The sequence below is a fragment of the Solanum verrucosum genome, unplaced genomic scaffold, assembly GCF_900185275.1.
Source record: "Solanum verrucosum unplaced genomic scaffold, falcon-dt-bn FXZP01000229.1, whole genome shotgun sequence".
Classification (NCBI taxonomy): Eukaryota; Viridiplantae; Streptophyta; class Magnoliopsida; order Solanales; family Solanaceae; genus Solanum; species Solanum verrucosum.
The window spans coordinates 1,190,651-1,262,739 of NW_026020011.1; the positions used below are offsets into that span (position 1 = coordinate 1,190,651).

The window sequence follows — 72,089 nt, forward strand, 5'->3', positions numbered from 1 at the left end:
ACTATAAAATCATGACAAATTTTCCATGTATCTGTGCTAACTTATTATTTAAGATACATGAACAACAAAATATTAATGCTACAAAAACATTTATTACTCTTCAACATTAGATCTTTTTATTTTAACAATGATGTTTACATTATCTGTTCGAGATACACTTCATTTGTCCGAGATACACACTATAAAATTATGACAATTTTTTCATGTATCTGTGATAACTTATTATCTAAGATACATGCTCAACAAAATATTAATGCTACATAAACCGTTATTACTCGTCAATATTAGATCTTTTCATTTTAACAATGATGTATACTTTATTTGTCCGAGATACACTTCATTTGTCCGAAATACACACTATAAAATATCCATGCTACAAAAACCTTTATAACTCTTCAACGTTAGATTTTTACTCTCTTAACAATGACATATACAATATTTTGTCCAAGATACATTTTATTTGTCCGAGATACACTAACTTATGACACATTTTTTCATGCTTCTAAAATACACAAAAACATACACATCATGTATCCAACAAAATAATGAATTTGACTAACCTCTTCTTGTCTGATCTTACATTCTTGAATTGAAATCGATTGTCTATGACATATTTTTACATTACTGCCACTATAGTAGTCTTGTCCTTATACAACTGCTTGATTTGAACTACTTTGTGGCTATGATCGCTAATAACATGATCCGAATTACTATCCAAAACATATAACACATCTACACTACGATTATCTGCAAGAACTGCTACATATACAGTCCCAACGTCACCTCTAACTTTAACAATGGATGTATCTTGGTCAAAAGATATTTCACCATTGTTGATGCATCCAAAAGTTTACTCTGTCATTGTTATGCACAATGGATACAACCCGCAATTGGATTGACGTCTTTTCAATTCCATAAAAAGCCTCATGCCCATCTCGTTTCGAATTTCCATTGGAGTTACATTGCCTTCCATCGTGTATCTTATCTCCATTCTTTTGCGTGAAAAATCGATTCCTAGTTGTGTTGAAATACCATCGACTAGATCATTGTAAGTTGCATTCTCTCTCAATGGTATTCCATCAATTCTACAATTATTTTCGTAATCGATTTCAGAGATTCATGAACCTGAATGCCTTAACAATATGGTTATATTCGCCATTCGGAAAAAAACTTTGAAAATTCAGGATTCAAAGGAATGAATCGACGAAGAAAACGAAGTTTACAACACCAGATCTATTAATCTGTGTGATTTAGTGTTTTTTTCAAAAACCTGTAGGAGTTGGTATGAATTGTTCCACCAAATCTGTTTGTTTGTTAAATCCCATGCTTTACTCCTTTAATCATGGAATTAAGTTACACCATTTAATTCAAGTTAATTAACTAACGTACCTCTTCCTTTTTAATTCTGATAGATACACATATCTAACTACTTTTGATTCATGTATAGAAAGTAATTTAGAAATCTACCAGAATTTCAAGTAATTATGGTCTAAAATAGTGGAGTTTATGTAGTTTGCTCATTATTTATACCGGAAAAAGAAAATATTTTTTTGTATATTGGGACAAAATTAAGAAAATCAAATGGGTATTATATTTTGGGTTGTTGATGTGATAGATAGAAAGATCTTAAAAAAAGAAAAGAAGTTTTTTTAAGTATGGAATGCAAGTAATTATAGGATGAAAAGAAGTTTTTTTAAGTTTGATTAGGGAAGAGGACCCACATGAATAGATGGGGTGCAGGTGCACCCGTGAATTTTGGGAAAAAAAAAAAAAATATATATATAGAGAGAGAGAAACTAGCAGAAACTGAATATAAAATACATTACCCCATAAAAAGCAAAGGATGGCACTTAGTACTGCCGATACTGGCTTGTGCGCCCGCCCTTGTGACCTCGATTTGAGCCCAACTAGAAACACATTATATTGTTTTCAATATAAGTTTTGAATTTAAAGGGGGCTTATAATATTAGTGTACCCGAAGTCTTTAAATCCTAGGTTCGCCTTTAACTGCGATATCAATATATAATTCATTTTATTTATAACTTTTTAAGGACTTAGGTAAGAAAATAACTTTCATATTTTTAAGCTATGGTAGAGTCACGATCGATAATGGAAAAAATAATTAGTGTATGAGAGATGGGACAAATTTGTGAATCAAAAGTATGGGAGAGAGTAGGCTTTAGAGAGATGAAAGCTTTAATAAGCCTATGTTAGCTTTAGATGGTTTGGAAAATATAGCTTTTTTAAGTCAGAGTTGCTTTTGTCAATAATTCTGATAAGTAAGTATTTTTCAAATGTTTTGTATATAATCGTTACCGCGAATTAAAACACACGACTAGAAGAAATGTAAAAAGAGAAAAATTAGCTAAACATCCACTTGAAATGACATAATTATCGTAAAATCGATGCAACTTTATTGATTAAACAAAAACAAGTGCTTGTACGCCTTTCTAAGCTGTCAATGCTAACTAGTTATAGCTAAGGTTCATCATAGGTTAGCCCAATCCCGTCCTCTCGTATTAAGGTTGGCTTCTCGCAGTTTTCTCTTTAAAAGAGAAAAACTAAGAAGTTGGAACTAAATACACAAATTCAAGAAGTTGAGTGTCACGTTCCAACACAAACATGTCTTGTTCACTCAACATCACAAAAGCATCAACTCCACCACCTTGATTACCCATCAAGTAAATTATTTTACCAAATGGGCCATTTGCTACACTCACTTTTATAGGCTTCCCCCATCCAAAATCTATTTCATGAAATGGAAATTTTACTCACTACTACAAATATAAGTGTCACAAGTACAACTACTATGGTACATTTCTTCCTTTGCTAAAGTTGATTCAAATATTTTATCAACCAATACATTTTGTTTCACATTATCTCTTTTGTAAGCTTGTTCTTTTCCTTTTCTCATTTCACTAACTATTATTGATAATTTCATGTTTTCTTCATTGTATATTGATGTTGGAAAAGATGTGAGGACATTTCCTACTATATTTAGTGGCAAATTCAGTTGATTTCGCAAATCAATAGGTTGAACCAATGTAGAAGGGAGAAATGAACCCGAATTTGCCTTGATCGCGAATACAATGCTTTTAAAAAGAAGTCCGCTAACAACTTCTGTACGTGTTGGATTTTGGATTTTTGTTTCCTCGATCGACAACTAGTGTCTTGAGTTCATGTAATTTTGAAGGTGAAAAGATATACCTATAAAAGATAAAAGAAAGATTTTGAGACGCGAACATCTTTAATTTTTTAAAGAGATATAATCCATATATTGTTTGAGAATATATAGACAAGTCATTCCAAGATATAGTGAAGCCACTAAATATAACAAACATATTTAATTTCTAATCATAGATCGTTTTTGTAAAAAACTTTTTACAATATCATCTAACTATGTAAGACTTCTTAAAATGAGGAATTTGTAATCTTGAAAATAAAACATGTATTACCTGTTATAACATTTATATCTCTGTCTTTTCACAACTTTGTTTCAAAATTTCATTATATACGTGAAGCGGGTGTAAAAGTGACCTAATAGTGAAATTTTTCCTTACATTGACAATGTATAACTTAAAATCATATTTTTTTTTATATATTTACAAAATATTTACCTTAAAATTTCTTACTTTTGCCCTTGATGACATGCTCTTATAGCCATAAAAATATCATGTTTGAGGTAACAAATTTTAAGGAAACTTTGGTATAGTATGTCAAAAGTTATTTTCTTTTTCTCTCAAATTTTGTGCCTGATCAAACACCGTCATATAAAATTAAACGACTTGAATACAAACTAAAAATACCTTCTTTGTACACAATCCTCTTTTTTTAAGCCAATCACTGGGGAAGTTAAAGGACCACTTGGAGGAGATGGATAAATAGATTGCTCCAAATAGGAAATAGATGGTTTTACACCATTTAGATTACTTGTTATCTTAGCCCAATCACAAAACATATAATAACTATTGCATCCATCTCCAATTTTATGTGAACTACACATACTAATAGCTATCCCTCCCCAATTAAAATAGCTAAGTTGAGCTACGATTAATCCATGATTCGTACAAATTTTCCAAAGTAAATTTTCAGGAAAAACTGCACGTTCAATAAGCGCGTTATGACAATTAAGAGCCTCAGAAATTGGACTATCGATTTGTACTTGTAAGAACTCAGCTCCAGTGTCATCACAATCAACGATAGTGTTATCATGTAACCTCCCACCATATGGATAATATAAGGTTAAATTTTGTGAAAGAGAATTTGAGATATTTGTGAAGGGCTTTTGGAATTAAATCAAGTTGTTGTTTAGTGTAGAAAAGGGCAAAGGGTATGTAAATATTTGCTATGGCTTGATTTATAAGAGAAAGTTTGTGCAAATTTTTTGTAGGAGGAGTTGGGGATGAGGGTTTGATGATTTTTTGTGAAATTAGTAGTGTTGAAGGTGACAATATAGTTGAGGCCATTTGGCTAAATGCTAGTAGTAATATGTAAGTTTGGTTTCTTGAATTGTGCACAAACTTAACATTGCCCAAGTTGGACTTATATAGCCTTGAAGATTTCTAGGGACAAAATAAAATAGGAGAAACTACCTCATTAGACATACATCAACATCATATATATTATTAATTTTAGGGAAAAGGGTAAAAAATGTACTTAAACTATGTGAAAGGAACGAAAATGCCCCCGTTAATAGTTTGGCTCAAAAATGTCCTTGCCGTCAATACTTTGGTTCAAAAATGCCCTTAAACAATGCAAAAGGAACAAAAATGCCCTCCATTTGTAATTTGGTCCAAAAATGCTCTTGCCATCAATACTTTGTCCAAAAATGCCCTTATTGTTATTTAATGGGTCAAAAATGCTCAGTTTCCAAATAAATATATTATTATTTTCTCTTTAACACATTCTTTTTTCTAATAATATTTTTAAAATTAGCAAATGTTTATCTTACTTCAATTCGGAAAAAAATTAAAAATTAAAAAATTTCTTATTTTATTATCATTATTTTTTATCGTTATATAAATATAAATTAATGATCGATATACTATGATCTTACATATATGACATATATTATTTGTCGAAAGGGTACATGAAGTTATTCTATTTGAATTTGATAAAATGAGATTAAGAAGAAAAAAAAATATTTTCAACAGTTTTATTTGTTAAAGTGATTTTACAAGAAAGAAAACAAGAATAGTGTTCTTTAATAATATTTTAATTAGGAAGAAGATGTATTTAAAAAGAAAAAATAATATATTTATTTGGAAAAAGGCATTTTTGTCCCATTTTGCAACTATAGGGGCATTTCTGGACCAAAGTATTGACCGCAAGGGCATTTCTGAGCCAAGGTATTGACAGTAAGGGCATTTTTGAGCCAAACTATAAGCATATGACATTTTTGTTCCTTTCACATAGTTTAAGGGCATTTTTTACCCTTTTCCCTTAATTTTATTTATACTTACAAATAATTACGTATCTTACCACTAATTAAGAATTTTCTATCATATATTGAGGAAGATATATACAGATGCGTGTATTTTTGTTACTAGATACACTAAATAGGAGAGAGGCAAGTGAGATAGTCATGTATTCTAGATACATGTGAATCGTACTAGATATATACATGTATCTATATGTATTTGGGGTGATTCACATGTATCTGGGAGACTGGGATATTTGTAAATTAGTGGAGGTTACACAATTCGTCCTCTATACTTGGAATTATTTCTTGTTCCAAATTTTTGACGTCACTCTCTGTCTCTCTATATTTAGAATACAAACATGATGATTAGTTAGACCCTTTACGTCACTCTCTCTATATTTAGAATACAAACATGATGATCAGTACAACCCTTCACTAATTAATATTTTATTTGATTGACCTACTACTTTCTTTAATTCACGAGCATTGTTGTGAAAATTACTAATTAAATAAATTTATTTTATTCTAATTCGATCTAAAAAAAAAGTAAAATTACGCTCGATAAAATTTGAAGTAAAAATTTTGACCCAAAATCCTGCATAACTGTATATACGTAACGTCTATACAAAATTAGACAACAAGCAATGCAGGTAATTCACTGTTTTCACCATCCTTTTCAAGTGCATTGAAACAATTAAGTTCACATTTTGCTCATATGAGCTGATTAGTTACTTGTCTGCCTATTTTTTGCTTGCTTTTATATAGTTTCTGCTATTTCTAATTTATTTTTTAAGTCTACTGCGATTTTTTTTAGTATAATTTTTTTTTATGTTTAGAGTCTAGTGTAGTTTTTGTGTGTTGCATATTTTAAAATTGGCATAACACGTAAATGTATCCTTTAATTTGGTTTTATTCGGCATTTATATCCTTCAATTTTGAGTGTGCACAAGTATACAATTTAACTTGTATAAAATTGAACAAATAGATGCATGCATCCTACGTGGCATCCTAATGACAATTTATATCCTATGTGGAGTCCTACATGTAATATGCCATGTAGGACACATGTGTCTATTTGTTCAATTTTATACAAGTTTATGTATCTACTTGTGCACACCCAAAGTTGAAGAGTATAGATGTTAGCTGAGTTAGGGCAAATTTATGTATTATGCCTTTAAAATTTGATGTAAATTTCTTGATGTTTAATCCTTTTCCTGTTTATAAAGTATTACTTGGATTCACGTAAATTTAATAATGTTTTTTTATAGGAAACTCTCCGAGATCAACTAAATACTTATGCTAGATTTGAGAACCCTGACAATTGCAATTGATTTCCAATTTTAGAGTACTAGTGTTGTTCTTTTTTCTTCTTTGTCTTTAGATTTCTATAACTATTTGTTGTTTCTTTATTGTCGATATCTTATTTTCTACATGTCTATCAGAAATAATCTCTCTACTTTCTCAAGATAGGATAAGATATGCGTATACTCTATCCTCTCTAGACTCCACATGTGAGACTAGTTTGTTGTTGATAATTGAAATTGACACCTTTGTAATTGTTTCTTGTTTAAGATCTTTGTGTCAATTTAGAATATAGACATGGTGATTGTTGAACCTTTGATTACTTAACATCTTTTTTTGATTAACCTCCTACTTCTTTAATTGACAAGAATCAAATTATCATTGTTGTTAAAGTTACTAAATGATTCTGTTTTATTCTAATTGAATCTAAGAAAAAAACCACGCATTCTAGGATCTGAAGTAAACTTCCTGGCTCAAAATCCTGCATATGTCACTATATATAAGTATAGCCACTACAAGAAAGTAGAGATACAGCGACATTTATTTAGTGAAAAAAAGTTTTTTTCACGTTTATTAAAAATTGTCACAAAAATAACGACATTTGATACAAATGTCATAGAAACAACCACATTTTGTTGCAAATGTTGTAAAAGCAACAACATTTAGTGGCAAATGTCATAGTGTTAGTCGCTAATTACTGACATTTACACCTAATATTGTAAATCTAAATCATATTAAAACAAGGCTAGATAACAAGCAATGCAGGTAGCCAGGTACATTGAAACAATCAAGTATACATTTTTCTCAAATGAGCAGATTAGTTACTGTTAATTGACCTCAGAAACTATTAGGAACATGGTTTTCCAAGAGCTGAAGCAGCTGAATCGATATGAAGAAGTAAACACGCGTAGAGTTTTTGCTTCAATCTGTCAACTGTCTCAGCAACATCTTTATTCAAAGTTGATTTACTCTGTAACTTGTCCAACCAGTCATTGGCATGTTTAAGTTGTGACAACGCGAGAGCAATTTGGTTGTTTGTATCCATTTGTTGTACTACACGTGTTTTCTTTTTGTGTTCTTGCTCACTCAGTTGGAAGCCAACATCCAGTGCTTCGTCCATGAATTTAAGAAACCAGGATTGCATTTCATTAAACAGAACATCTCTTAACTCCTTAATGCCTTTGGAACCGTCTCCTTTTGCCCATTCTACCTTTTCAGACACAGAAACTTCAATCAACGACTTGGGGGTATTTTTAGTATCGTTCAAGGAACGTGTCTTCTTGCTTGATTTCTCCTTGTCTTGTAAAGATAATTTTGAAGCAAAGTTATCTAGGATTTGTTCATTTGTCTTGTTAGTATTATTCGGTTGATCCATGAGTTGGTTGAGTGTGAAAAATTTGGACAAATTGAGATGAGGGCTCTCTGGTGATGCAGATGAGCATAGTTCAGCAAACATGCTGAAAAGAAAAAAAAGTGAAGACATGTAACTTGATGTGAAAACAACCCTTTGATATGCACATGACATGTTACGACTGAGTTAACGTTGTGCTTACCTGAAGCAATGAAGAAGATTGGTTGCTGTCAATGCTTCTTCTTGAGCTTCTGCTGCTATTAAAGAAGCTAACTTTTTCCTTCTAAGGATCCCCTTATTATAATGACGAAAAAAACAACAACAAAACATAAGTACATTTGGATCATGTTGATTCTCTAATGAGTCATCGACGTCTTCTTTAAAATCATACAAAGACTCTTTTTTTTTTCATTTGATGCATTATTATGAAAAACAATGGAATGAATTGTTAAAGGAGAAACGGGAAGAAACAAGTATACCTTCCCTGGCTTTGCGAGGTTGGCTGGTAGAGAGGACCAAGGTATGAGTGTTTCGGAAAATGGACCGTTCTCTTTAATGTTTTCTTGTTTGCTGCTGGTGCGTTTTAGAGTTGAAAACCTTGGAGTTGTCGAAAGCTCCCTGCTATTAAGCACATTGACATCTGAGTTTGGAGAAAATGCATCAGAACGACTACGAGAAGGAGTTGTAGGCTGTGTCTGAAATTCACAAGCAGAAAAACTCATCAGCAAACTTGTTCTATAGAAGAAAGCATATAATACAAGTTTTTTTTGTCTTACCTTCGATGTAAGTTTGTCCTTCAAAAAAGAAATAATGGTCAAAAACATACTTGAAGTATCACGTTTTTGTGAGTTTCCTACCTGAACTATCATGTGTTCACTTTACCTATTTATCAAATATGCTTCAACTATTAGTTGTTCCCTTTTCCTCCCTGTATGATGGTGATATTTCAGGTAGGAAAAGGGAACAACAGATAGTTGAGATGTGTTTTGATAAATACTAGCTCGGAATAGTTCAGGTAGGAAACATGAACAGATGATGGTTTAGGTAGGAAACTCGCAAAAATGTGATACTCCAGGTGTGTTTTTGACTATTAACTCTTCAAGAAATAGTCAAGCAATAGCAAAATTTCAGTTCTGATGCACAGGCTGTAAGGAGTTGGTTTGATAAGTGACTACAAACATTAAACTTTCAACTAATAGAACAGTTATCTTTTAGTCCTGGAATACAAGTTTCGCAAATTTAAGCAAAATTTTATGTCAGAATGTTCGATTCCTTATCTTACAAGAATGACTTAAAATGGAAGCTCTTATATTTACAAGTTAAATGTGGTTCTGATGAATAATCTGTGATGCAGGATCATCATACCTGACTTTTAACCTCTGGTTGTTTCCCTTTCAAAGGTACAACCTTGTGATCTGCTCCGTTACTCTCATTTTCAACGCCTTTTGCACCAGTACCTTGATCATTTCCACCAATCTTTACGTTCTGGTTTGACACACCTTGCATATACCTGGATGCAACAACCGCCTTTTCCTCTTTGATAATAAATTTCTTCTTCTTCTCGTTCTCGTTTTTCACTTCAGGCAATTCATTCAACTTTGGACCACTAGTACTATTTTCCTGATCAAGAACCTCAGATTGTTCCAACATTTGCATCAGATCCTTCGGATTGCCAACAAATGGATGTCGCCCTGGAATTGGCCTCACGCCAACTAAGACTGGGACCGGTGTTCCAGCCTCCATTTTGTCAACATAGAAGAACTGGCCAAGTTGCAATTTGTTGTTCAAAATGAACTCATTGTCTTCTTTTGACAGTGTAACATAAGTCGAATGAGAAGAATCGGAGACTTTAATAAAGAATCCATGGTTTGGCCACAGTTCTGAACCACTCAACGCGGGGACAATGCTGATTACTTGTAAAAGTACTGATCTATACTCCCCGCGGACTTTTACATTGGAGTTCATACTCTGTAGAAGCTTAATCAGTACTTCTGGTACGAGAGACGCCATCTTTCACCTAAAACATGTTGCAGATTCATGTTAACAAAATTGAATCAGCCAAATCCAAAAGGAAAATCAAGAAGGTCCTTTCAAGAAGAGATAATGGTCAAAAATACACATGAAGAATCACTTTTTTGCGAGTTCCCAACCTGAATTATTACCAACTATTTATCGATACATCCATCGAAATTAATGAGTCAGTTGTCACATGGACGAAATTTTATAGGCATATTAACTTGTCACGCCCCTTTTGGTGGTTGTATTCAAATATATAGTCTAGTCAGCTTCTAGATGTGTTTTGATAAATGGTTGATAATAGTTTAGATAGGAAACACAAACACCTGATAATTCAGATATGAAACTCGCAAAAAAGTGAAAAATTCAAATGTCGCATTCTTAAACTGTTTTTGAAAATCCCCTTGTTAGAATTCCTATAGTTTAGCATAGTTTGATATGTTGAGAGTAACTATAACATACCTGAACAATTGTGGAGCACCAAAAAACAGAAAGACAGAAGATGAAACAAAAACAACCAGAGGCTGAACAAATGTAAGAGAAATCCTTGTGCAACAAAAGCAACTTTTTGTGTAACTTTCTATTGCATTCAAGTTTGTGTCTAACTTATCTTGGCTTCTAAGCCAAGGCAACCAACTTTCTGGTCCTACTTGTTGCCAGCTTCATAAGGGGGGCCCCTTTATTGTTCTTCAAATGACCATTATGACCAATTTGTAAATATGAGTCTTGTGACATTCTTGTCATTTTTGGGGGGTAATATAGTCAATTTGATGATATGGTTGTTTTGCTGGTCAGCTTAGGTATTTTAAGGAAGAGGGGGTTGAGCTGTTGTTGAGAGAGTAAGAAGAAGTTTTTTATTTTGCAAGTCTATGTAGGACTATTGAAAATGACGTTATATATAATAATTAGTTATATGTAAACTTCTGTTTAGATGATTATTAAGTACTCTACTTAGCTTGATTCCTTAAAAACTTTTGTTTGCATAGTGTAATCATTGGGTGATTTTTTTTTTCTTTCAAGAAAACACTTCATTGCATTAGTTACAACACAGATTGGAAAGCCAGAATCCCAAGAAATCCTATTTATACATGAAATAAAAAATTCAGTTAGATTATGAGCCAACACATTCCATTGTAATTATTGAGTGATACCGTCCATTATTATTAATGTTAGGCAAAGATTGATATTAATAATTCTAAAACTATTTTTGTAATTCTCTGTAAACTGCTTTTTTTTTTTTTTTTTAAAAAAAAAAGAAGATATTGTGGCACTTTCTTTTGGAATTGGCCCACATAGTTGGTAAATATTTCCTTTTAGAAAACAGATTCTGGTATTATTGGTGAGTCAAGCTTGTAGGCAATCGGATGCACTTAAAAGTTTGTTTGGTATGACCGGAAAGTCTTTTTTTTTTAAAAAAGTGATTCTTTTACTTATTTTTTAATGTTTGATAAGTAAGCAGAAAATATTGTCTCAAAAATATTTACATATAATTTAAACAAACACCAAGGGGCTAGGGGTAGAGGTGTGGGGATGGAGTGGGGCTGTGGGTTTGAAATGCTACTAAAGCAAATTATTTTCCATACTTTCATTAGGGAAGTCATTTTCTTCATTGTTAAGGAATTTATTTTCCCAGAGAAAATATTTCTCAAAATTTTTGACGGAAGAATTAAGAAAACATTTTCTGGCACCATAACAAACACACGATCACATCTACTTTCCCCCCATTGAGAATTGACTAAAAGCAGAACATGAGAACTTTCAACTCTCTTCACAAGGTGGTCACAAATGATAAAATCCCAATGAAACCTCATGCTACAACCAGAAATTTGCAAATTTTGATCCATTGCTAAAATACTTGTATGAACAAACACATATTCAATGGACGTTATCGAGAAATTCCAGAGGTCTAGGCAATGCAAAAATGACATAGTGGTACTAGATAACAAGGTTATACATCGCGATATGCCTTATATTACAAGCTATAATACAGCAGATCAAATAGCTACCTTCTACTCGCGCAACATTTGATTTTTGAACACAATTCCATCTTCTGATATTTACCCAAAATCAATGTATATGGCAATGTAAGAAAAGAATGGCTCTAACTTACAAAATCACATAAACATCCTATTCAGGGACCGTCATCTTAAGATAATATACAAAACTATATTCCGAGAAAATTGCTAGAGATAGCTAAACTGGAAGCAAGGCCCTCTCAAGCTACATGATACACTAACTATACACCATACATAGATGATTGTAGAATAGCCTACCTCAGTCTCTATGTAAATTATTGTTTGAATATCGTGAAGTAACTTTCAATTGCTTAACCAGTGGGAACTTTTAATACTTTGAAAAGACCTATCTTGGTTTTGAATCACTTCCTTTGCTTCTGAATGTCGATAAGGAAAAAAATGATTTTGGAGCTGTACAAACAGTAAATAAACAAAAGTTAGCATGTAAAATACTTCGGATCACTGAAGCATAATAATTTTACAGACTTCAAATTTCTGCAATAGAGTAATACTGTGTTGACCAATTCAGCACAGAAAGTAACAAGCATTAGAATTCAGATGGAACAACAGTACTTGTTGTGCAAATGTTCAGCTGCAAGAGTGTAGAAGACTTGGGAGTTTCAACTGGACATCTAGCTTAAATTGGTCAGATCCTAAGATTAAGTGACAAAATACCAAGAAAAATGTATTATCCAAACATGAGCTTTCCTACAAACTTAACAAGTTTAAGGAATCTAGTAGCAAAAACCATAAAACAGATTATCTCACCCACTAAGCTAATCGGAAGCAAGGTTACAGATTATAGCTACTAAATGGAGTTCTACTCAGGTCAGACACCACCTGAAACCACTGTTCACCTCACATTAATGGCAGCCGGTCCTCATTTAGAAAGTAGGTTAATAACTTTTAAAAAATTAGAAAAAAAATTGCTAATATTTAAACCAAGTAGGTGGCAATCTACAAAAATGAGTACATCAAAGCAGAAATACAACATTAGCCTTGCCCTCCTACATCTGCTTTCCTTAAATCCATTGGATGTAAGCGTTCAAATCCTAGAAAACCATATCCATATACCCAATACACATTCATCATCACCACCACCATGAATACCACCCATAGATGATCCCTAACTCCTTATCTTATGGCTGCAATTCATTACTTTTAGGTCATTAAGGCCCGTACCGCTCATATACTATATACATAAAGCTAGGGCCCAATCCCTGATCGATTGCAGAGTATTAAACCTCAACAGATTTACAAGCAGCTTAAGCTACCTTCTATGTTTATAAAACAAAGTGCCAACAAGGCATTTTTAACTCTTTCAAAGGGTTGTATCTAGGTCCAGCTGAGGATGTAAGAATGCTGTATGTGTGACCAGCTAAGAGGAAGAGAGAGAGAGGGAGAGAGATTCTTTAGCTGTTGGTTTTGAAGATACTAGAGTAACAGTTGGTGATGTGAATATTTGGAGATGAAACGAGAGAGCATTGTGGATACTTAACCCAGAAACAGAGGAAAACAAGGATTAATCTTTAGCTGTTATTATTCAGTTTTTTTTTTTTTTTTTTGATAAAGATAACATGTGTATATTAAACATCATCTCAAAGCTGGTATCCAAAAATCTACATCATATCTCCCTCCACACATGTGTGTCCGGCATAAACAAAGGATAAAGAAAAGAAAAGAAGAAAAAAGAGAACTATCCCTAGATCCTCCTTTCACCTTTATAAGGACCCTAGAATGTCTACAATAGCCACAGGGTCATCTATATACTTTGAACTACACCAATAGCAAAAAGTGATAATGCAGTTCATTTTAATCTTGTGCAGAGGGCTGCTCTTGTTATCAAAATTTAACATACTAGATGGTATAAAAACTGCATACAAGTTTTTTGTAAGCTCTGTAGGAAGAATCTATAAAATAATCTCTAAAGTGCTATTCCATAGACTAAAGAAGGTGCCATACGAGAAGATGCTTATGTTCGTGAAAGGAAGACAAATCCATGGTGCAACTTTGGTGGCAAAGGAAGCAGGGAGAGACGAGGATCTTAAGCAAACTAGACCTTGAGAAGGCTTATGAACATGCAAACTGAAAATTCCTAGAATTGATAATGTTGAAGATGGAATTGGTGGATAGGTGGAGAAAGTGGATCAACTTCTCCATATCAACGGTCAGATTTTTGGTCCTAGTAAATGGTAGCCCGTGTAATTTCTTGGGTAGCTTGGGGGGCTTGACAAAAGGGGACTTCTGATCTCCATTACTATTCATCCTGATACTGGAAGTATTGAGTAGAATGATAGATAAAGTTGTTGTAGTTGATTACTTGATGAGGTTTTATCCACATCTCTTGTTCCAAGACGATACTTCAGTTTTCTGTTAGGCGAATATTAACCAGCAAGATTATCTTATACAGGTACCTATATGATTCTGGATAGTGTCAGACCTCAAGATCAACCTCAGAAAGTATGAGATCATTCGTGTTGATGAAGTGAACAATATTGAGAATTTAGCACCGGTGCTCAATTGCTGGGTTAGTTCTCTTCCAACTACTTATCTTGGCTTATAGACTTGGGCACTTTCAATAAGGAGCAACCAACTTGGAGCAGAGTGATTGAGAGAGTCCATGTTGCTCATACCCTTCAAAATCCCTGCAACAACCATGTCGATCCGACACGATTTGTGTGTGGATGTGGGATCCACACGGAATATGGTCAACTCACCTTTAGTGCTTTGACTACATCTATGACCAAGAAGTACAGATTGATTAGGTATTTGGTTTGACTTTTGGGTTTATGCCATATATAGAGAGATTTATATAAAGTATGAAGATACTTTATTACACAAGATAGCTTATGAATAAAATATTATGTGTTTATAAAAAAACAAATTTTATTAGTTTTAGTTCAATAACATTAATTACTCAAAAAATACTTATAGATGTCATAATATATATTTATTGGTTGTATCCCAGCAACTCGTATCCGCACCCAGATCCATACTACCAAATCTTAAAATTTATGTGATGAGGAATCCGATCTCTATATCCGCACCCAAGTCTCAGCATCATAGGAGAGAGTTGACAAGAGGCTAGCAGGCTGGCAAAAAAGGTACATGGCCTGACAGAGTGTTGATTAAGAGCACTCTATCAAGCATCCTGACATGCTTAATGTCATTGTTTCACGCACTGCCAGTCTCACAGGTAAATGAAAAGGCTCAAAAAGAACTTTCTATGGGATTTACTAAATGGAGATAAGATGTTCCATTTAGTCAACTGGTCATTAGATCTCCAAAGAAATTGGAGGCAATGATGGAGGGAGGGTCTCGGGGTGAAAGATATCAAATTTCAACAAGGCTTTATTAGGGAATTTCCTATGAAGTCGAGATTGAAGAGTATGTATTATACAGGGAGATGATAGCAGAAAAGTATAGAATTGTTGATTGGGTGGGGGGGGGGGGGTTCCTTTTGGGGTGCAGCTTTTGAAGGATTATATTGAAACAATTGTTAGAAATCATCGGTAACATAACCTTCAAAACACAGGCATGGAAATAGAATCATCTTTCATTGTCATAGGTGGCATGGGGAAGAGACGACCTCAGACTCACTCACGTTCCCGAATATTTATAGCATCTGAAACCATAAAGAAATGACAGTACAACAGATTGACAAGAGATAAGAAAGGGGGGAGTTCATTGGGACATGAGGAGTTGGGAAGAACCTTCAGGGCTGGGAAGTAGCAAAATTTCCAGGCCTGGTTGAAATGCTTTACAAGCAGTGTACATCCCTAGTAGTCAGGATTTATGCAGGTAGGGAGTGGGAAGAAATAGATTGTTTTCAGTAAAGTCATATTATTATAAAGTCTTGGTGAGGGAAGAGTAGGATTTTCCACACTTATCAACTTGGATTCCGAAGGCACCAGGACATGCGTGTTTTTTCACTTGGTTGGTACAAGAGGAGCAATATTGACTGATGAGAACTTAAAGGAAAACACAGATACATATTTCAACTGGTGTTTCATTTCCAAATGCTTAGGTGACAATGTGGACCACCTCTTCCTACTTTTATCTAGTGGTAACTCACTTGTGATGTGAGATATTGAAACGGTTCGGATGCAATCGGCAATGGCAAGTACTCTCCAGCTGAAAATTTAAGAGAAGAGAAGTAGGATGCTACCTCACTATCACTCATTCCTAGTTTCTTGTAGGTGCTCATAAAATACTAGTTCGAATAGAAGATAGGCTGCCGTTTGTAGAGAATCATTTTATGCTATAGATTCTCTACTTTTTGGATTGCTTGTACACAAGAGATGTTCTCCATAGTAATAATATTATTTACCTTATGAAAAATAAATTATGTAAGCTTGTTTCTTTTTTATTTATTTTTTTACAATACAAACCTGTGAGCTCTTTTCTAGTTGTTAGAATAGGAATAGGTTTATACAATCCTATAAGAATAGGAATAGGTTTATACAATCCTATTAGAATAGGAATAGGAATACTAAATAGTATCCTACTTGGTAAAGGATTGTATTCTAGGGTCTATAAATAGGGCCTCAATGTAATAATGTAGATATAACAACAATTCAATAATATTCTTTTCCTATATTTCTCACATGGTATCAGAACCTCTACGAATTTGGTAAAGAATTAAAGAGCTTCCGCTGCCGGCGGGTGGCACCCATATATGCTACCCGTCTGGCCAATGATTATGTTAGCAAAAGTTGGGTCACCATGCATCATTCTAGTGACTACTTTCTTATATCTAATTTGTGTAGCACCGTGCCATCATTCCGGTGACTGCTTTTTCATATTTAATTTGTGTAGCACCGTGCCATCATTCTGGTGACTACTTTTTCATATCTAGTTTGTGTAGCACCGTGCCATCATTCCAGTGACTCCTTTTTCATATATAATTTGTGTAGAACCGTGCCATCCTTCCGGTGACTACCTTTTTTTGCATATCTGATTTGCGTAGCACCGTGCATCTCTCCGGACTACTTTTCATATTTAATTTGTGTAGTACCGTGGATTTTTCCAAACTATTTCTCATATCTGAGTAGCATAGCATCATGTGTCTTTTCAGTGACTCCTCAGATTTGATTTGCATAGTTCCATTCGTCTTTCCGGTGACTCCTTAAATCTGATTAGCATAGAGTTGTGCCATCATTCCAACCCTACCCGTATAATTTTTCTTTTTCAGTAGGGTCGTGCCATCATTCCGACCCTATCCATATTATTTTTCTTTTTCAGTAGGGTCGTGCCATCATTCCGACCCTACCCATATTATTTCTCTTTTTCAATGGGGTCGTTCCATCAATTCGAACTATCCTATATAATTTCTATTTTCTAGTTGGGTCGTGACATCATTCCGACCCTACCCATATAATTTTATTTCTTAGATTGTGACCACTTTTACCCATCAAATCTAATACTCCGGCATCTGAGCATGTTTCGGGCAGTTTTTCGGTGACTTGTTTAATATCGACTGTCTATTGATTCCAACATGAACCATGTACTTTATACTAGATTTTGAGCACTTACAATGTTCGCTGCATTGTGAAGAAGTCTATATGGAGCAACCACCTAATTTTGTTGCTCAGGGGGAGTTTAGTAGCCTTGTATGTTGATTACGTAAGTCACTCTATGGTCTGAAACAGTCTTTGCAAGCTTGGTTTGGGAAGTTCCAACACTGTAATTTTATCACTCTGTGTTTTATCGGCATTATGCATCAAATTCAGTATTTCATGAGAAGATCAAGCACATTGAAATTTATTGTCAATTTTGTGAAGTTGAGTGATCAACTCGCAAATGTCTCACCAAGCCCCTCATCGGTCCTCGTGTTAATTACATTTGTAACAAGCTAGGTACATGAATTGTATGCACTAGTTTGAGGGGGAGTGTTAGAATATGAATAGGTTTATACAATCCTATTAGAATAGGAATAGGTTTATACAATCCTATAAGAATAAGAATAGGTTTATACAATCCTATTAGAATAGGAATAGGAATAGAAATAGGAATACTAAATAGTATCCTACTTGGTAAAGGATTGTATTCTAGGGCCTATAAATAGGGTCTCAATATAATAATGTAGACACAACAACAATTCAATAATATTATTTTCCTATATTTCTCACACAATTATTATGAAGCAAAGTGATTACTATGCTACCACAAAAGTTCTTTACCATTTCTGTTGTCCTTTTTTAATGTTTTTGCTCATATCCCTGGTGCGAAATTTCTTCACGTGGTGGCTTTTAAATGATAGAAAATAAAGAACACAGAGAGCATGACAGGAAAGACCAACTTTATATACTAAGTAGTCACCTTTAATTGAGCTCCCTGATAAATAATCCTCCTTCGATTTGAAATTATCTGGAAGTGCCAGAATAGAAGTGTGCAAGGATTGAACTGCCATAAGAAACGATCATTCAGTTAGTAACCTTAAATCCAGAATGTCAAATACAAAGTTGGAAAGAGATGACTGGATAATTAACTCAAACATGCATCGGAAGGAAACTAAATAAGAAAATCACCAACTGAACATTCCAAAACATCCTCATTTACATTTACATTTACATGCATATAGGTTAAGACCCAAAAACTCCAGGGTTTGGAGTTTTTTCCATTTACTTCATGCTCGTGAAATTGACTTTAACATTAGATGGGGAAAAAGTGAAATAGACCACTTTTCAAAAAGAAAACTGAGGATCTCCTTTTCTTCCAAATTTTCTTTATAGAGAAATCTTGGTAGCATCATCCCTGAATTTTCGCTGGACATACAAGAAACACTACAGTGATCTGCACAGAATATCATCTGTTACCACTTAATTTTTTCATGTATTGAATTATTTGGAAGTGGAATGAAATGGACCTAAATAGAGTTGAATTGGATATAGAAGATTCATATAGGCAACCAGATTCAATATAGCTGATTGAATGATGTAGAAAAAAAATAGGAACTTCAAAACTCAAATAGTAAGAGAGTTAAAACACACCAGCTGAAGTTGCAGATAATAAGCACATTTATTTTCCTCAAGAACCATAATTATTTCCTTTTTTCTTATAAGTAAGTTTCATAGAATCATATCTACCTCTAATTACGTGATGTGTGATTCATTATCACCTTTTGCCCTTCAAAAAAAAACGTTATGAAAAAAAGATCCCTTACCTTAATCTTAATATTCAGTTGCACACTTCCTATCAGACACATTTGCATGTAATTGTACTACTATTTTTTTTGTTCAAATGTCAAATTTCCTCAATAAATACACCACAAATCTGGGTATCCTGAGCATATGATAAATATGATAATAAGCCACTCTTTAACTGATCAATAATATCATTTTGTTAACATTGTGTCACCATAAAACAATTAACAATCAGAACACTTATTCAAATTTCAAGAGACCAATATTAATCTGCCATATAGAAACAAGAAACATTTCTTTTATAGAATGAAACATCAAAATTTCACCTTGTTCACTGAAAACCTCATCCCCACACAAGCTATCATCGAGTGGATGCCCTTGTGAGAGGCCCATTCTTGACTTTCTAAGATATTCTGAAGATCGATTATAAGGATCACGTCCATCTTCTGTGTCATCATCTCCTTCAGAGGTAGTTGCAGAAATCAGGTCAACTAAGTTATCTGTGCCACGATTTTTCTTCCCAAATTTCAATAACCGTTTAAATCCTCCAGATGTATCCTTGCGCGATTGACTTTGAGCAGAATTCGCCACAAACATAGGTTTCTGAGCCATTCCCCATTTCTTCCTATTTCTAGATGCATCACTCTCCGTCTGACTTAGAGACTGTGAATTCCAGGACACAGGACTTCCCACAGGCGAGTCCACAGATGCATCAACATCAGATATCTCTTGAGCATAAGAAAAAGGGTGATGAGCATGTAAATTCCATGAGACGTGACTTTCTCCCCCAGAATCTTGTACGGCTCCACCAGAAAGAAAGTCAGAAGGCAATACAGCTTCCAGAGCAGAGTCCACCTGAGAAAATGACCTCAAAACATCACCACTTTCTGATCCAGAGGTCACCATCTTCTCTGAATCATGGCTCAGTCTTGGCTCCCCATTATCAAAGTATGACCGAAGTTCAGCTGTCATGTTCTCAAATTCTTCCTCTTCCTTATCCTGGAGCCTATCTGCTGTATCTTTAGGCTCAAGGACCATGTCATCATATTCGTTATCATTGTCCTGAACCTTAGATATGACAGGCGACCCTTTCTTAGTCAGACCAGCTCTAGTGCTGAAGACAGGGTCTTTACCCTTTATTAAGAAAGTCTGCGAGTCTGATTTTTTTAGAAATTTATCATTGAGACTTTGCTCCATCTGAAACCTGAGTGGTGCCACAACACCATCTGAATTCAACGGAGATGCTTCCCTAAATTCTCCCACATTGGCAGAGCTTTGCCTCAAGGATTGTGATCTCCATGATTTGTCCTCCTTGACAAGAGATACCCCTTCTCTGGAGCTTTTATCACGGGTATAGTTTCTAGACTGTGAACGAGTTGTTTTACCAACTGCAGAAGAAGACTTGGTGTTTTCCTTTCTGATGTCAGAGAAGTTTGGGACAGACTGAGCAAGAGGATTGTCAGATGGAAACCTTCGTCTACCTGAAGAACTACTAGAAACTTTCTTGCCAGACCTTGGAACAGGTACTAGTGAAGTGCGAGGTGTGGACGAAGAAAAACTTTTGACAGGTAATTGTTTCTTGTTCTGAGTGTTTTTAGAACCATCTTCCCCAACAAATGTTTCATCAAAATACCTGTCTTCACCATATTTTTTCTGCTTTGGAAATTCAGAAATACCTTCTTCTTCATCACTTTGCTCAAAAACTAATTGTTGCTGTCAAAGGAAACTTCTTCAAGGTTGGTTACACATAACAGAAAAACAACCAATCAACTCTAAGAACAAGAAGCAGTAATATGCACGTGTGTGTAGGTATTGCTTAATTTAATGATAGAACAGAATTAAAATACCTGGTCTCTCTTCAAAATGGACCTAGAATTAAATGATTGAAGTCTCTCAGCACGTTGACGAGCACCAGAAACAGCACTGCCCTTGTCAATGGATCCTGCAAATGTGGCCTTCATATCAGCTCTACTCCTCTCTAGGCTATCCTCCAATGCCTTCAGTTTGGCTTCCTTCTCAACCCTCTTAGAATTCCATTCTGCCCTAAGTTTTGCATCCCGTTTCTGCATATATCTCTCATAGAATTTTCCTCGGGAGCAATCTGAAAAGCTTAGCTCAGAGGAAGTCCTATTTAAAAAATCTCCAAAGGTCTGATTGTTAGCCTCTTTAGTCGGTGGAGTAACAGCAGATCTCTCTATATCATTGGAACTTGTGGAAGGTTCTCTCAACATGTAATTGTCAGATAATTGAGCAAGAGAATTATCTACAACAGGCTTCTTGTTGGAAGAAGTTGCAACTTGCCATCCTTGCATGTCGTTGGCCTTGCTCTTCCTGGTAGAATTAGATTGGTCTTCAGGGGCACGTAGTTTGTGGTCAGCAAAAAGCCTTTCAAGCTCATTAGCTTTCATTTTCAACTCATCATTCAACTCCTGGTTTCCTTTTGACTGCCTTACCCTCTGAACTTGCCCTATAGGGGGCGTCAAAAACGACTTGGGTCCCTCCTGAGCCTCCATAAACATTTTGCCGGACAACATCACTTTGCTAGTTCCAGAATTGCTTTCATGTCTGCAATCTTGTGCCTTCCTGATCTGTTCAGCAGCACCTTGTTCTTTAAGCTTCATTAGTTGGTGTCTGAAATCCTCTCCCTTTGATGCAGAAGCAATTGCTACTTTCTCAGACGGGGCCAAATCAACCTTTTCAACTTCCTCAGTTTCACCAGGTGATCGCCATCTTGATTGCAGGTAAGGAGAATTATTTTCAATGCCTTTAGCAGGAAAATATTCTGTAACTTCTACTCTTGAACTACTATCCAACTGCACAGAGTCCTCTGTAGTCCTTTGAGAGGCCTTATCTCGTTGTGAAACTGAAAGATCACTTGATCCAGGTTCCTCAGGATTCCAAATCTTGGCCTTCGCATATTCACGTTCTTGCTGAGCACCTTGTTTCTTCAGGCCAGCAGCCAGATGAACCAATTGGCCTTTACTCCCTACAAACTCATCACCCCCTTGGAACCCCTTGAAGTTTGAGTTGGGAGTGGGAGTTGAAGCAATTTGATTGCTCTTACTTCCAGGGGATGTGAGCAACTGTCCTCCAGGTTCCAGTTGATTTTTCAGACTCTTTTCCTCATCCCTTCTAATAAGTGTGATTGACCTAGCCTTTCCACTAGCTTGTTCTTTCCATCCATCACTATCAAAGATATCTGAAGTAGAATTTGATATAGACTTGGAATAATCTTCAATATTCCTACAAGAACCAGTTAATTGCTTTGCACCAGCCACCTCTTCCTTTTCATTTGTATATGCAACCCTCAAATTAGCATCTGTCTGCTCATTTAATTTGCTGCTACCAACCATAGATGGAACACTACATAAATTTGGCCTGCCAAAACTTGCTGTATCAGTCAAACCTGATGCCTTTTCCTTTGGCTTGGACTGAGAAACAGAGGCAGAAGGAGTGCATTGAGGGCTCTCAGTGTCCTTGTCACCAGTCAAATCAATGCTCATATCACTGGCACCACTCCATCTTCTCAACACCGCCTTTTCAGTGACAGGAGGGACTGAGACACCAGATGACAACCTCTGAAGCTCTACAGGTTTTCCAACCACTGGCTTGCCAGCGCTCCCAGAACTTTCCTCCTTCTGCTTGTTCTCAAACAAGCTGATGCGGTCCTGCACGCTGAACCGCCTTTTATGTCTACTATGCTCGGTCGATTCGGCTTTCTTGGATGAAGTGTCCTCTTCCTTTTCTTTCTCAGCAATGACTTCCCTTTCCTTACCCTTCTCTTCTGATTTTATGTTCGATTCTCTGCTATGTTGCAAGAGAGGTGTCAGTTGCTGACCTATCAAGGGCATATATTGGTCAAGGTGGTGTGGGTGTTGCTGTTGTTTGATAAAATAGGATTCTTGATTGGTAGAATGGGACAGAGTGGATGGCTGGACGGATATAGCAGGGTCCTCGTCAATCGACATGTCTGATCCATAAGAGCACCGAACAGCCTGATCATCTCTTGGCACCCCTTTCCACGGATTGATCAAGTCTGGCCGCCTCTCACTCAAGGATATAAATTTGTTGCACGCTTCACTGAAAGGGGAAAAAAAGAGATCCATTTATATATTTGAAATTGTAAAAAGGTAATAAATGATCTGATTCCATAACCCAAAGGGGACGGAAAGAAAATAAAGAAGCTGAAAGTATATTATCCAGTGTAAAATACAAATGTTGTGGATATCATTGCTATGTAAGCATTTCATCAAGCATATAAGCAAATTATATTTGGTCAAATGTGATGTGATGAAAATGTGTCACCAAGGCTTAAGGGTAAGTCCTACTGAGCGGCGGTTAGACCTACTTTGTTGTATAGGGCAGAGTGTTGGTCAATCAAGAATACACATGTTCAAAAGATGAAGGTAGCGGAAATGAGGATACTCAAATGGGTGTGGCATACTAGGAAAGATATGATCAGGAACGAAGCTATACATCGGAAGGTGGGAGTGGCCTCTCGGGAGGACAAAATGAGGGAAGCGAAGTTGAGATGGTTCAGACATGTGAAGACAAGGTGTACGGACACACCAGTGAAGAGGCCTGAGAGGTTGGCAATAGTGAGTGTTAGGAGAGGTAGAGTTAGGTCGAAGAAGAGTTGAGGGAGGTGATTTGGCAGGGCATGGCGCACCTCCAACTTACTGAGGACATGACCCTTGATAATAAGGTTAGAGGTCGAGGATTAGGATAGAAGGTTAGTAAGTAGCCGAGTGTTGTGTGGGAGAGAGAGGGTGCTAGTCTCCTTTCTCCTTATTAATATTATTACCATTTAATACTTGCTAATATCTTTTACATCGATTTTTTTTATGTGTTATCGATTGCTTCATTGGTTTTGTTTATTTTGCCATTTTGTTGCCGTTATTTTTTTCTTTCTAACATGTTTTGGTAATGCATCATTGTGCTGAGAATCTATTGAAAATAGTCTCTCTACCCCACAAAGGTAGGGGTGAGGTTTGCACACATCCTACCGTCTTCAGACTACTTGCGGGATTACACATTGTTCAGTACATTTGGTCAAATGTTTTGGTGAGCCAAGACTTCCAAATAGTAAAAGTTTATTGCTATTTCAGCCACTTGTCAAGAAACATTATTACATACAAGTACATGGTGGAATAGTCGAGGTGTACGCAAGTTGACCCAACACCACCATTGTCACAAAAAAAAGAGTTATTTCTTTAACTCTTGTGACAATGTCCATTGTTAACTTCAAATTGTTTATTTGTCACCCAAGGTGTTGTCAGAATGTTGATCTCTAGTTTTGCAATTACATGCTTTTCATTTGTTTTCAAAAATTCTTGTGTATAACCTTTTTATGCACCTCATCTTCGTTTATCATTCACTAAAACTGTAATTATTTAGCCTTGTGCATTTTAAAGTAGGCACGACTTTTCAAGTACAAGGCTTATGTGAGGTGTCTAAGTGAAAAGTCGTGCAAACTTTAGGGGGTTGCCGATGGATTCCGCCTAGAAAGAATGAAGTATAAATGGGATTGTGGTGCCTAAGTGTAAAGAATTAGGATATCAAGGCACAATGTGCTAGGGTAAATGGTATGATAGATGAAAATGTAAAATATGAACTTCAAATGATGACTAATATGAAACGGTGGTATGGGACTGCTAGGCAATATCCATCTACCCGGATTTGAGAGTGCATTGTCTTGGTTAATCAAACAAACTAATTTCTTCTCATCTGCCTAAGCTTTAGTGGTAGAATTACCTGGAACCTGCATTAATAGGAGAGTACAAATAATAGAATGATCAAGGTGCACACAAGTTACATCACCGCTATCAAAAGAAGAAAGTCAGACGAACTGCTAAGTCCCATTGTGGATACTTAACATGATCCAAGCCCTTTAAAACCAGGCACCACAACTTAAAACAAGTGTGTTGCTTAAATGAGAACAGAATTGGTATTACTTAGATATATTTCAGATCATCTTAAGACAACTTTGGCTTTTATGAGTTAGGAACTTGAACCAGTTCAAGGATTTATTTGTCATTGTCCCAGACAATCTGAAACCAGAATTCAGCCACACAGCTCCAAACTTTCGAATGAGTAACCAGCTAATTTAAACACAATAAGCACACCAAGAGACTGTGGACACTTACTGTGCAGATAGGCAATTGGATCAGCATGCCATCCTAGCTTAAACAACAGCAATTAGGATATTGGGGTAGATTGAACCCTAGACTAACTTCTCATGAGGACAGAAATAGGAGGAGGAAGGAAGGTTTGAAAGAAGCTAATGCACAAAAAAGGCGTAAGATATCCTTACTTCAAGCGATGGGCACCAAACTGATCTGCAAACATTTGAAGTTCTGATACTGTGTCTAGATTGAAACCAGCAGCTGCTGCACGAGAAGAAGCTGTACTTAAGTCCTGCCGTACTGCAGTAAGCCTCACATCAATAGCTCGCAATAACTCCTTCCTGTGTAAACAGGCAGTGGGGAACATGAAATAAAGCAACAAATGCTACAAGCAACCATGCATGGAAAGGCAAAAAGAGGGTATACTTTGTTGCATCAGCTGCTACTGTAACTCCAGATCCACCACTTCCTGGAAGAATTATGAAACCAATAGCAACTTCAGAGAAAACCAATAGAGAGCCACAGAACTAGCGAGTAAATACAGTAATTTCAAATAAAAGTGGTCCTGAATTTCAAACCTAATAGCCAAAATTGACAAACGTGAATAATGGAACAACAAACTTGGTACAGCATTTATTTATTTATTTTTAAACGGTAATTTGGTACAGCATTTATAACACACTCGAGTTTAAATAAAGAGAGCTTATTAAGTAATAACTAAAGAAACCAGGAACGCTTATCGAAATTAATGTTCATCAGATGTTGTAAAGGCGTTCAAGACCACCCTAAATGCCCATAAGCCAGAGGAACGTTCTTTAACCAATACAGATAGGTTATCGGGCATTCATACCTGTGCTACTAAACTGATACCCTTCTCCCTGAAATAAAGGAAAAAGAAAGTTATAATTTTACCAATTATTTAAGTGACTTGTATATAACAGTTAACAATGACAGTTCATTACCTGGGAATATATTCTTCGGGCAGCTTCAAGTTGAGACATTTCTGCATCCAAGGTATTTACAAGCTCCAAAACTTCTGGTGTGCTAACAAACCTCACAAACCTGGAATACATGTGACATCTGCGATCAATCACATCACTCTTCATTTTCCCAGTTTCTCCTGGACAAGTAGGATGGGTAATTACCTTTCTAGAGTTCCCTTTGTGAACCATGTTTCATAATTTTTACACCTTTTAACTTCAAGCTTTATAGACTGAACTGCCAATGCAACTTGTTCTTCTGCAACCTTTAAATGGGTCACAAACGGCTTTAATAATCCTGATGCCAGTTTCTCCGTATTACCATCACTGGAAACAAACAATTCACATCTGCCCAAGCAATTTACCATAATAAATGAGAGAAATCAAGAAAATTTACAAAATTTCTCCATAAGTGCAACAAATGCATAGCTATTACTCACCGAGAGCGTTTTGGTGACAGCTGGAAAACCGCATAATCAAGCAGCATACTGGATTCCATATTCCCCCTCCCCTCCTTGACTAAGATAGTAGAATCTTCAGACTGGCTTCTTTCATATACACCCTCAATGCCTCTTAAATTTCAGGAAAAATCAAGAATAAGTGTGAGCAACACCTAGAATCCCAAATATATATACAGAAGAACAGCAACTTTGTGAGTTTAAATAAGCTTGAGAGACAGAGTGAGTATTGGATGGTTTCATAAGCAAACAAAAAAGGAAATATATATATCTCATGATGAATAAAGAGAATGAATAATTTCAAAATATAATCTTTTACAAGATGATAGATCTTACTTCGAAAATAGGTGATTATAAGCAGAATGTGCGTGACGAGTAGAATTGACATGGACGAGTAGAATTTTATTAAAGCAAGAGTTGATATGGCATACTATTAATGTGAAATTCATTCAGATCAGGTTATACAGCAATCAATCAGCTATGCCTAAATCCCAAACTAGTAGCACTTGGCTAGATATAAATCGTCAGTATCAATTATCAAATGCCAAATTTGGTTATAGGAAAAAACAAATTTCAAATGAAAAACGCAATGTGAAATTCCGTACAAATATAACAAGCAGAATAAGTTAGCATTTCTCATAGAGAAGTCCTAGATAAGCAAAGTTCAAGGAGGAGGTAATTGAATTTGCAAAGTAATCAGCCTTCTTGAGCAACTGAAAAATAACTACCCATTTAATTACTAGTGGAACATACAAATACAATTAAAAAAGAAAGTGAGAGAACAGCAGAAACAAGAACTGACATTAACAATGCAAAAACGGAGATCTTCACTAACCGTGCTAGATTGTCCCTATTCAGTTCATATCTGAACCAGCATTTTGGTTTTTCTATCAGTTAGTTTCCTCCTATCAGAACCTTCAATGTCCAAGCTCCTTAGATATAGAAAACCCAACAAATTTCAAATTAGCCAAATGCAATGTGTAACAACCATATAAATAAAATAAGTATGCAATAAATTTCCAAAAGTTCACAACTTTTAGATAAGCTAAATCCAAACAACTCATCTAATAAGCACAAAAATATTGCAGCTTGTGATATGTGTGTTAGTGCACCTCACCAATATCATTATCCACCAAATTTTCAACCATGAACCACTAGCCCTCAAGCACATGAGCATCAACAACTAAAAGAACCCTAGCAATTAACAATTAATCGTAAAAAAAAGAGTAACAAAATAGTGTAAATTAGAACTAACCCTAGCAATGTGAAGGCATATATGTTCAATATGTTAGCTAGATCATTCAAATTCAATTTATTTCTGAACCAGCATTTTGTTTTTTCAGGTTCTGTGTCAGTTCCCAGACGAATGAAAATAGCTTTGTTTTTTCTTTAAGAAAACCCTAACAATGGTGAGTGAACTGCAGGTGTGTCAACAATGGTGTTCGCTTTACTCTCTCTCTCTCTAGCTTTATAGGGTGAAATTGGAGATACAGTGGAGAGAGAAGTGTTGAGTGGAAGGGAAGGGGGACAGAGTGCTGTGTATAGGACAAAATCGTAATTTTGCGACTTCTGTTTTCAAATATCACAAATTTTTTCCACGCCAACAATTTTCAAGTTTTTGTCGTGCTCAAAAGTTATACCACATGGTGTTGATTACTTGAATTGTAATACACAATTGGTAAAATGTACGTAGATTTTATTAGTATTATTTTGTATATCTCAATTTATATGATAATTTTTATTTTTTAGAATCAAACAGTTTATGTTTACTGAAATTTAGCGCGTGAAATCTTCAATTTTTGGGAAATGAAATTTATATATTTATAAACTACGTAAAAATATTATAAATTACAATAATTAACAATTAAAATAATTAAAAAATTTACGATCAAAGATAGACTTATTTGAATCTCGAAATTCGAAAAGTGTCACATAAATTGAGACGAAGGGAGTACTATTTTTTCTTTTACCTCTCCATATACTATTCAAATTAAATTTCAATTCTTTTCTACTCGATCATAAAATGGGTTTGGGTCGTATCTAAAAAAAAGAGGGATTAAATTTATATGTTTTGTTGGATTAGGTCTTGAGAAATGAAAAATGGGTGAGATAGATGATTTTTTAAAGTCATGTCAAAAGCTTTATAATTAAAATTTTAGTTTTAAAATTTATTTTTTTAATTAAGTCTGTTAACCGAAGGATAAATATACCTCATTTATGGTAAGACAAGAGTATATATATACATTATTTGTTGAACGACGAAAAATATATGTGCATCATTTCTCTAACAAGAAATATATCCGCTCTAATGCACCCCAACCTTTTTTCTTTAAAAGAGTGAAAATGCTTTTTTTTCAAAAAAATCACAAGAACAAAATTGAAAACACAAATAATATAGAAAAAAATGGCACAAAATTAAGAAAAGTTTGTGCTAAATAGCTAATGGTTAAATAAGAGTTGATGACCTTGCCATGTTTAAACTTTCTGAGATATTTTTATAAGTTATTTTAATTAAACATGAAATAAGGTTTTTTTTTGTTTTGCATTTGGTGTTCAGTCTCAGTATTGGAGTCCGACTAGTTCAAATTCGTGTAAGATAAAGCCCCATTCGGAAGGTAACGCTCCTTACAAAAAAAAAAAAATCCATATTCATGGCCCAAACCCGAGATATTTGATTAAAGGAGAAGTAGTCTCATCCACTATACCACATCCTTTGATGGTAAGTTTTTTTTTTTTAATTCATACTATTAAAATATAATCCTACGCAACAAAAATTAATTTTTGTGTAATCATTTTTAAGACTATAAAATATATAAAACTTAGCTTATACTTAGAAAAATCAAAGCCAGAACCCAATATAAGTTTTTTTATGGAGTTGATGCATATATAGACTATAGTAACTCTTTAGGTCAATTTTAATTTTCTGGATATATTTTATATTATAACATAAAAGGGAAAAGAGTTTGAAAAATAGTTCAACTTTGGCCGAAATTGTTGTTATGATATCAAACTTTATGGAGGACATTTTACCCCCTGCACTATTTAATAGTGTATTTTAAAGGTATATATGTGTCCACGTGGACACATTACTATTTATAATGATGCAATATTTATGATGTCCACGTGAACACATATATACTTTTAAAATACAGTATTAAATAGTGTAGCGGGTAAAAGGTTTCCAAAGTTCGATATTATTACAGCAAATTCGGTCAAAATTCGAATATATTTCAGACATTTTTCCCTAACATAAAATAAATTAAAGTATGGCACATTTTTTTGGATATGTAGTCCCTTTCATTGCCACACTTGGAATGTAAAACAAATGAAGAATTGTTGTCACATGATGGGCATGTGTAGGTTTTGTGTCGTGAGGTTTTTCTTATGGAAACATAGTTGGCCACACTTGAACATTTATAACTCATCATTCTTCGAAGTAGATTCACAATTTAATTATTATTTATAACGATTTTAAGTTAATAAAATAATTAAATTTATTTACGTACAAATATTTTAATACAAGTATAGATAGAATTTGAATAAAAATTGAAAATGGTAGTCTTTTTTCTCTTTCTTTATACATATAAACTATTAATTTATAAAAGTTGCCTTTTTCCTCTTTCTTTTTGTATTTTTTCATATTTTTAACACGTGGTCATCTGTATTTGGTGTGAAGATTATTTTCTTACTCAAAACTAGGATTGATCGGAAAAAAATATACTTGTACCGGTTTAAAATTGTTTGTGGGGTCTAAGTTAAAATGTTTTTTTTTTAAATAAGGTTATAAATTGGAGGAGGTAATTATATTATCGGCCAAATACATACACAATTCCTTTTAACTTGCCACTAAATTTTATTTTGGCTCTTCAACGGAATTTTGTATCGTTTTAACCTCTTAACTCTATTTCCTATGGACCATTTAAATACAAAGAATTTACCTAGCATAAGTATTCAACGCTTGTTAGACAAGCATTAAAAGGTAAAAAAAATATCCAATTAAATAACGATACGTATTTTATTTTCTCCAAGTCATTTGGATTTACTTTACATTAATTGTATCAATTTATCATTTTTAAGCAATATAAGAATATATATATAGGCTTAAGTCATCGACGGCCACTTAAAGTTGTCTGCATAATTCACTTGAACACCTCCACCACTTTGAATTGATACCTCTTCGACATTTTTTTGACAATCAAACAAAAATGTGAAGTGTGTGAAATACACTCGCGATGACATGGCACAACGACGAATTAAATTGTGACATATGTCATTTGGATTCAAAAATATAAAAATATATTATAAGAAAATATTTTAAAGTAAAAAGTTGTCCGCATAATTCACTTGAACACCTCAACTAAGATAACAAAGACGTTATTGGTGATGGTGGAATGATAGTAGGAAGGAAAAATGAAGGAGAATATAGAAAGGGTGTGTGGCAGGGAAAGGTGGCAAAACGATTTAGCTGGTGACTGGTGAGGAGGAAATGCAGTAAGGTGGTTTGGAATTGAGGAAGAAGACATGTTTTAGGGATTTTTTTTTTTAATATTGAAATGTTTGCTTTACTTTTTGAGTGTTGACGTGTTATTTTGTGATTGGTTTGTAAGTAATTTTTTTTTGTTTCACGCGCTTCTCAGAGGTGTATTACACCTATGATGCCATATCATCAAAACGTATTCAATAGGTACATGTTTTGAACAAGACAGGTGTTCAATAGGTACAACTCTTAATTGAGGTGTCTAAGTGAAATATGCGGACAACTTTAGGTGTCCATGAATGACTTAAGCCATATATATATATATATTAAATAACTATATTCAATTAATTATAAAATTATTATTGAGATAGAATAGTGATACAAGTTAATATAAATATTGAATTGGCATAATACATAAATATACCCTTTAACTTGATGTCAAATCACATTTATACCTTTCAACTTTGGGTGTGCACAAGTAGACACTTAATTAACCTTGTATAAACCTGAACAAATAGACACACATATCTTACATGACATCCTACATGTCATTTTTTGTCCTACGTGGTGTCCTACGTGTATTGTGTCACATAGGACTCATGTGTCTACTTGTTCAAGTTTATACAAGTTTAAGTGTACGTCTACTTGTGCATACCCAAAGTTAAAGGACATAAATGTGAAATGAGATCAAGTTAAAGGGCACATTTATGTCAATCCTTTTCAATCTATGTATCATCAACAAAATATATGTCATCATTCCAAAAATTATAATTCTAAATTTTGATATGATATAATTCTACTCAATCTAGCTATTTACATATTATTTTAACATTTAATGTAGAATACAACTGATATTTTAAATTTTATATAGATGAAATGAAATATATAAAATAAAAAAAATTATCTTAAGAATATTTTTCATTAAGAGGGTTCAAAATCTGAAAAAGGTAAAACACACTAACTAGCTAAAGGGAATTCTGCATTTACAATAATACTTATAATTTTCATCAAAATGAATTGAGATGAACCCCTAACTATAAATTGACTCCGCCACTAATTATATATATGGCATATATTATCTAGAAGTTATTGAGTTCACATACGCATGCATAACTTATAGGCTAGGTCCGCCCTATCAAAGCATGCACATGCGTGTCGTTGATTTTATGTTGTGAAATGAAACCTTTAGTAGGCATATGGAGATACCTTATAGATTCATGATCCTAAGAACTTGGTTTGGTCACGTGAGATAAAATTATGATTTCAAATTATATGAAATGAAGTTAAGATTTTTTTTGTGCATAAAATTTGAATTTTTAAGTTGAATTTTTAAATTGTATTTTTACTCATATATAAAGAACTTAATTAATAAGTTGTGAAACTATCAAAATTACTTTATTTCTTTATACAATCTTACCAAATAAGCAAAAGTTCATAACAAAGGTATAATACACTATCAGAAAGTTATTCTAAGAAAATACAACATTTATTGATCGAACATTAGTTCAATAAAAAGGTAAAATTAAACATGAGTTATAGTGTACTACTCTTTAATATAATATTTTGACATAATAAAGACAATTCTCCTCACGTTGAGCATGCATTTCTCGATATAAATGATTTAAAGGTTGATAAGAGTAATAATAGCAACTATAAATTTAGTTGGTGAGAGTAATAGTTTATTCGATATAAATGGTTTAAATGTTGGTAAGAATAGTAATATAAACTATAAATTTGATTTGTGAGAATAACAGTTATTTCCAATATAAACTGTTCTAAGGTTGATAAGAGTAATAACATCAAGTATAAATTTTGTTTACACATGAAATTAATGGTTGACAGATATAAATCATGGGATTTTTTTTCTTTTTTTACAAAATATAAATTTGTGGGTCAATTTTTATATTTGAAAATGTGAAAAATCATAATATGAAATTCTCAAATCTTTTTGGAGAATTTTAGATTTCATCTCATGATTTAAAATCATAAAATGAAATCGCATGTCCAAATGTCTACTAAATCAATGTTTGGATATGGATTTGATATCATGATTTCAAAATTCAAAATTTTGCAAGGCATTTGGAATTCCAAATCGTGATTTCAAATTTATTTATTTTTTGAATGTAAAATTGATCCATAAGTTTATATTTGTAAATTAAAAAAAAAAAAGCTTCATCATTTTAAAAAAAAAGAAGAACCACTCATGCATGCTCATCATGAAGAGATTATATTAAAGAATATATAACTAGTTACTACTATCGTTGACTAGTGAATTATTATAAAATTATATGTATTTAAAAGTTTGTAATGACAAATATTTATTTATAAAAGAAACGTGAAGATATAATATTTATTAATGCGACGCCTTAGGATATTTCAATATCTTGTCTATAAAATATCATTCACTCATATGGTAAGATTGTACAAGAATTGTAGGAATTTTGATAGTTTTCCTAAGTTGTAGATTTTCATGTTTATGAGAAAAAATACAACTAAAAAAAATCTAAATTGCATGTCTTAACAAAACTTCAACTTCAAATTAAGTTGATTTCAAATCATCACTTCATATCGCATATCCAAATAAACCTGCTTTTCGAAAAAAAAGAAAAAAAAGAATGACTCTTTTAATTTTTAAATAAAAAGTAAAATGAGAATATTGAGAAATAAATAGTGTACTAGAAATTGTTGTTGTGAAAAAACGTTATATTAAGAATGAAAAAAGATAAACGAAAATAATATATGATGTTCTTTTATCTGCAAAACAATCTTTTAATTTTAACACCTAGCAAATTTATTAGTATCATTATTTTTTACCAAAAAGTGGAGATGCGGGGGATCGAACCCCGTGCCTCTCGCATGCAAAGCGAGCGCTCTACCATTTGAGCTACATCCCCATTGTACTCACTTAAGATATAAATAACATTTCATATCTGTGTTTGCATGGGTATGTTTGGTTTGAAAGGAAAAATGTCTTCCACTAAATATGTTTTCTTGAAAATCATTTTCCCTCAAAACTAAGTGGAATTCTTACTTATTTTTTAGTGTTTGATAAGTAAGGAGAAAATATATCTCAATTATATATATATAAAAAAAAATTGAGATTTCTAAGGCAAATGCTTATAAGGGTGGGGGTAGAGGATAGGAGTGTCGGTGTGTTATAGGATGGGGAAAAGATAATTACTAGAGTAGAATGTAATGTCAATTATAGAACTTGTTTTGCTCAACATATTAGGGAAGTTATTCTCCTCATTTTAAAGAAATTGATTTTCCTAGATAAAACATTTTCCAAAAAAATTGTCCAACGAAACAGAGAAACAAATCTTATGTATGAAGACAACCTTCTAGGAGTTTGTGAAAGATAATATCTCAGTCACTCAACTATGGATAGTTCTCTTAGAAAGTCACTCAATTTGATTTTATAACTCAAAAGTCGAGTAACTGTAGATAGTTCTCTTAGAAAATCACTCAATTTGAGTTCCGGAACCACATCCATTCAACAAGATCATTTAAGAAATAAAAAAGTGTCCAAATGTCATTTTATTAGCACTACCCACTTGATACGACCCACTAAAATTATATGAATCAAATATATATTACTAAAACCCTTTTATTTTAGAGAAATTTCACGTGTAACTCAAATTTGTATAGTGCATAAAGATCACCCAGTTCCTTCGGTGTCAACCTGCGAGCCTTTCTCAGTGTGATTTGTTTCACAAAAATAATTTGATCACATTTTTTTATACAATTTGTTCTTCTTTTTTAGGGGGTTAAAAATAGGGGCAGATCTATTAACGTTCGAGCGGTGTCACGTGACACTGCTTCATTAGAAAAAAATATCATATATATATAATTAGTTAAATGTCAAAAGAAAATTTAAAGGATATACAATATAAAGTGACACTTCTTGACATAAAAGGATGCGTAACTTGGTTGGTTAGACACTCCAATTACCTAGATTAAGATGGATAACACCGCTGAGAAAAAATCCTGCATACGCCACTGATTAAAAAGAGATATTTCTTTATTTAATATTATGCATCATAGTACGCATAAATAGCAACATTACTGCTAGCATATGATTGTTTCAGCCTAATAATATAAGTACAACCCAAATAACATAATGGTTCTTATGTCTTACAAAAAGTTACTTCTATGTCTTCTTTCAAGACATTTATAACAAACATTGGAGAAACTATCTAGCTTCTGGCCTGCTTTAGATAGCAAGTCCACCACCTTGGTTTGCTCTCAATATTCATGTCTGATTACGAGGTTCCCCAGCTTGTGTAGCAGATCCCTATAAGAACGTAAAATATTCATGTAAAATATATGTTCATCTTGCAATAGGCTAATTACCTCAAGTGAGTCAGTTGCTATCTTCAATCGTTTCGCCTACATTTTGTCAGCTATATATACACCATATAGTGATGAATTTAGTTCAACACTTAAAGAAATAAAAAAACAACACATTTATTTTTGCCCAGAAATATCAAGGTTGTTTGTAAAGTCTCCTAGCAAGCTTATATAGTAGATTTAGGTTTTTGATAATACATTTTTTGGATTCTCAATCCCCCTATGACGTTGTCTCTAGTTAATACATTTCATTTCAGCATAAGTAATTTCCTTTTAATGTTAGTAGTTTCCCAAGTGAAATTTCATTGCGAGCAATTTATTTGTTTGGTTATATTAGTGGGGAGTTTAATGTACTGTATAACATGAATTGGAATGTTGCTAAGGAAAGTCTTCTCGAGTTGTTTTTGGTGATTATTTTATAAGAGGTATTGCAAAGGCTAATGGGACGATATTGTTTTTCCAAAGATGTTACATTAGCACATTTGTGGATTATACAAATGTGGATTTTGTTTATCTCCATGAGAATGCATCTATCTTAGAAAGTTTTTTTTTTTTTTTTTTTTGCAAAGAGACTATGTAGGGTCCTATATAGGGATCATGGATGTGATTTATACAAGGTTTAAAAGAAAGGGCTTGCAAGATAACTTTTTGAGTTCTGAATACCTTAAAGCCTTCTCAACAATATATATTTTTTATGGTATATATTCCCAAAAATATCCATATTCCAGGTAGCGATTTCTAGTTCAAAAGGTCAAATGAAATTTGTTAATGAGGGAATATCCTTCCAAATTTTATCAATAATTTTGATAAAGTCTGGATGTGAGATCCACATAGTTCCTAATTTAAAGATGCTCTCCTTTTAAAGATATTTTCCTTGAACAAAGTAAGTAATAGAGGACAATGGTCTGAGTGTGTTTTAGGAAGATGTAAGATTTGAGTATCCGGAAAAGAGATGATTCAATCATTATTAACAAGGAAATGATCAAGTCTTTAAAAAATTAAAGCCTTTTTATCTTTTAAATCTTTGTATTCACTGGTTTAAATGAATCACGTTTACAAAAACGTGTACCTGAGATGCGGAAGTTACATTGTTTAGCATTTGTGCTCCCGTGCTCTCCATAGGTCCTGACTGTCTCACAATTGCGAATAAAACTTCGATTCTCTGTGCTAATCCATGTACTTGCCAGTGATGATAGAGAGGATCTATGCCTTGGATGATCGGGAAGCCTGGTGAGAACACTGGCACTGCCATTGAATTGTGTTGGTATAAGGGATTGAACATCGGCGTCCCCCATGTTGGAATATGGAAAAAGGGTAACACTGGAATTTGGTAGTTCTCTGGTGGAAGAAGGGATGTTGACATCCAGACATGACTGTTGTAGGTCTCTACAACTATCCCTATCCCCTCCGACATTATTTGTGCTAGTAAAGATGGGTTTCGAATCACTAGAACTATTTCTTGATTTTCTATTATGATATTCAAAGTTAGTGATCGCTCCTGGAGTCTCATTACAACCCAAGATGATGGGTTTGTGTTGAGAGCTGGAAATGACGTCATGTAAAAAGGGATTGTTCCCGCATATAGCCCAATCACTAGTATAAAGGGAATCGGTGGGAAGATGGAATTCGTTTGGTTGGGATCCATGGTGGACTGGGTGAGAAGAGGAAGAATTGTTTTTTGGACAAAAGTGTGAACATATAAGTTTTTTCTATTGCTATTTAAACAAGTAAAATTTATGGTGATTGAAGTTACGAGATAAAACAACATTTATTAATATAGATTCTTTAAATCTGGAAAATTCGAGATTGTTTTGGGTCTATAAATTTTTGGGCTGAATTATTAAATTGTAATTAATACTTAAATTGACTTTTTTTCTTTTGAATAACGTGGCAAATATAACGTTTACCAAACCATGCTCTTTAATTTTTTTAAGTGTGAAAGGTCATTTTGCGGTTGATGTGATTGAGATGATCCCTTAAGATAGTTTAATCGGCTTTGTAAAAGGGATGTGAGAGTACTGGGTGGTAGATTATTTAGGATTGATGGGAATGAAAGTCTTTTTCTCCCAGGATAATGTAGGGGCTAATTTGTCATTAGTTAGGTTGGTGTAGAGTAAGCCAGGCTAAGGGTTCGATTAGGGCCATCAATAATTCTCGAGTGCTAGTCCCGCCCAGGGTATAGGTTCGGGGCGTGACAAACTTGGTATCAGAGCACAAAGATCAAGAGTCCTAGGGTGTCTATGAAGTCGTGTCTGTAGAGTCCTGGTTATCGGTATGAAGTGCGCCACATTTGTAATTAGGAGCCTGCAATATTTAAGAACTATCTCAATTCTTTCTTACTCGTTTCGTGCGATAGAGTTTATCTCTATAAAAGTTTCTCTCTAACTCGTGCTTGCGCGTATCTTTCAGATTATGCCTCCACGAAGATCTAACCGAGGTCGTCTTGCTAGGAGGAACGTTGAGGAATAAAGGGTACCTAATGCACAAGAAGTGCAACCCCAATAAGAGGTCACCAATGCTGAATTTCGGGAAGCTATCCAAATGTTAAGTTAAGCCGTGACCAACCAAGTTGGGCAACAAAGAGAGGTTCGACAGGATGTGGCTGATACGTCTAGAATCCGAAAGTTCTTAAGGATGAATCATCCAAGCTTCACTGGTTCGAGTGTCACTGAGGATCCGGAAAACTTTGTTGAAGAACTTCAGAACATTTTTGAGATTATGCATGTTACTGATGCTGAGAGAGTGGAAATAGATGCATACCAACTGAAGGGTGTCGCTAGAATCTGGTTTGACCAATGGAAAAAGTGTATGGGCGATCCTTCACTTCTCATACCTACTGAAGATATTGGTATTAATGATAGCTTATCTTATGAGGAGATTCCCGTGCAGATTCTAGATCGTCAGGTTCGTAAGTTGAGAACCAAGGAAGTAGCATCAATCAAGGTTCTATGGAGAAATTAGTTTGTTGAGGAAGATACATGAGGAGTTGAGGAGGACATGAAGAAGATATACCCACATCTCTTTAAGTCCGGAGAAATTCCAAATTAAGGTACTAATCCTTTTCTTGGCATTTGTTTTAAGTTGGCATGTTGTATTTATATTTTGCTTGTTGGGTGTTTGAGCTGAATATTACATGTTACTCCCTTAGTATTCTTAGAGTAATCTCATTAGAGGACAAATGTTCCCAATATTGTAACACCTCGCTATTCGAAAGAACTATAATTAGAAAGAAACTATTTTTGGGAAGATTAAATTTGAAAATTTTGGCAAGTTATGCTAAGTATGAGTTTTGGTTCAAATTCAAACGACCATAACTCTCAGCAACGGATGAGTTAGGTGTTCCATAAGATATCAAATGAAAGGTCTTTGAATTATCTTTCCAATGCAACTGAGTTTGATAATTTTCGAGCTCGTATGAGGTAGATATGCCCGTTTGAAGTCAGGCTGTTCGGATATGGAAAGTCACCCGGATTGAAGAGGGGTATTTTGGTCTTTTCATAACCCAATTAAGTTATTTCATTTTTAGTAATTTATTTGGGGTTTACATTGATTTGGTTAAGTTTACGCATTCCAAATTAACGCTAGGGTTTTTAGAGAAGAGAAAAGAGGAGAAAAGCCAAGGTTTCGTTACGTTCTTGAGATTTCACTTGCAGATTTCGCCAAAGATTCGATCCTACGAGGTATGTGAGACTTTCATGGCGTTGGGTTCGTTCACCCACGCACCACTCATGTTTATTTCAGCGAAATTCGTTCTAGAATATTGAAAGTTTGATGTTCTTGATTTGTGTTCTTGAAATTGGTCTTCGTTCTTGAGTTTAGATGAGTTCTTGAGGAAATCGTATCGATTTAAGAGTTATTTTGAGTAGATTCTTGGGTACATGTATTGGGTAACCGAATCTAAAAAGAATTGAGAAAACGAATCGAATCTAATTGAATTAAGGTCAGAAAACAAGAAAAAAAATTCGTCGGATTGAACTGGAAGAGGGGTGGCAAGAGCAAAGTTCATTTTCTTAAAAATGATATATGGGAGCTAAGTATTCCCAAAGAGTAAATGTTTTCACACTTAAGATGAGATGAAACACCATTTTTCAAAAGAGTTATCATGAGTAGTTTTGAGTTCCATCTCTTTTAAGATATAAGCTTTTGAGTAATAACCTCAAAACCACAGAGAAGAGTTATGTTTTTAAACATATGAGCTGAGTATATATTTTGGGAGTAGTATTGAGCACTAATATGGGGACGAGTTCATAATAACTGAAGTATTCATAAATCATGTAGCCAACGTGGGTAGAAAGGGTCATATTTTTTAGTTGATTCGTTAATGCTTTTAGCATAGACTAGTAGATCCACTTAGTTGAGGCGTTCTATATCCCGGCAAGTTATAAGACAGTTCTAGCAGCATGGGCGAGACGTTGTATCATCACATAGCTCATAGTGATGGTTTTCTATTAGAGAATCTCCCAAATAGAGTTTATTTTTGTTTTCTTATATACAACAGAGATATTATTGTATTTCAAATACTTCGAGATGTTATCTACTGATTTAACTGCTTTATATAAACTGCATCTTTATTGTTGTTTATTTCTGCATTGAGTTGAGTATCCATAAGTTGAGTAAAGTTGAGTTAACTGTTTCTTTCATATTCTAGATCAAACTTATGTGTTGTTTAAAATTCCCCTCGCATGCTCGTACATTCAATGTACTGACGCCATTTTTCCTGCATCATTTTATGATGCAGATACAGGTAACCAGGATCAACATCCAACGCCTCGTTGATCCAGTCAAGCATTTCAGAGTCATTTTGGTGAGCCTTCTTGCTTTCCAGAGGATCCCTTTTTATTACTTTGTTATTTCAGTTGTTAAGATGATCAGGGGTCTTATCCCGATATCCCTCATAGTATTAGAGGCTTCATAGACAGTTAGACATTTTTAGTTCATTAGTCTTATTCATTTCAGTTGTTTTGTCATAAAACTTGAGTTGCCACTTTGGCTAATTGAATGTTCCTTTTTAAAACATTTTGAGTTTTATCTATTGAGATAGTTCTGTTAAGATTGTATTTAAGTACATTTTGTGTTATGTAAGTCTTCCGCTGAGTAGTAAGCTAGGCCAAGGGTTCGTTTGAGGCCAGTAATGGTTCTCGAGTGCCAGTCCTGCCCAGGGTGTAGGCTCGGGGCGTGACACTTTGGATTCGAGAAACTTACCCAGATTAATATGTAATAAGTTGACACTATTACCTGCAATTTCTTAGATCGTATTCCTTATTATCAATTTATTTTCCTCCTTCTATGTACCTGCTCGGTTGGTCTTGGTTTTTTTCCTGTTAAAAGAGATTGTTTTCCATTGCTCTTTGTTACTATGTATCTCTGTAGGTATATCAACATTGATTGAATCTCAAACATTAGTGTTTGTGGGTGTTTTCTCCTGGCTGTACTTTGGTTGATAAAAATTTGTTTTAGTGTGGCTTCCACACGTTGTGTAGAGGATATCATCTCCTTTGTATATGATTACTTGTTATAGATGGCCTATGTAGATATATTTTTTAACCGAGAGATCAATATGGTACCTCAATATAGATATGTTTTTGAAGTACATATGTCAATTTCAATCAATCTTTCTAATTTATTATCATTTTTCTAGTGTAGCACGATCAAAATACTCTATAGGAAGTTTAGGTAACCATATTCAGATTGCAGAATATTTTTCATCAACTTCAAATGCAATGAAGTTAGGATGTCACATTTTAAAGGATAAGAAGAAGCAATTTTAGGCACTCAACATGTTATGCACTAAAGTTCCATGACTTCAAGAAGTTTCATCATCCTCTTTATGTAATAGGATATTAATACCATACTTTTTTTGTTTCTCACACTTAGTGTCTCTGTTATCATCTCGTTATCAAGGTGAAGTATTATATTTAGTCTCTATTAGTTCATAAGAAGGTTGTATTGCATGATGGACCGATTGAATGACCTGCATATAGTTATAGATAAATTACCTAAACTACATAATCTTGTTTTCCATATTCTCTAAAATTTCTTACCATTTCAAAATATTATGAAAATCTTTTTTTTAAAAAAAATTTCTCTCCTTTTCCGGATACATTATTCACAACCATTCCAACCCAACGATTTTGTTCCTATTTTCACGCCTAAAATCACTCCCATATATTGGCAATTACAACCATCACTCCATTTTTGAATTTCAAATCTATTCTCTCTCCAGTTCATCGATTTCAAGTTTCTAAAGAGGTAGAACTATTTCTTCATCAATTTTTTTCTTTTCAGTTCTTGTGTTGTTTTTTTTAATTCTTTTTTTTAGCTTTTTCATCTATAATTCTAACACCATCGTTTGGGCTAATGTCGACGTTAGGTATATATATTATCATTGGCGGTTGTTGCCATGGACATCACCAAAAAATTTGTGTGAAGAAAATGATGGGAAATTGAAGTTTGTTTCAGGTAAGGTTAATTTTCATACAAAATGGTGATTTTGAATTTGGATTTCTGATACATATGGATTCTTCCCCCTCTTTTAGTATTGGGTTTACCCAAATTAGTATTGTAACATCTCGCAACTTGAAATAGCTAGAAAGAAGCTAAGAACTTGAATTAGTCATTTTTTTAAAAGTATAAGGAAATCTGGAAATTTTTAAGTAATGTAAAGTTGAGATTTTGGTCAACTTTAATCGACCATAACTCCTAGCTCAGGTTGAGTTAGGTGTAGTTCCAAATATGGTTGGAAAGCTCTTGGATTTATCTTTCCAACGCCGTCAATTTTGCACGATTTGGAGTTCGTATGAGTGAATTATGTTCGTTGGAAGTTGGGTTGTTCGAATAAAGAAATGCCCAATCCGGAATTTAAAAAGGGGTAGTTTGGTCTTTTCCTTACCCAATTAATTAAATCTGTTTTTAGTAAATTAAGTGGGGTCAAGATTCGCCAAGAACGATCGATTTGGTTGTGGATTCGCCAAGAAATTGATCCTACCAGGTATGTGAGTCTCTCATAGCGTTGCGTTCATTCACCCACGCGCCAAACATGTTTAGTTTCAGCACAATTCGTCCTAAAGGAGTTTGAAAGTTGATGTTCTTGACATGAATTATTGAATTTAAATGTTGTTCTTGGATTGGGTTGAATTGTGGAGTTTCTGAGATCCTTACGTTGTGTTTTAGAGTTACTTTGAGTTAGGTTCTTGAGTACATACGCTGGGTATCGGGACCTAAAATGAATTTGAGGAAAATATTCGAGTTTAGGCGAATTGGGGCTGGAAAACGAAGAAGGAAAAAGTCGAGCAGGCTTCGTCAAACAAGTCCACGTCGCGGACTTGTTCCCACAGTGTACAAGAATTGTCTCCACGTCGCGGACACGACGCGGACTCCTCTATCTCAAAATTAAATTTTGCAATTATTTATTTAGAACCATCTCCACGTCGCGAATTTGTTCCAAGACGGTGATTTCGTAACTTTTTTCAAGTTTAGCTATTTGAAATCATTCATACACACCATGAAGTCTTTCCAAACACAAATCATAATCCTTGAATCCATAATTCAATTCAGGGATCAGTTAAGAGTCAATTCAAGCAAGAGTTAAGATCAAAGTCAAAAGTCAAGTAAGAGAAGTTCACTTCAAGTTTTCATAAGTCTTTTACAAACATTTTAACTTGTTTCAAGACTTAAGTTTGAAGTTAAGCAAAAAGTAAAAGGTAAAGTTTGAAGTTCATTTCTTCAAAAGTATAGGGGGACTAAGTATTCCCAAAGAGATTTTTAAATGTTTTTCACATTTAAATAAGAACGGAAACTGAGATTTCCAAAGAGCCTTCGGGATAGTTTTCAGAAAAGAGTATTAGCTTTCTAAATGAAGCAAGCAGGGAAACAAAGATTTTCCAAGATAGCATTTGAGCTAAGTTTTTGAGCACTAATCTCAAATCATAGGAGAAGTAAGTTTTTAAACATAACGAGCTAGTATATTTTTGGGAGTAGTATTGAGCACCGATGGGGAAGAGTTCATACAACTATCAGCCCCCTTAAACCATGTAGCCATCATGGGTAGAAAAATGTCATACTTTTTAGATGAACCCTTTTCGAAATAGACTAGTGGATCCATTAGGCAGTTCAGGTCCTATACCTTTGGCCAGGTATAAGATGCGCTGGCAGCGTGAGGAAGATCGATGTATCATCGCTATAGCTCTTAAGTGATGGTTGTCGGTTAGAGAAACTCCCACAGAAGTTATTGTATATTTTATATACATCAGTTTATTGTATTTTAAATACATCTCAGAGTTATTTGTATCTTGCATACACACAGAGTTGATATCATGTTTTTAAACAACTTTTCTTTATATTGCACTTGCTTTTAAACTGCTTTATATTGAAATGAGTTCAATCATATCGAGTTGAGTTGAGCCAGGTAAGTTCTTCAGTTTCTCTCAAATTCTTTATAGTCTATGTTATTTTAGCATTGCAACTCGCATACTCGTACATTCAATGTACTGATGTCAGTTGGCCTGCATCGTATTATGATGCAGACACAAGTAACTAGGTTCAGCATCCCGACACGTCGTTGATCCAGTGAGCAATCCAGAGTCTGTTGGTGAGCCTCCTTGCTTTCTGGAGGATCCATTTCATTGCTTTCTAGTTTAGTTTATTAGGATGTTGTGGGGTCTGTCCCAACATCCATCTCAGTTGTTATTAGAGACTTCATAGACAGTCAGATGTTAGTTTTTAGTCTTTTCATTGTCGTTATTCCATGTTGAGACTTGAGTTTGCCTTAATGGTCAGTTGAATGTTCCCTTATAACATTCCAGTTTATTATATGAACTTATCTTTGTTTAATTTAAGTCTTCCGTTGAGTCAAGTAAGCCAGGTCAAGGGTTCGCTTGGGGCCAGCAATGGTCTTCGGGTGCCGGCCACGTCCAGGGTGTAGGCTCGGGGCGTGACAAGTTTGACCTACTGAAGATATGATACCTTCTGAATTTTATTCTAATGATGAAAACATTCATGAAAATAGATCTAATCAATGAAACGATACGTTCATCATGAAGAATTTGAGAGTAGAGAAGTCGAAAAAGAGATGTATACTCGAATTCTAAATCTACCGTTGAGAAAGCGCTCAAAGAAAGAAGAAAAAAAGTTGGATCTGTCATTACACGATCATCACTACCAAAGATACAAATTTTCAATGTATCTCATTTATTTTGATTCTTAATTTAGTCTTTGTTAGTGTTATTACTGATCTGATACATCACTGGTAAAATATCCTTTGTTTTATGCAATGTATCACGTTCATATTTGAGGTATTGATACATAACTTTATGTTGTTGAATCTTCGATTAGTGTTTATTATGTTCAATATAAATGTACTTGATTTATGTAAACTACCTAATGTATCATGAACGTGTATCAAGTTATATAATGTATCTTTAATCGTGATATATAAATCATAATGTTCTATAACTGGAGAATTGTGTATCAAATTCAACAAATGGTATATTATACATATCAGTGGCAATCTTTTACTATCGGATACATACACCCAAAATTATTCAACTAGAAGGCTACGTGTCTGTACATATTACCCAATAAATACACTTGATACATGAACACTTTATGTTATATAGCTAAGACACTGTGTATCAAATTAATTGATATGTGCATGATACAAAATATATATATCAAATTCAATAGTTTTGTAACTTTACTACATGTATCATATACATATCAATTGATTACCACTGTGTTATGTATCACACACGAAAAATGCTATTTGAAATAATTATATATATAAAACAAAATAAGATATATAAATAGTAATATATCATGCACTAATTTTTTTTAGGCATGATATGTAAATTTGAATTTATAATAAATGTATCAGATATGTAGAAATTACCACACATACATGTATCCATCAAAGATATATATCTCTTCAGCCTTTTTGTATGTTGTATCAATGCATAGAAGATACATTGAAAATCCAGGCTCTTGTTTCTTCACTTCCAAGATATATTTGATTACAAATTTTTCCTCAACTCGTCGATCTCTAACTCAGCTGCAATAGCAGATTTGAGATTCACAAAACCAATATTCTGACCAACAACAATTCCATTACTTTTGTATCATTCATACCTCACCTCACTTTCCCATATTCCGGAATGTCTCGACATGATCGACAAGTTCATGTCGACAAGTTTGATTCAAAAATTGAGAGATTTTTGGAAAAATGAGAAATTTGAATTTTGAATCATACTAGCCTGTTACAATTTGTCAATTAATGTATCTATCTAAAACCAAACAGTCATCTATCGATCTAAAAGTAAACACCTTATGAGCATTCTTTACTACTTTAATATATCAGGTAGGATTACATTACTTAGCAATCTACTAAATATTTTAGATATAGTAATGTATCATGAGTAATATATCCATCTTGAGATCACAAATTAAAAAAATCGACTACACAACACAATACATGCAATTTCATATCTTTCATTATCAAATCTCTTTACCCTAAAGTTAAAGTTATAAAAAGTAATGCATCATGCACAATTTTATGGATACATTCAAATTTGATTTTACTAGAATGAATCAGATACATAGAAACTCTTTATTAGAATGTGGTACATTCAACATTGATTTTTTTAAATAGAAATGTCACAAATTATTTATCTCATACAACAATGAACAAATTTTTATATTGAAGAGCGACATTTACAATTGTAACATTCTTGCATTTTAAAACAACAATTGTATATGTGCATGGTATCTCGTCTAGTTGAAATCTTCCACAATTACATATTTTTCACTCAAGGCAAATAATGTATCTTCTACTAGCTTCATAAACTGAAAAAAATAAATTCAGACGATGGTACAACCTGCAAACATTAAAAAAGATCAGTGATACATTATATGAAATACCACATCATTCAGTGAATCACAAAAACTCCAATACTGATACATAGTAATGTGTCATCAACCTATTTTTTTTATCACAACAAGCACTTTATACATCTTAATTGTTACATTATTAATATTGTCTACCAGATACACAATATTAGCCTGATACATTTTATACAAATTAGTCATACACATACGCTCGTTTTACAAATGTATTTGATACATCTCAATTATTTATCCCTTTGTTACATGTATCATATACAATCAAATACAAAAATAATGACCACATCATAACTCATAAAATTATAGTACACACTCGTCGTTTACTACTTATGTATCATGACTTACATATCCACATCTAGAGCTTCAATATCTTTTTCTGAACCTTCGACACACATAATTTTGACGGATATAACATCAACATAATGTATCTATCCAACCATATTGTCCGCTGTACAACATAATGACCACATCATAATTCATAGATACGAAATTACTATAAATGCATGTCGTTTACTATTAATGTATCATGACTTTACATATTCACATCAAAACGACAAAACAAAACTATAACCATGATACATTAAAAACTATATACCAATTTATCAATAACCAACTCAAGTAATACCTTTAGAAATTGCAATGTATCACGATTTTATGTAACAAAAATTGAAAAATAAGAATTCACAAAACAGAACAACTAATTCGATCTCTTTACTTTGAAATCGAAATTGTGCTCTATTTTATATTTCATCATTACAAATAGGAACAACAATTCCATCACTTTTGTATCGTTCATATCTAACTTTCATTTTTTAGATTTTGAAATATCTCAACAAGATCGACAGGTTCATGTTGTATCAGAGAAATGTTCTTCGATGAATAGGGGCTCTAGATAATCAAGATGAACCAACTTTTATAGCACAAATATAAAAGGATGATGATTCTAAGATTGGCAAGGGAAACAACTCTGATCGCAAGGAAAAAATGGGAGATGATAATGACAACGGGGAGTTAGATTTCAAATTTAGAGTTTTTCATGATTTTGAATTGATGAAGAAGATGAAAAATTGAATTTTGGATTTTGTGAATCTGTTACAAAAACTTTTTGAACAAGTTTGTAAGGTTTCATCGATGAATAGGGAGAAAAAAATTGAAATTTGAACTTTGTCGTTTTGTTAGGATTTGCCACTGCCTAATTGTTTGAAAGAAGAAACGTAAGTGTAATGGGTGGAATTTAGTTTTTTAATCCCTAACGCAACAGACTGATACTCATTGTATCGAATTTAATATATCAGGCGTCACACTTATGTATCCAAAAGGTACAAAATTCAAGGAATTTTGTAATTAATGAAAGAGTAGGGATAAGATGTAATTTTGGTTTTACACTATAGGATATATGTAAGTTATACTATAGTTATTGTTTAAATTTTCTAATCCCTATCATTGCTTCTATGTTATGAACCTCCCTTGAATTGAGTCCATATTTTTCTTTGCATCTCAGGTTGGGTCAAATTCAATGTTTTTGAGTCCACCTCATCGTTGTTCAAGAGAAAGGGAAGTTGATACAATAAAAGAGAAGCAAATATACACGTAAAAGGGTTGATATACAAGTGTATATAATCATATGATATACGACCCATATAGACTGGTATATACAAATTGTATACATTGATATACATGAGCCAAAACAAAAAATGCAGCTGAAACATGAAGGCCCAAATCTCAGCCCAAGCGTCTAGAAACTGCGATTGAGCTTATTTTCTTTGTCCTCTTTAGGGAAACTTACATAAATATACTATATTAAGAAAATATTTATCATTTACTTACATGATGTCATTATATATCTTTTCCTATGATTTCCATAACATACATTACATAAAGGATATATAATGACATTAAGTAAGTAATCTCATGCGATGAACTTATTATTGTGACGTGTGGTATTCAAGTGGTATTGTCCATTGTATTTATGATTGTACATGATGGATTTGTGATTGCTAGTTAGCTCGAATACCACGTCTGATAGGAATATTAATGGTTGGCTTAGATACCATGCCTAGTATGAACATTGAAGGATATCTCGAGTACCACTCCGGTGCACTAATAGATTGAGTGTGTGTTCTATGAATGGACCAAGTGTGTTTATGGTGCTATGACAAGACCAGGCATGTGCATTTGTGATCATGTGAGATATGTTTCATGCATTGGTTGATTTCAGGTATTAGATGATTTCATGATATTGTGACTAGAATCTATGTATTCGTGATTGTTGATTGACATATGCTTATGGTATTGCGGGTTATGTATATAAATCCAAAGCGAGGACTGAGAGTTCGGGATATTCTATAGTTGTGATTATAATTGTTTAAGTTATTGGGTTGAGTTTATGGGGATTCAATTATTTAGTTTTTTTAAAATTGTGTTTTTATTTTTCACGATACTATTGGTTTATTGAAGTGGTGGTTGTTAATTAGAATGATGACCGAGGGTCTAGTGCATGGTTAAATGTTGGGACTGGTTATGATTATCCAGTGCTTTTAAGACTTATGTAATAATGGGAAAGTCAAGATGGATGAGTTGGTCTAATGCGCAGTTTCACGTATTATTCCAAAAGGGTCAGGGAGTTGACATGAGATATTAAGAAAGACCAGTAAGTTGGTTGGAGCTAGTGATGGTGTGATATTCGTGAATATTAATGTGATAGAAGGGTTAGCCTATGATTTGACATTAATGGTGATCTTTTATTCGGGAATCTCTATGTGGTAGCAGGGTTATGTTATGATCTAATATTAGCATGACATCAATGTAGGCTTGGGAAGCCTTAGAGTGATGTCACATGTAGGCTATGATGACATCATATGTAGGCTTATGAAGCCTTAAGGGACATAAAATATAGGATTGAGAAGCATCAAAGTTAGCAACTGAATACGGTAGGAGGTTGGGTTCAAGTGTACTAGTTTATGGGTATTATACTTGGGATGGTGGAAGCTTGTGGATAGAGACTTGGGGTGGTGTAAATTTCATATTGCATATTCCCTTATGAATGTCTACTTTATATTATGTGATAGGTTCGAGTTGACCAATGATTCCTACCTATACGTATTGTTTGTACTAATATTACTCTTTGCTATGCCATTTGGCATAGTCTGGTTTAAGAAAATTAGTGATGTTTCATAGGTGAAGATGATGAGGGTCTCCGACAGGTTCTACTTTTTTTTCCTTATGGTGGAAGTTGTGTCTTATTTCTTTTATAAACTATACTTTTAGAAGCTCTTGTACCTATTTAGACTAGTTATTTAGGAGTGTTAGTATGTTTCTTTGTAAAATAGCTTAGATATTTTAAAGAAATTAAAGATGTTTTCCTATTTAAATAGGGTGGTAGATAATGTTCTATTTATTTTCCGCATGGCCCAGACTAAGTTTGGGGTAGAGGGTTTTCCTATTTAGGTGTTAGAGTAGGTGTTCGCACGGCCCGATAGATTGGATCGTGATGATAAAAATTATTGATGAAATTTTTCGTGATTACTTCTCTTAGAGTAAAACCTATAAGTACTAAGTAGGGTTTCAAAATAAGCCCAAATATAGGTAACCTGTCCAAAATTTTATGGGTCAGACTCAAGATAATTTGAATTAGGTCGATCTCAACTCATTCAAGCCTTAACCCATTTTAAAATAACCTTCAATTGAGCTTAATTTAATCACCAATTTCAACCCATTTTCAGACTATTTATATTGGTGTAATGTATGTTACCAAATTAAAGGTATGAATTACTATCTATTTATATTTTGTAGGATTTATCTATCAATTTGTAAACTTTTTTATTTTTTGAGTTGAATTTAAAATTGTGGTTATAAAAGCTAAATCACAATATGTTAAAATGATTGAGATTAAACAGGTCAAATTGGACGGATCATGACCCAATCTAATTTTTAACCCGTTTGAGCCCAACCTATATTTGGGAGGATTATGACCCAACCTGATTTCTATTTCAACAGATTTTAATATCTCTGATTTCATTCAATCTGCTCATTTGACACCCCTACCTATAAGGTTCTTAGCAAAAGAACAACAACTTATCGCTTTTAGAGAGAGAAGCTCTCGACTTTCACTAAAAAAAACAAATGTCAAACTCTACTGCCCCTATTTGGATTACTTATTACAAGTGTTTTAAGTCAAAATAATTTTAAAGCAACTTGCAATTCTTGGATATGATAAAAACATAATATTTTTAAGCACTTGTTTTAAGGACAAAATAACAAAGATAGATAAAATCTATAAGTTAGCTTGTTTGGATTAACTTATTTCAAGTGTTTTATAACTAAAATAGCCTTTAAGCACTTTTATAGTGTTTGAATAAAATAAAAAGTGTTTTAAGCACTTATGCTTAAGCTAAAAAGGCCAACATAAGTCATAAGTTAGGATTCCTAACTTATAATTTTAGATTATATGTCATAAGTCAAATCAAATAGGAGCCTATGTCCCCTATTAATGTGTTGTGATTTACTTTTTGAAAATTGCTTTTGAAATGTTTTAAGTATAAAAAAATAATAAAAAACATATTTAGAAAGAGTCGCCACTTGAATTTTCCAAGAAATTAAGAAAGCTTAATTTCAAAAGGCTTTAATAGATAAATCTTTTAAAATTTAGATAAAATGGATAAGAGGTTCACATTTCCACTTTGAGAAGGTGTTATTCTCCTTCTTGGTACTCTGCATTATTAATAATACTCAATGTATCAGCTAACATGCGGTTATCCGACGGTTTGACTAATAATATTGACTAATATTTGGAAAAAAATATTTAAGTAAAGAAAAGCAATTTTAGGGCCATTTGAGGAAACTTAACTTGAAAACAATTGAAAATATTTAAAATGGGATGAACTTACCCAACATAATTGATTAAGTAAAAAAGATTACATTTGTTGAATTAAATGAAGTAAATCAACATAAAAACAAGATTATGTTCATCTTTAAGGGAATTTAATTAAGTTAAACTAAATCTAAAGTTAGAACCCAAACAAATTACAATTAAATAATTGAACAAATAAAGAGAGAAGGAAAAATTACTTGAATGGGTACCTTTTAATAAATAATTACTGATTTTAGCGATACTTTTTATTTATTACCATTTATAGCAATATATAGAAATACTATGTTAAATCTGCAATATGTATTAAAAATGAATTATGTATGCAATATATATGTATTGTAACTGTTTAACAATATATTATGCTTGTTTGGTAAGAAATTAACACATTGTATTATAAGTGTATTAAAATGTGTGATAAATGTATTATCCATCATTAAAATTTGTATTTTATAAATTGTTCTCTATTATATGTATTAAAATTGTATTAAAACTCATCAAGTGAAAATAGGTGTAATTACTCAATTAAGAAAACCTAGCCCACCTGAGCGTCAAGCAACAACTGCAGAAGTCTAATCACGAATCTTGACTCATTTTGTAAAACTTTAACTTGTTCTTGGTCTAAAATAATAATATAATAAAATATCAATCACAAATGACATAAATATTTTGAAATTATTTGCAAATCCCCAATCACAGACCAAACTCATGATTTTTACATCCATTCTAAGGCTTTCCCACTAATAATTCACTTAGAACTATAAATTTCATGATTATACTAGTGAATTATGATAAATAAATCAAGAATAAACATTATTAAGATTAGCCCAGGGTATGAAAACCTAAAATGCTCATAAACTCAAAATTTCCCCACCTTAGTATGAATTCAAATCATCCCCTAGGGCCACAAATATAATTTTTAAGAATTAAAGAATCAAACAAGCATTAGATTGATGGAAGGACTTATGTTGAAGGTGACAATTGATGGAAAATTGAAGAAATTGCCACTTTCTTTCCCTATCATGATCTTGGATGAGTTTGGGGAGAAAAACAACATTTAGGGCTAAAAATATCTTTTAATTTCGTGCAGCCCCTATAGCGGCTCGCTATAGTGACATGATCCTTGCTAAATGACCTCAGCCTTTTAGGCACAGACAGTCTCTGGTAAAATGGTCATAACCTTTTACTTCGAACTCGAAAGAAGACTTATAGATCTTTAATTTGATAGGTCATGCGCCACGTAACTCATCATATGCTGAGATATGGTCGTTTAAAGTTGAGTACCAGAGTTTAAACTAAAGCTCAAAACTAAATCGGTAAGGATACTTTCAACTAACATTTTTATAGGGGCATTGTACGTCCTTGATTCATAACTAATGCACTCACATACCAAGAAATTGATCCCAAACCTATAACGAATAAGATTTGTATACTTTTACTGTAAATATTTTCAGTAACGACGGAATAGATCGTTACATTTATATCAAACTTACCTATGGATTCCTTTTCAATATTATGGACAAGAATATTTGCAATCAAAAGCATTGAGATAATAGTTATCTCTGGTTGTTTCACCTGCATTTTGTCGGCTAAGTATAGGCCACATAGTAATGCATTCAGTTAAGCACTTAAAGAAATTAAAACAATACATTTATTGAACATATTGATACAAATATCGTTGCAAGCGGTCTATTTGTTTGTTTATATCAATGGGGAATTTAGTGCATTCATAACATGAGTTGAAATACTGGTAAAGGATGTTTTTAATGTTGTATTTTTATGTTTTGATGATTTAACAAACTGTGGAGTAGTAGGATCTGGTAGAGGGACCCGATCCTTCAGATTAAAGGCGCTCAGGACAATTCAGTGGAGTGCAACCGTAAAGCTACCAAATCGGCTATGGTAGGTAGGCATGGCTACAGAGGTGCAGAGCCCTCGTCCAATGGTGTGCTACTAGATTTTTTGTCTCTCATATACATGAGAGGTGACAAGAAACAACTTAGTTTTTGCGATCAAGAATACTTAAAGCAAAAATCATTCTCTTAAGGAAGAACTATTCTCACGAGCAACAAGGGACTGATCGAGTGATCTATAGAAGTTTTGAGTTGTTATTTGAGTTTAGTATATTCTAGTCATACATTGTAAGATCTATTCCTATGATATAAAGAAGCATAGATCATTTTAGTTGTAATCTTCACGAAGTTGAGTTCATGGCTAGAGTTAGCCGAGTTGCGTTTGTGTAAAGTTTATATTAACTATGAGCAATTGATATAGTGACAATAGAGTTATTGCTTTGAGTCTTGTAATAGAGGTATTACAAGGTGTAAGGTTAAGAGTTTAATCATTTGTGATTACTAGAGTCTGTATTCACAAGTTCGTTGAAGCTAGTGAAGTTGATTGAGAAATCATGTGTGACAAGTCGTGATTTTTTCCTCCCTTGATCAAGAAGGTTTTCACGAAAAATCTAATGTTCTGTTACTTTAGGCATTTATTGTTCCTTCTATTATTAATATAGTCAAGGGACTTGGTCTCTTGACTTGTGGGGGACTCGTATAAGTCATCAGATGCCTTAACTAAAGTCACACAACCAACCGTAATCAAACTTTAGTCTTCCAACCCTTAAATTTACCTTTGTTTGCTTTAGAAATTAAGACTAGATCCCCCGCAAACAAAAGATGTGAAAGTGGGTACATAATTAGAAATATTTATTGCAAACCATAGTTTAGGGGTTACAACTTGATCAATGTTCTGAGGAAGGACCTCCATACATAAGATACAAATATACGGAGAAAGATGCTCCATCACATCAAAGAAACCACATGGAAATATCTTCTCCAACTTAGTAGTAGTAACAAGAATATTTTCCTCCATCCTGTCTAAACTACTCTCCAACAACTTTCCAAAACACAAATCTTTTAAAAAAAGACTTATCTTTGTGATTGATTTCCATATCCTTTCGGGTAGATGGCTAAAAGCGATAGGAATTAAAGTTTCGATGAACACATGACAATCATAACTTTTCATACCTATCAATTTTCCTACATTCATATCTGCCCGCTTTCCTAAATTCGAAGCATAGCCCTTTGACACCCTCAAATTTTTAACCCACTCAATAATTTCACATTTCTCATCCAATGTGAATGAAAAGTTGGCTTTGGGCTTAACTATTTTACCATTCTGTAATTCCTGCAGCCATAACTCTTTTCTCCTACAATATTCCTTTATGTCAATTCTAGCTTTTGGATTGTCTTTTGTCTTATCCTCAACATCCATCACTGTGTTAAACAAATTATCAAAATAATTTTTTCCAATGTGCATCACATCAAGATTATGTCGTAGCAGATTGTCCTTCCAATACGAGAACTCCCAAAATATGATTTGTTTGGTCCAATTATGTTCAACACCATATCCAGGAATTCTAGAAGGTGAAGCTTCTATAACTTTAGGTAATTGGGAAACTCTCTCCCAAATTTGATGCCCTGTGAGTAATGGAGGTGGGGGTCACATTCAACCTTATTTTTCCTAAATGCATTTTTCATCTTTCTAAACTCATGGTCCATTGGCAAGAACTGACAATAACAATCAAACCATGTATTTTTTGTACCATGCTTTAAAGTGAATGCCTTACTATTTTCCATGCAATACGGACGTGCTAGCTTTCCAGCTGTCATCTAACCAGACAACATTCCGTATGCAGGAAAATCATTAATAGTCCACATTAAAGAAGCACGCATAACGAAATTCTTCTTAGTTGATATATCATAAGTCAAAATGCCTTCAAACCACATTTGTTTGAGCTCATCTATCAATGGTTGTAAATAGACATCAATCAAACCTTTTGGATTACGGGGACCTGGAATAACACAACTTAGAAAGATGTAGGGACTGGTCATGCGTATTTCAGGAGGAAGGTTATACGGAGTAAGAAATACCGACCAACATGAATAAGACGAAGCAGCATTAGAGAATGGTGTGAAGCCATCTACACACAATCCCAATCTAACATTTCTTGGTTCACTAGCAAAATCAGGATATACATTATCAAAATGCTTTCATGCTTCACCATCAGATGGATGAGACAAGACACCCGGCGGCCTTTTATATTCACGATGCCATCTTATATGTGGGGCAGACCTCATCGATGCATACAACCTCTTTAACTTAGGAATGAGAGGTAGATAATGCATCGCCTTAACTGGGACCATCTTTCTAGCCGGAGTCCTCTTATAATGAGCATGTCTACAAAACTTACAATTTTATAATTCACTATCAGTCTTGTAAAACAACATGCAACTATTAACACAACAATGAATTCTATCATACGTCAATCCTAACTTGGAAACCAAACCCTTTGCCTGATAGAAGTTCTTAGGTATGTTAAATTCCGAATTAACTAGTTCACCCAAAAGATCAACCATTGAGTCCATAGCCGCATTAGGAACATTCCAATTTGATTTAATATTCATTAATATAACCGCAACTGACAAGGCAGAATGCGGACTCCCTTCACATAGTGGACGCCTAGATTCTTCTAATTGATCATAAAAATGTCTTGCTTTTTCATTAGGAGCTTCATCAAAATATTGTTCGGGTTTCATCCCACCTTGAACCCCGAAAGCATCATTGATCATTTCATGAACCCTATCATGTTCAACCCTAATTTGACCATGTGGTGCAAACATATTTTATTCATCAGCATCCATTGAATTATAAAACATACCATCCAATCCATCTCTTTCTCCATGATCAATCCATACAAAATATCTAGGCTTAAATCCATCATGGTACAAATGAACCATAACTGTATCTGGTTTAAAAAAATTTAAGCACTTACATGCACTACAAAGACAACTAACCAATCCATTATTCTTGAAAATGTCAAGAGTCATTGTATGTTCAATAAAATCTCTAACACCGTCAATAAACTCAGGTTTCAAACCAACACCAGTTTCATAATGCATATTATACATCCACAAAAATATAGATATTCAATTATATTATAAATTAAATTTAATAATAATTTTACTACATTAATTCATTGTTAATATATATTTATAATAATTACTTAATAATTATATTTATTATTACTTATATATCTAATTAATTAGTTTATAAATACTACATTTCAAGATCTACAAAGTTCAAGCTTAATTAATTCATAAATTTTAATTAAGTTTAAGATTTCAAAAAATTAATTATATTAATTCTAATTAAGTCCAAGTTATTTATAAATTAAGTCCAAAGTTCTAATTAAGTTTAATTATTAAGTTCTAATTAATTAAGGTCATCAAGAATTAGTTAAATTCAAGTTGATCAAGTTCAAGTTCTAAATTCAAGTTCTAATTTCAAGTTCAAGTTCTAAGTTCAAGTTCATATCAAAGTTCTAAAATTAGTTATATTCATGTACTTCTAATCCAAGAATTAGTTATATTCAAGTTCTAAATTCAAATTCATATAATCTCTAAAATTGGTTATATATAAACTTCTAATAAAAAATTATTTATATTCAAGTTCTAATTAATTAATTAAATTCAAGTTCATATAATTTTTAAATTAGTTATATATAAACTTTTAATCCAAGAATTAGTTATATTCAAGTTTCAAGTTCAAATTCAACATTCATATCTAATCTAAAAAAATAGTTATATATAAACTTCTAATCCGACAATTACTTATATATATTCAAGTTCTAATTAAAAAAAACTTATATATTCATGGCATTCAAACATTCATCCTATATATTCATGACATTTAAACAATCAAACTTCATCAATATCTAACTTCTAAATTCAAATTTTCAATTTACTAATTATTAACAATAATCAAATTTTAAAAAATCCCAATTCACAATCAAATTAAAGATTTTCAAATTCAAACTAGTACCCAAATCCTAAAAACCCTAATTCATTAACTATCAAACACAATCAATCATTCAATAAAATACAAATCCAATAAACTAGTTAACATAATCAAATATAACTAAAATTGAAAAAATTTAAAACTAATTTGATAAAACCCTAACCTTAAATTAATGGAGAAAGAGACAATGGAGAGAGGAAGCAGCAACGGCAGCAACGATTCCGGCAGCGACGTTGACAGCAGCGGCGGCGAAATCTTTAGAGAGAAGGAAGAGAGAAAGAAGAGAGAAGGAAGAGAGGGAAAATGGGGAAAAATCGCGTCTGATATTTAAGATATTTAATGAAAACCGTCCGTCGCTTTTCTTTTAAAATGTTGATCAACATTTTGACCAAAAAACGACGGACAAAGAGACACTGTCCGTCGCTTTTTTAAAAATAGTTGACCGTATATTTTGACTAAAAGCGACTGACATAAAGATGTCGTTCATCGCTATAATAAAAAAATAAGTAATAAAATAAAATAAATATAAAGCGACGGACAACTTCGTTAATATTTTTATTAATATAATTATTTTTAATAAAAGCGACAGACGGCGTTGCTATATATATGAAATAAATAATTATTAATTTTATATATATTTGGCGCAAAAATCCACAAAAAAAAAAACGACGGACTAAGAGATGTCGTCCGTCGCTTTTTGTAAAATAATTTAAAAATTAATTATTTTTAATAAAAAGTGACGGACAGTGTGGCAAATGGTGTTGCTTTTTGGAGCGACGTCGTCCGTCGTTTTTTAGCAGTTTTTTAGTAGTGGATGTGAAATATTTCATGAATTTCTATTTACTTTTTCCATCAGTGTGAAAATTGAAATACACTAAAAAATTAAAGCACAAATGAAAGAAATGAACCAACTAGGATTTCAAATATATTATGATGAAGTACTATAATTATGGGTATCGATGTTTTTTTCAAAACAATTGATTTACTAATCGAATTGAACCGATTATTCATTTTTTTTAATAAAATCAAAAGTGTAATTTTATATAAATTTATAATTGTACTGAATAATTTTTAAAATTTATAAAAATAAATGAAATAAAATGACAAAATCGTACTGAATATATTTAAAGATATTTTAAAAAAATATACAGTTTAATTAAAATATAATCTACATTTGAATGAATTGTGGGTGGTAAATTTCACGCATTTGTGTATGTGTATAAATAATCATATAATATATTATTTCTACATGAGTTAAATTTGAAAGAAGTGAATGAAGTTAAAATTAAAATTAAAAATAAAATGAGAGACAAGGGAGAATTGATTGGATGGTAATCAGTCTTCACTTCCAACCTTAAGATTGTGAGTTCAAGTCCCCAAGAAAGCATAATGTGGTGGATTCTATAACACTATAAGGGTGAAATTAGTACTAATACTTTACTAATAGAAAAGCGTATAAGAGGCTATATGGACCAAAAATTAGTCAACTAAAAGTTAAATAAACTTATATCTAAATATTACAAGAACAAAAACTAAAATTCATCAATAATTAAGAGACCAAAAGTGCAATTATCCCTAATGTAAAGGATAAACAAGAGGGTGCGTTCTAATATCAATCATCAACCGCAAGCATTACATGGTAAACCATGATATTAACAAGGAGAAAAAGTTTAATGCATGCATTAGTATAATTAAAAATACAATTATCGCTCAAAACCTTTTCCACAATCATTCCACCTTAGTTGTGGAAGATATTTTTTGCAAACAAATACTTTCTTTTAAAAATGATCTCAGCATAAGTAATATACATCATTACAAATACACCTTATTCAACGCTATTCTTATACACCCTACCAAAAACGACTCATTTAGTATTAACTTACACTAACTGGTCTAGAATTGAGATATGCAATTGGTTGACAGAAAAATGTTTGATGCATGTTTTGGTACAAAACAGCTAATTGAGTTCTTAACACAACTTGGTCAAGTAAACTAGCCTCTCATCACCTTCAGAATGAACTACATGTATCAACAATATATAACACAAAAAATGGAAGGAAAAAAGAAAAACCAATCACAAAAACAACATTCTCAATGTGATCCCATAAGTAGGATCTGGGGAGGATGGAGTGTACACAAACCTCACTCCTACCTTGGAAAAGGTAGAGAGGTTTCCGATCATCACCTGTAAATATTACCACTACACATGAAATATATCCAGAATGATGCTTCCTCCAAGAAGCTCGCGTATTACCTAAACAATCACGATTCACAATTACCATCACTACGATGAGATGGTAACTATAATCCGTGACTTTCAAGATCGAAATCATTCAAAATAGTGCACGTCGAAATGAATAATCCAGCTTCAATTTCTAAAGTAATAAAAGTATTTACAGAAACTGAAAGATACAAAAGTTGCTGGTCTGGGCAAAAGAGGATCCAAAAACAACTGAAAAGAACATGTTCCTTTTCAATTTACACCTACACTTCCCTAATATAACTTAATAGCTTTGTATAGGCTACTATTCTTTATCCTAGTAATGTTGATCACCTTGTTTATTTTTTCTGTATGTATCCACATCGTCCTTGGGATGCGATCTATCAATGTAACTGTCCAAAATAATGTATAGCTCCAAAAAGAGACCAGACCAGAACTTTACTGAACTTCAATGAAAAAGCACATCTCCTTCGTTAACCCAACGAATAAACTTCTCAGAGTATTGCCGGTGTATCTCCTTACTCACTTTAGCATCAACACTGATTTCTCCAGGAGTCTGCACCTTCTAAAATAAGAAAGTTGGAAAGGAAGAGGAATTAGTCCACATAACATGTATAAAGAAGATGATAACAAGGTTCGATCAAGCTTATTCTAAGTTCTGAGTGAACTGACCTTCAAGCTTGCCCCAGAATTAGGAGCTGAAACGTTTGTTTCTGCTTTGAGCTCATTTGTCATGCTATCCGATGACATGCCCCGAGATGGAGAACCTATGATCGAAGATCTGCAAAAAACAGAATAAGCTTAAGATTTAACAAAAAAAGTACTACTAATATAACAAACAAGGCCATTAAGACCATGTTTTCCTAAAACGTTCAATCTGACGTGTATAAAGGTGGTGCATTTGGTCATTAAACACGAAGTTTACCTGTCATATGTTTCTTCTTCACAAGAATTTCCCGATGAAGAGAGCCAATCAACATCTAAAAAATTTGAGGAATCGAACAAAGCACCTTCATCAAATTTAAAGCTACTACTTCCGAGACATTGATCTAACTGTATATCATGGAAAAGCTGTCTGCTTGACATTGAGGGGTTGTACCTATAACAAGAAGAAAAGCACCGATAGCGATGAGTTATCGAAGTAGGAATATTTTTCCAAATATCATCACATCAACCCAAGTCAAAGATGAAGAATAAAAAGTTTGAAAACATACATCACATGTTAAGACCTCAGTTACAACAAAAGTCTTTGAGCAAACAGAATTTTTCAAGATGCAACATGGCAATACCTTACCTTCACATACAGCCATTAGGTTAAGGTATGTTCTTTTTTGGTAAGAAATCATACATTATCTTTGCATATTGCCATTAACAATATTTATACCGCAAGTAGCAGTCAGCTGCCATTCGATGAAGAAATATCCGACATCATGAATCACCTGAATATGTTACTGCTTCAAATGAATTTATGAAGCACAGAAAATCTAAACCGAGCTACCTGGTAAACGGAATATCACTGTCACAAGTAGAGATTTCTGGTGATGACTCCGAAATACCCTTACAACCTTTGCTACGTTCAGTCAAAGGCTGGTAAGTGTCTTCAGTCTGATCTATGTCAGTGTCTTTACCCTGAGAACTGCTTCCACAACTTATGTTTCCTTCTGATAGCGATCTTTTAATATATGACCTGCGTATTAACAAACTGCTTTGCTAACAGCTTTGATACAATTGTGTCTGGCAAACAGAAAAAGTTTCTTTCTGTTTTGGATACTTCACCAGATTACTTGAAAGACAGCTTTAATTACGCGGTGGACACGTAATCAGAATCACCTTTAACCTTCATATCGGTTAGATGGTTACACCTTCATATCAGTTAGATGATTACAAGACAGGCTTACAGTAATGACAGGCATAAAACAGTGACATAACACTATAACAACCAAATAGTGATTCAACAGAGTGACCTTTAAACAGTAAAAAAAACAATCTAGAAGAGAGAAACAAGCGATCGCTAAGTCTGCCTTGTAATGGCTTTCATACCTAGATCTTTCTGCAGTTGGACTTGATCCATGCTTCCTAACATCATAATGCTGGTCTGGATTCAATTCCCACAGAGCTGGCCCACCCTCTTGTGGCTGGAAATGGCCCAAGAACCTGGAAATGGTAATGTTTTAAAGTTGCACGTATCTTTTTGGAATAACAGCCTGACAGAACTTATCGTAAAGGAAATAATTCACATACACATTTATGGCGTCTTGTTTCTCAGGGTCCATGTACGCATTACGGTAGAAACGCTGGACCGATCGAATGATCTCTTGAGACCTTGTTGTTGCTTTCCATTGACCTCGCATTTCTGAAAATACCTGTTTGGGTTCATATTCATCAGTATGGCAGATCATCAAAAAACAAAAGTTGTCCCACCATCCCATCCACTTAAATGAAGATATCTTAAAAGGAGGGCATCAGAAATTCAATGGACTGAAAGACAGATTACCTTATTATGTGCAGCAGAGCCACCATATTGCAGTGAAAGAGTGTCTCCCATTTCTTCGTAGATCTGCATTAGGTCTTGTGCTAAAGGAGAATGTGAATCAATGTTGATGTTGTCTACATCTACAAAGCCTAAGGCATGCAGCTGATGGGACAGAGCGACCAGTCCATAGGCATACTGGCCAACATTTGTGCGATCCAAACAGTCTACACAATTCGTTCTTAAGACTCCATTTTGGACTGATGAAACGTTGACACAGTAAGCTCCACGCAGTTTGTCACACTCATTGCCCATTTCAACATCCATTTCGTCAAGGTCCTCTTTAACATGGTCTCCTCTATCATCACAACTGCATCAAATATGATCGACGTGACGAGAAAATAAAAAAGAGCTTCGATGCTCTTGAAAGAGCAGCAAACACGAATTGAACCCATATAAACTACTGAAAAATACCCCATATCAACTAGATTGCAACAAAACTATATATAATTAAATGCACCACACCGAGGCTAAATTTAAGTTATGCCTCAACATATACCCCAACCTACACATGGTGAATGCAAAAATATCAAGAAAAGCCAATCAAATATCGAAGCTCCATAGCACAAACAGTTTTGCGAGATTCTCCCAAGAAATGACAATTTGAGAACAATCAACTCTCACAAACTAACAAACTAAAATCTTCAAAAGAATCATTTTGTTTGGCAACTTACCTGACGGGCGACAATTTTTGCAACTCCTCAGTTCTTGAAGTAGGGATAAGCTGACAGTGTAAAAAGCCAGTTAACTCCAAAGCATTAGCAGCCACATCACTTAGACGTATCAAGGCCATTTTAGCTTTGCTGTAAGAGAGATGCCATATTGTCATCAAACCCATAGATCAGTACGATAGATTCAAAAATAAGAACAACTACAAAGATAAAATGAAAAGGAGATGCAGCAACAACATACATTCTCGGGCGTTTGTTTATATCCCAGTGAAGAAATCTCAAGCGGTCGTCCTCAGGAAGATCTTTGTTTAAGAACTCAATAGCATTAGCGAATTCTGCACGAAGAATCATTTCTCTGGGCCTCTTCTCAAGAGTCTGTTTAACATAAAAATAACAAACAATGCAAGGGGGAAGTGTCAGAAAAAATCACAGTACTGCTTGTACTCGAAGAGTAAAATAATGGACTGAATCCTGAAAAATGTTACCTTAATCAAGTTCAATATAATAATTGGATTTCCATATCTTTGAACAAGATCTTCAAAGTGAAGTTTGGTGGCTTCAAACTTAAAGTCCCTCCTACACACTAAAAGATAACAGAGTCAATGAAAATTGAGAAAAAAATACTCAAAAAAATCTTAAGTATCTATTGGTCGTACATATGATGTCAGGTTTCACTTTCAAGCGTGAAGTTTCTTGAGACCAAAAAAGAGGTATTGAACCACGGTTCTGTACAACAGAAGTTGCTCCAAAAGGGGACCCTTCAGGTACATCTTCAAATACAATTTGTTCTGTCTCAACATCATTTGCTACACGGCCCTTCTCATTTACTCCTCTTTTTAAATATCTGCGTTAAACAGAAGGAACAAAACTTGGTTAAGCACTAACTGATGTTCAGGTCACTTATATACTCACATTAAGAATTCACATGAAAAGTAATTTAAAACACCTAAGAGATAAAAGAACTATTTTCATAATTTGGTGTTACGTTAGTTCCAGGCCACTTGCCAAGACTTAAAATAGCAAATAAAGGATGACATAAGATTCTATACGAACCTGGTACCAGCATAATGGCGAGAGCGTCTAGCAATGAGGGTTAAGATGAAGTCTTGCGAAGAAATTTTAAATGTAGCCTGTTCCACAAAACACAAGAAAATCATAAACGGTTGAAAGTATGATCCTACTTATGGTGCCATTAAATAAGTAAAGCAAACATAAATGATCACAAAGATATATTCTGAGATAAAATCACAAACGGTACACATCCAAATATGGTATCATATCGAAAAGCCATATCTGCCCAGCTATATTGAGCAAAGATTCAGATTTCGCAGTTATGTGTACAAATTTAAAAGAATATTTTCAGCAGAAATACCTGCTTAAAAAACCCATAGACTAATCCAACAGTCCAGTGAGTATTTTGGAGTTGATTGTGAATTTCTCGAGTCAAGAACTCATTCCATACAAACATTGTCTCATAAATGGCGACACCTGTCTTTGAGTTGCTCAGATTCTTTTGAAAGCTAAGCATTATATGATAGGAGTAGCTGAAAAAATAGTCCTTTGTGAGATCCATCTTGCGCAGGAGCTTTAGGTATCTATTTCACCGAAACAAGAAAAAAAACAAAAAAGGAACCAAAAGAAAAAAAGTTAAGTAAATATCACTTTTGATGCAACAAATAGATAAAGGGTAGAGGAAAAAATTTTGAAATAAAAAATTCAATATTTGTGTTGCTAGAATCCTGAAGATACCTTGTCTCATTCAACATGTAAAAAATAACATCAGAACACCACTGTAATTTGCCCCTGTACATTTGCAGGAAATGAACTGGCACTAGGCTCTACGAATGACTTAGCTATAAAAGGATCATCTATAAACATTCTCTGAATACTCATCCCGTGAGCATCTGAGTGAATCGGTCAACATGAAATCCATTGGACAATGAATACGTTACAAGGTGTATTGCTAAAATAGTGTAGCAATTACCTCAGCAACATAGGACTACTTACAGATGTCAAAATAAGATAGTATCATCCAAATAAAAGAATATTAAAACACAACTAGAAGTGGTTCCGTAATCGTTCCATTATAATGCCTTCCTAAAAATACTATGTACAGTTTACATTGACATGCAGAATTGATGAAAGACCTGTTCTCATCCTTAGAATACGCCATTTTGGAAAGCACCGTAGAATTGGGAACCGGGAACATCTCGCTCTCAGTGATAGCGTAAATAACATGACCACGTATCTTTCCGATCTCTCTTCTTTCAGTGATAACCAATAAGTAATGAGCTCCCAAAAACTTTATAAAACCTAAGACAGAAAAGAAACATTAGATGCGTTCACATATATAGAAAGAAAGCGACACTTCGGAAGTATAATATACCAATAATTCCATAGCAGAGACAAACGAATTTAAGCCCTCCAGTAGACTTGTTTCCTTCATGTATTCTGCTTAGGAGGTCTAAGTATTCACGTTCTGAATATATGGTGGGATCTTCATGAATGAGTAGCTCTGAGGATTCTAATCTATCAATCTTTAATACTTTCCAAATAGTTTGCTATTATCCCATCCTATCATGTAAAAGTTCTGCCGTATATAAAAAATAAGTTAAATATAATCGAGCATTTAGTATAACGACAAGGCATAATTAATGACTATAAAATTGCGCATAATGACATATTTAGGTTGAGTCAGTCAGTTCAGCATAAGAGAGAAACATAACCTAACAAAATAGGAAAAATAACTAAAACCGCATATCATTTCAAACCTATAGTCCTAGATTCTCATAGAATAAATATGTTGAACACTAAACAGGTTAAAAACATGTGAGATGGTACCTAAATCCATACTCAATAGCATTTATTACTCATTATTGATGCATTCATTAATGCAGGAACTAGAAAACTAGGGAAAAAGAGGCACAAAGCTTGCACAGGTTAAATGCACCTAGCAAGTTGGACTCACACATGAGCTTGAACATAACATTCTTTTTCACATTCAACCATGAGAGCGCAACTTGAGCCATCAAAGCTAGTACGCAAACACGAGCTTGAACATAACTAAAGTTTATCCAAAAAGTGAAATCAATATATCTCTTGAGATTGAAAAAAGTAATGGTTATACATTTGAAACCATACTCCAACAATCTAACACAAAGAGATGTAAATAAACACACGAAAATCGAATAGTACAACTCTACATTCAACAAAAACAATCACTCTCTCCTTCCCATTTCCTTTCTCTTCCAGAGTCAATCAACTAACTTTTATCCATAAATCCAACTAAAATCAGTTTAAATAAAAATTCAGATACTCAAACACAACGCAAAACGATCAAAAACACACATTTTTAAAGTGTTGGTCAAACTTCATCAATTTCACAAATATAAAACATACAAACATTTCGAGATAGAAATGTAAATTTTCCGTCTCTAAACTACCAGAAGAGAAATGAAATGACAAAAAACGTTTCCAAGTATATACCGAGCGAGTCTCGTAGAGCCGAAACTTCTGCAGATAAAAATTGTTCTCTTTCGGCGGCTGCAAATTGATTTCATGCCTTTCCTTGCTATCTATTTCCATCTCCATGTTCCTAATCACAAAATTCAAAACCAATCAGTTGCTCATAAAACTGAAAAAGCGAAAAATAAAATAAAATTTACAGGTCAACTCACTCCTACAAAAATCTAAATGCTTCAAAGCTATTCCAAACAGAATTCACAAACTTTAGAATCAAAATCACAAGTTCAAAAAATGAATGAAAAAATAAAACCGACTTGATAAATCACAAAGAAAAAAATGATGAAGAAATGAAGAAGAGATTAACCGGTGAGACGGTGAATTCTCCCCGGCGGTAGAGGAGAGTTGCGAATGGCGGGGTTTACAGATCGGAAATGGAACAGCTCCGGCGACTCTGTCCACAGAATTTACGGAGCATATATATATAAATTAAAAAAATGAAGATTTATGTAATTTCGTACAGCTCAGCGTACACAGGAACTTTTCAAAATCACACTAGGTAATAATACAATCATCATCTAGCTGGTGTCCTTAAAATAATTTATTTTTTTAAATAATTTTTTTAAAAACATTTTGAAGAAAAAAAAAATCATTTTTTCACGTTATAATATTTTAAATTATTTTTTCTATCTAGTATTGTTTGGATAATAAAGTACGCAAGTTTAGGAGCGAATCGTGAGTTGAATTAATTTATGAATCGAATGAGCTATTTTTACGTATTATGATATGATGGAAATATTATTTTTATATTACTACTCTCATAATTGTACCTGAAAATTACGTGGCTCACCAGTAAAATTTTACGCGGGAATTATTTATAGCTAGAAGTTTATCGGTGTAAGAATTATTAGTATGTTATATATAATAATGTGACGTTAAAAATTTATTTATTTTGTCAAGAATTACTCAGATAAATATGTTAGTTTAGAAATGAATTACGATTTCCAATTCAACAATCTCATTATGGTACCGAAAAGTTACGTGACACCAATTAGGTTTTATGTAAAAATTGTTCATGATACGAAATTCATTAACAATAAAGTAGTTAATAAGTTACATTTAATAATGTGATGGTAACTTTAATTTTAATAATTATTACTTCGATCAGAACTCAAAAACAACACAAAAATCTAGCAAAGTCACCAAATCTGTTTATCCTACTTTTCTTAATTAGTTTTTATCATGATTTTTTACGTTTTAATTAATTTTTTATGAACTATTTTATATTATTAATCTTGAGTAGGTCTACTAGAAATCGTCTTTCTATCTTTTAAGATAAGAACAAAATCTGCATACATAATATCTTCTTCAAATTTCACTTATAGAATTACCGTAAATATATTATTATTGAGATTACGATAGATAAAATTAAGAAATATCTAACTTAATTTTCAAATAGTTGAACCAAAAGTTTAAAAATTGTCATGCACAAATTCTAAATTAAATAAATGGTATGACTTCCCTCTTCCTCAATTATATATATAGAAAAGATGACATAAGCATATATAATATTATCAAATGTTTCATTCATTTACATATATTATAATCTATATTCTTTTAATCGATAATTTAGAAAAATTCAACATAGAAGACTTTTTGATCGTGTTATATCAAAGGGAATCACGTTGGCAAAAGCGTAACATTGTTGATTGTCACATTTAGTTACGATTATTCTTATAATTAATTATTTGGTTAGTACGATATAATTATATTTATAATCAATAGTCATATCATTTAACTATGGTAATTTTATAATTATCGATTTCACTAAATTATAATTATATTTATAATCAAGTGTCTCACTATTTAATTAAGATTATTTTTATTTCGACTATATTATTTAATTAAGATTATTCTTATAACTATGAACTTTCTCGTGTAATTACAATTATTTATATATTTGATTGTCTCATTTAATCATGATTGTTTTTATATATAATCTATATTGTCTAAAAAAAATTATAATGAGTTTACGATTATTTTTATAATTCCATATTCTTATAATTGACTATCTCATTTAGTTACGATTGTTTTTATGATCAACCGTCTCATCATTTAGTTATAACTATATATTCTTATAATTGATTTTTTCACCATCTAACAATGACTATTCCTATAACTGATAGTCTCATTTAATTGTGGTTATTCTTATGATCATCTGTCATAGTATTTCTTATATTTGATTGTGTCATCATTTATTACAATTTTCTTATAACTACTAGTTCCATTTATTCTTATGATCAATTGTCTCATTATTTTATTACGACTAAGTTTACAAGTAACTATTCATTTTATTTTATTCTATGATCGTCTGTCTCATTTTTTAATTACCGTTATTCCTGGAATAGTATGATCAATTGTCTCATCATTTTATTATAATTATTTTTATTATTGACAATCTCATTATTTAATTAAGGTTATTCCAATATATAATTTAATTAAAAATAACACAACACTAAAGACAATTCCAATCATCACAACTCATGTGGAGAAGGGAATATAATATATCACACCAAAAAGCATATACCATAGAAAGAAGATAGAGCTCACATTAGAAACATGACTTTGAATTAACATTTAACTTAATCACATTTTCCTTAACCTCTAAGAAAATTCTATGAGAATTCACAATAATCATAAAAATGATGGTATATTCTAATAAAATATTTTTTCTCATATAAAATATTCTTGAATTTTCTATTACATAAGAAAGTAGCTAGGTACAAGAGATAACAAAAGGACAGGGAATTAAGATATGGAGAATAAAACTATTATATAAAAATTCTCAAATTAAAATCACAATACTTTATAGTAAGTCTTATAATATTGCAATATTTAATTTAAATGTTTATAATCTTTCTTTCAAACATCCTAATAATTATGTTGCTAGTATTTTTATTTTTATTTAAAAAGACACAATGACCTCATATTTAATTAATTTATTTTTTTAAAAATAGATAATATTTAGGTGTGACATGAGTTGTTCACGAGGGGGGTTGGCTGTGCATGACATGGTATGTGCAAGATTGGCCGATTGCAATTTTATTTGAAATAATTATTTAAAAAAAAATTATAGTTACATTGGAAGTATTTTTCTAATTAAGAAATTTCAAAATCAAAATAGATCTAAATAATAAACCGTGTTTGACTCATTACTAGAAATAGAGTTTTTTTTCCATCACATATCAATAGAAAACTTATGTTTTAAAATATGATTTTTCACCTTCATATCAACCGAATCATTTCACTAAAAAAATACATGATAAAAAAATAGATTTTTATTAAAATATCGAAAAGCTTTCTAATTCTTTCTTGTAAAAACATTATTATTTTTTTATTCTCGCTAATTCAATCGGAATATGTATGATAAAAATAGCTATTGAGTATTATTTTAGTGAATAATAATAACTTTTTAATAGTATATTTTATCCGTAAGGTACGATTTTTATCCTTTCGTTTCAATTTGCTTATTTTATCTTGCTCTAGTTTTAATAGTATTTTTTTAAAATTTTATTTTATTCTCCATCTAGTGTTCGATATCGATATTGAAGTCTGACTAAATCCAAATTTATGTTGAAAAGTCACACATTGAGAGTAAAGCGCTTCTTAACAAAAGCAATTTCGCACCCAAGGGAACTCTCGAGAAGTCTCATTTAGAATGAAAAAGTGTTTACCACTCCACCATATTTTTTGTTGGTTTTTCGAAAAAAAATTAGTTCACACTTTTCCTGTGAAATATTAATATTTAAGATCACCTGTTATGAAAGTGTTCTTTCATTTTTCTTAAATTTCGTATCAAGTTAAAACTAGACAAATAAATTAAAACGAGATAAATAATTTAGGAGGTGTCACGTTTATATGGTTTGGTGCAAGTGACAAAGGATAAGCACGTGCCATAATGACACAATTAATGTCAGAACAAAGTCCGAGGAAGTGTGTGGGGCCCTACTGCCTGAATAGAAGACAAAACAAAATACAAACCATTTGGCTATCATAACTTTTATCATGTTATTTATCAGACCAAAAAACATAAAACACAAGAAAAACGCTTGCTTATTCTTATCCCCAAAAAAAATAAAATTACAACCTTATCTTGAGCGAAATCTACCGACTTATGAATATCGTTTATTTGGTTTGTCATATTATTTTTAAGTGATTTTTAATAATTTTATTTTTATGTTTAATTTTAATGGTTAAATTGATCCCGATAATGATCGATAACTAATAAGGTAATATCAATAGTTTTATAAGACTACAACGGTTTAATATGTCTAGAAATTGATAACCGATAAGTTAAACTGGTAAATTTTAAAATTGAATCGAACCAGCCGAAACACAACCCTACTATTCCACCTAACCAACTTTTCAAATCATGACAAAATGTTTCCATTCACTCTGTACACTTTAATTGTCATGGTTTTTAGAGTCAAACTATAAGACTTTGAATAACATTTTATGATGTATTTTTTATCATATTGATATGTGAAAAATTATAATTCATAGTACTTTTTCGTATAATTTTTAAATATCTAATTTTTTTGTTTAAAATATCGAATTAATGTAATCTAATTTAACTTTGAAATTAGTCAAATTGACTTTCGAAAAATGTAACATGACTAATTAAAGTGGACGGAGGTAGTATTAAATATTTCTAACTTGAAGTTTTTACACGTATTCACAAATATTTATTACATACATAAGTAATTACTCTTCCCGTCCAACAATTGTTGTCCACTATAATATTTTAGAATGTCCAATAATACTTGTCCATTTTATGAAATCAGTGGATAATTTTACACTTAGGGTGTGTTTGGTATGAAGGAAAATGTTTTCCTAGAAAATGTTTTCTTGGAAAACAAGTTGATTTTTGACTTATTTTCTCATGTTTGATTGGTGAGTAGAAAATATTTTCCGAAAAAGATTTTTAGTGTTTGATTTATGAATGAAAAATGTTTTTGAAAGATTTCTTTTATTTTTACTAGAGTAGAAAATAATTGTTGAAATTGAAAATATTTTTTAAACACAAATTTAATTTTTTTTGGGGGTGGGGACTGGTAGGGGGGTGGGGGTGGGGGTTGAGGGTAGGGGTGAAAAATTGAAATTTTGAAGTTAAAAATATTTTTTAAAAACAAACTTAAATTTTTTTTGGGGGTGGGGGGTTCGTGGGTAGGGGTGAAAAATTGAAATTTTAAAGTTAAAAATATTTTTTAAAAAATAAATTTAAATTTGTTTTTGGGTGTGGGGTGGGGGGCTGGTAGGGGGTGGGTCGAGGCCTCGAGGGTAGGGGTGGAAAAAATGAAATTTTGAAGTCGAATTTTTTTTTTAAAAACAAACTTAAATTTTTTTTGGGGGGTGTGGGGGCTGGTAGGGCGGGGGGTCGAGGGTAGGGGTGAAAAAAATGAAATTTTGAAGTCGAAAATATTTTTTAAAAACAAACTTAAAATTGTTTTTGGGGAGTGGGGGGGGGGGGGGGGGGGGGGGCTGGGTAGGGGGGTCGAGGGTAAGGATGAAAAAATGAAATAATATTTTTTTAAAACAAACTTAATTTTTTTTCTTTTTGAAGGGGGTGGGATAGGGGGCTGGGGGGCGAGGTAGGAGGTGCGGGTGTAAAAAAATAAAAAATTGAAATTAGAAATATCTTTTAAAAACAACTTTTAATATTTTTTTTGGAAGGGGTGGTGGTAGGGATGAGGGTGGGGTAAAAATATTGAATTTAAAAACAAACTTTAAACTATTTTTTTTGGGGGGTGGTTGGGGGGTTGGTTTGAGGGTAGGAACCAGATAAATTGATTTTTTTCAACAATTTTTGTTTTAATTAGAAGTTGGAAGAGAGTTTTGGAAAATGTTTTCCTTAAGTTTTGAAGAGAAGTCATTTTCCTTAAATT

At 33.1% G+C, this 72,089-nt stretch overlaps 3 protein-coding genes, 1 non-coding gene and 1 pseudogene across 5 annotated transcripts; all 5 read right to left on the bottom strand.

The window, feature by feature from the left end:
- Positions 1-2,561: 2,561 nt before the first annotated feature.
- Positions 2,562-4,466, bottom strand: LOC125820307 (acyltransferase Pun1-like; annotated as a pseudogene).
- A 3,101-nt stretch (positions 4,467-7,567) lies between these two features.
- LOC125820014 (uncharacterized) lies at positions 7,568-10,095 on the bottom strand. Its single transcript, XM_049499431.1, has 4 exons — positions 9,441-10,095; positions 8,555-8,770; positions 8,278-8,369; positions 7,568-8,181 (listed from the first exon to the last, which is right to left on the bottom strand). Exons 1-4 carry the CDS (start codon positions 10,083-10,085, stop codon positions 7,572-7,574), a joined length of 1,563 nt encoding a protein of 520 aa, XP_049355388.1. The 5' UTR covers positions 10,086-10,095; the 3' UTR covers positions 7,568-7,571.
- Positions 10,096-12,032: 1,937 nt separating this feature from the next.
- LOC125819939 (uncharacterized) lies at positions 12,033-28,090 on the bottom strand. Of its 2 annotated transcripts, none has more exons than XM_049499344.1 (11): positions 28,070-28,090; positions 26,797-26,928; positions 26,522-26,704; positions 26,339-26,438; positions 26,227-26,254; positions 25,803-25,845; positions 25,565-25,717; positions 21,099-23,331; positions 19,578-20,964; positions 18,428-18,511; positions 12,033-12,517 (listed from the first exon to the last, which is right to left on the bottom strand). In XM_049499344.1, exons 2-11 carry the CDS (start codon positions 26,853-26,855, stop codon positions 12,453-12,455), a joined length of 4,335 nt encoding a protein of 1,444 aa, XP_049355301.1. In that variant the 5' UTR covers positions 26,856-26,928; positions 28,070-28,090; the 3' UTR covers positions 12,033-12,452. The 2 variants fall into 2 exon arrangements, with proteins under 2 accessions (XP_049355301.1, XP_049355300.1); XM_049499343.1 differs by lacking the exon at positions 28,070-28,090 and adding an exon at positions 27,650-27,729.
- Positions 28,091-34,112: 6,022 nt separating this feature from the next.
- TRNAA-UGC (transfer RNA alanine (anticodon UGC)) lies at positions 34,113-34,185 on the bottom strand. The gene has a single exon. It is a non-coding gene; the product is annotated as a tRNA-Ala (tRNA).
- A 25,647-nt stretch (positions 34,186-59,832) lies between these two features.
- On the bottom strand, positions 59,833-66,618 carry LOC125820397 (phosphoinositide phosphatase SAC2-like). Its single transcript, XM_049499825.1, is given in 18 exon segments — positions 59,833-60,046; positions 60,154-60,262; positions 60,407-60,580; positions 60,980-61,168; positions 61,522-61,635; positions 61,723-61,844; positions 61,976-62,321; positions 62,686-62,814; positions 62,924-63,057; positions 63,168-63,265; positions 63,339-63,526; positions 63,736-63,812; positions 64,055-64,277; positions 64,830-64,995; positions 65,069-65,242; positions 65,245-65,272; positions 66,169-66,267; positions 66,512-66,618. Coding segments are annotated over 17 exon segments (2,487 nt in total). The 5' UTR covers positions 66,512-66,618; the 3' UTR covers positions 59,833-59,929.
- Between the last annotated feature and the right edge of the window lie 5,471 nt (positions 66,619-72,089).

Coding starts and splice junctions, on each gene's coding strand:
- LOC125820014 (XM_049499431.1), bottom strand. CDS start 10,085: ATGGCGTCTCTCGTACCAGAAGTACTGATTAAGCTTCTACAGAGTATG. Junction 8,771..9,440: donor AACCAGAGGTTAAAAGTCAG/GTATGATGATCC, acceptor TGTGAATTTCAG/ACACAGCCTACAACTCCTTC. Junction 8,370..8,554: donor ACCTCGCAAAGCCAGGGAAG/GTATACTTGTTT, acceptor CATTATAATAAG/GGGATCCTTAGAAGGAAAAA.
- LOC125819939 (XM_049499344.1), bottom strand. CDS start 26,855: ATGGAATCCAGTATGCTGCTTGATTATGCGGTTTTCCAGCTGTCACCA. Junction 18,512..19,577: donor TGAGGTTTTCAGTGAACAAG/GTGAAATTTTGA, acceptor TTCTTATGGCAG/TTCAATCCTTGCACACTTCT. Junction 12,518..18,427: donor ATCAGGGAGCTCAATTAAAG/GTGACTACTTAG, acceptor CTGTTTGTACAG/CTCCAAAATCATTTTTTTCC.